Consider the following 72,089-nt stretch of genomic DNA (forward strand, 5'->3'; position numbering starts at 1 on the left):
CTACAGCAACATCAAAACAATCAAAACCAAAAAGGAATAAAAATCCACAATATCATCTGAAGTTTTGTCAAAGACAAAGAAATAAACAAAGGTAAACCACCTATTTTTCCTACATGATTTATGCATTTGATGAAATTGAAAGTACTTTTTAAAATAATTATGATATGTAAATATATAGGGATTATCTAATAAAACATTGTTTGAAATACCATGTGATACCGATCCACCACTCGCATTACCGCTGTCACTGTGTTCTTCTGGAATGGCTGTATTAAAGTGTTCTTTCCATATCTATTAGATAAATTGAACAATTTTAGACAACAGCAATTACTTCCTTTTATGGGCATAATTTCTCAGCACGAATATACATATTTAAAATCGTTTGCTAAAGGGGACACAGACTTTGAAAAGATAGAAAATGGGTTGGGTAAGAAAAGATTTATCAGCAAAAAAATAACAAAAAACAAGGTTTCAGTACATGGTACTGTTTCGAGTGTTATAAACTGTTTCGAGTGTTATTAGTACACGAAGGAATGCTCACCAAAATAAAGAAGAAAAAACACAAATAAGAAAATTATGTTGATTTATATATGACTCATTGTGAACATCCAAAGTCGTTTTGTGAAAATAAGAGTTTGTCCAAACATTTATAAATATCTCTCAAATACTAATTTAAAGAAACGAGTGAAGAAAGTTCACTTTCTTTATTTCCATTTTGCATATAGTAAGCTAAAAACACTAGTTTAGTTTGTTAACAAAGTAGTGGATATGAAAATATATGGTGGTCAAGAAAGGCCATGTTTCAGAACAAAAAGTGTAAATTCTCTTTAATTTATTAAACATTTACGTTACAGAAATTAAATTGTTTGAAATAAGTGCCTAGAAATTATTCCATTATCAATTCTGAACTTGGTATTCACAAAATTCAATGCATTCGAATATTGAAACACATTTAACAAACTTCAGAATATGTATTTTCTAAATCTAACAAAAATCTTAAAAATATGATACGAAATTTGGTTTAGAAGTCAAAATGATGTGAAAACAAGCAAAATGATTTTCAAATCTTATGTCATAATAAAAGCTGTAGAAAGATCCTTTGGAAGCAAAGAATGCAGTCAATAAGAATAGTTGGAATGGAATGTGCAACACCTCTCACGCCCCATAACACCGGCGGAACTCTTTTACACATATGCTGAATGTCTTAAAGGACCATAAAATATACTGCTGGAATGTCATGGATTAAAACTTAACAAAAATACAATTATCCTCACTTTTATGCCATTAAAAATGTGCGTTCGAATTTTTCACTTTACTTTTAATTAATATGTTTCCACGTGTTGAACGAGACTGCTGTCATTCACGTAAAAGAAATCGGGGACAGACAAGTTGTAAAAGCAATAAACATCGAAATGTAATTAACTGATAATGCAGTGTCTCATAATGTAATCTTATCTATTTAAGGTAACCTGGTATATTAGGAAGAAAAACCAAAACCAAGAAGTACTACTGGTATTGCACTAAACATGTTTCTTCTCTATATGAAACCGCGATATCTTGCGTTGGCCGACTTGCACGAAGACCTATGTTTTCTAATAATATTCATAGTACCACATCCTTATCCAAACACTACTGACTACGAGGCGTCCATGACATGAGTATTTTATCAATTTAGGAATAGTTTTTTTTATCTACCCCATCCTCAATTTCTTTAAAATTCACCCCTTCCTCATTTCTGCATGAAGTGTGAAAGCAGCAATCTGCGCGACCTAACAAAGAAAATTGTAAAATTTAGCAGACAATTTCTTTATACATGTATACCACTTACTTGTCCCCTGCCTATATTGTACTGAAATTGCAGAAATTTATAAAAGATACTCCAAAAGGACCAGAAAATACAACAACACTTAATCCAAGACATCTTCTCAGAAGTCATGAGGTTGTCATCTCATAAAGTTATGTTTATTAAAATAATTAAACGTTTATCAAATCAAAATTGTTGTTATATTTTCTGGTCCTTTGCATAGCGTCCACTCAATGTTCATTGGAAATAGAGTTTAAGCCAGCGTTAGGGGACGTGAGGGGTGTTGCACTCTCCAATACCTCTCATGAACAGACTCAGTCTAACCGAGTCTGCTATTATTTTACTTGGTTGCATTCTATGCTTCTAAAGGATCATTTTACAGATTTTATTAAATGAAAGTCATATACAGCGGTTCAGCGGCCAACAGCTAAATCACTAGACCACGACTATCTTAGGGGGTCTTGTGTAACCGTATGGAAAAGCCGTTTTTACAGTGTTAAAACCCTTTTAATGTTTGAAAATATATGCAAGTCAAGTTGTTTATTATAATTTCACATGTAAAGAAGTTGCAGCACCAACTCAAGCCTGCTATAGTAATGTTGCTGTTTCTTTCAAGAAAATGTAAACCAATAGACTGAATCATAAACAATAATATATGAAAGAAATCCACAACAACAACAACAACAATGTAAGTAGTATTTGATGAGTTAAATATTTCTTCTAGAATTAAAAAAAACTGATTGCAGGTGGCTGATTTTAATGAAGTTTCTTAATATAAAAAAAATAATAATAAAAGTTTGTATAAAGTCTCCAGTTATAATTCAGGCGTATATCAAATTACTTGCATGCACCTGTATTTCTTCTCCAAATGATAGCCAAAATATGACGTCTGCACAATATGACGTCTGTACAATTTGACGTCCGCCCAATATTGTTAATTCAAATAAACTACAATCTGATGTGGTGCCCATTAACTTTTGTGAAATGCTAGTTAAATTTGAAATAATTTTTGTATGATTAAGAAAAGTTTGGTTGTCCTAGCATTGATAAAAAATTCATGAACTTAAGAAGTTCATTGAAATTACTGCTTCGAAAAATTCTAAAACAATTAAAAGGAGAGAGGCTTATGTCTTGAAATGTTAAAAAATAATAAATCTTACCTCGAGCGCACAAGATAAGATGTCAAGCGCTCGAGATAAGATGTCGTGTGCTCGAGATAAGATGTCGTGCGTTCGAGATAATATGTCGTGCGCACGAGATAAGATGTAGAGCGCTCAAGAAAAGATATCGTACGCTCGAGATAAGATGTTGTGCGCTCGAGATAAGATGTCATGGGTCATGTCCTATACATACCAACGTACAAGTCCTCTTATTGGCATGAAATTCTATAATCATACCAAATTAAAATAACTAGTCACTGTACCTTTTATTATCCACTATTAGGTGCATTCCGAGTTACATAGAATTCTCTTCATTTGATGAAATGCTCTTGTCTTAATTAATAAAATGTCAATAACATGTAAAAGATTAAGTACTAGACGAGATAACTAAAATAGATAAGTTAATTCTATAAATATTCATGATAAAGATACTGTTCTCCATTTTAATTTCATCTCCCATTTTGTAGAATTATATTAAATCACATTTAAAAGAGTAAAACTTATGGCCTAAAATGTTAATAATTGAACAAAAATAAGTACAAAAAGAAGAAAACTTCATCATCTCTTCTACCCCCACCCACATGGACACGCACACGCACACGCACACGCACACACACATACCTTGTTGTCGTGAAAATTTACTGCTTATTGTACATTTTATTTTCCATCAGACTGGGGTGGTGGATTTCTAGTTAAATAAAATAAAAAGCTCTTGTCTTAAACAAAAAATGTTAATTAATAAAATGTGAAAAATTATTTGCCAGAAGTCACATTAATTTCCTTTCAGTACATCAGTCTCTTTCATATGAAATATTTGTACATTTAACATTGACATGTATAAGCGCATGAAAGCAAGTCAAAGGTGATTCCTAGGTCTAAGGTCAAGGTCACACTTAAGAGATCAAAATTCAAATTCAATAATGACTTTGTCAAGAGCGTTTCTTCTTCGTGCATAGAAGGATTTTGATATAATTTGTCACAATTGTTTACCATCATGAGACGGAGTGTTATTCATAAGAACCAGGTCTCTAGGTCTAAGGTCAAGGTCACACTAAGAAGTCAAATGTCGATACTTTGCCCGGCGCATTTAGTCTTCATACATAGTATAATAGTGTAGCTTGGTACAATTGTTCATTACCATGAGACGTCTGGCGCAAGAACCAGGTCCCTAGTTTTAAGGTCAAGGTCACACTTAGAGGCGAAATGTCAGATACAAGAATAACTTTGTCCGGAACATTTCATGTCACGCACAAAACCCAGGTCCCTAGTTTAGAATTACTTCCCTTTGTTGTTACTATGAATAGCTTATATTGTAACTTTTTTATTACTGACCGTAGGGAAAAATCGAGACCACTTTTCTGTAATAAAAAATGCATGTTACATCCAATTTTAGGTGTATTTTGACCAAGCGCTACCTGGTAATGTTTTTTGTGTTGAATCTTTTTTTAAGATAAACTTCCCTTTGTTGTTACTATAAATAACTTATATTGTAACGCTTTTTTATAATTGACCGTAGGGAAAAACCAAGACCACTTTTTTGTGGTACAATATATGTATATTTCAAATTTTAGGTGTACTTTAAGGTATCTCTAACTGGTAAGGAGTTTTTTGTTGACTTAGAAAAGCAAAATATAGATTTTTTGAGGACTTACTTACCTTTTTTGCTACTATTGTAATCCGGATAGTAAGACTTACTTCCATTGATTTATTTCTCTTCATTTGTAATTTGAGTAAACAAACGAAATCAGTCAACAGACGCTTAATGAGAATAGTGTTGATCGTTGTTGAGATGTATAAGCTGATCTTAGATAAGACGTGAAATACATAAAACCAATTAATAATACCAATAGTTAGTGTTATTTGTACATATTAACAAATAATTAACGGTGATTTTAGCTTCAAATGTAATTAATCTAAATCATTTACGAACCATTTGTCTAAAATCATAGGCCATGAAGCCCAAAGGAAAATTGATATAAGAATAAACAAATAAGGTCTAGCTCGTGTGAGTCCGCCGGTAGATAGACATTTTAGTTAATAAGTGCTGTCATGTGATATATTCCGCTCGGTATACGTTACACTATAAATAGCTTATCCTTGAAACTTTTTAACCTGGTTGTTAGAATTTGATATTTAACTGTTTGATATTACTGTCTACCAAACTTGTACAGAATATGTTTTACTGTAACATCTACATGACGGGCGTATATTGTGATATTTTGGCAGTCTTGTTTTCTATATTTTCTCAGGACACCATTTAAGAAACAAAAGGAACTATTGGTAGTTAGAAACATTTTTTATTGTTACAAAATTTTCTAATTATCCCGTCCCTCCTCCTTAATATGAAAGTATAAAGAGTGTCTCTTTAATTTAAAGAATAACTTCTGGTTTTATATTTGCGTTTGCATTAATATTCAAAGTTTTAAACTGGGTTCATTTTTTCCTATTTGTCCTGATGTCGCTATCAACACAGGCAAAGGGAGGTAATAATACTTTAACAAATTTTCATTTCAGGTTAGTTTTAGCTAAATATATAACTGTGAATGCAAAACTTTGAGAAAAATGTCAATTGTTCTTATATTCATATAATTCCTGAGGAACTGTTTCACATTTTTATACTTATGCTATGTCTATTTTGGCTTAGGCAATTATAAACTTAAAGAGTACATCTACTGAAAATATAATATGTATTAAACCGCAGTGTAATTAATTAGATACTAACGTTTCGAAAACAATCTATTTTACGACCAAAATTTAAAAAACAACCGTTAACTACTCACTGTACCTTTTATCGTCTTCTTGAATACAACTAATGTCCTTATTAGTGAATGGAAGACTCCTTTTTAAAGTCATAATATGTTAATAAAAATGCGAACAATAAGTGCCAATAAATTAACTTCAGTGGTATAAATGACACTTTCTTTGATATCGAAGGTTTTAAATATACGAAAAAGCAGTCAGGGTTATAGGATATGTTATGTCCACTTGCTATATGAGGCCAGATGTTCAATAAAGTTTCAGTGAAATATCTTCATTGGTTCCGGATCTGTATAAGGATTAGAATAATAAAATGCAGTAGTTAGACTTTAAGTTCAAAAGTGGAACTACTTTTGTCAAAATAAAGCATTTAATTTGTAGGACGAAAATTCATAAAATCTGTAAATAGATCCTTTGGAAGCATAGAATGCAACCAAGAAGAATAACAGCGGTTTGATTGAGTCTGTTCATGAGAGGAAATGAAATGTGCAATACCCCTTAAGCTCCCTAGCACCGGCTTAAGCGGAACTCTATTACACATAATATTATCTTGAACAGACTCCATGATCCCAAAGGACCAGAAAATATAACACTGAATCTAAGTACGGGGAGACTTTTAACAGACGCCATACGACACTAAAGATTGCTGTTGTGATACTGAATAAAATTTGTAAAAAGATCTTTTGGATGCATAGAATGCAACAAAAAGAATAATAGCAGACTCGGTTTGATTGAATCTGTTCATGAGAGGTAATAAAATGTGCAACACCTCCCACGCCCACTAGCATCGGCTTAAGCTGAACTCTGTTACATATAATTAAAAAAATATATATGTTTATTTTCTGCTTTTTTTTACGTTTGTCTGTTTTTTGAAAATAACAGTGCAATGGAGAATCTAGTAAGTGTTACCGATTTATTTGGTAATACACGGACCAGTGGCGACTGCGCGAGTGCATGTGTGCACTTGTGCGTGCGTATGTGTGTGTGTGCGTGCGTTCGTGTGTGTTCGGGATTTCGTTGTCTTTCAGACTGAACATTTGGCCTGCTCAGATTTGCAGAACTGTTTAATTCCAGCATTAGTTTTACAATAAATGCAATGACAAACAACGTTGATGTGCACATTTTACTTTGAATTTTTCGTCAGTGCTTCTGGCAACAAATCTTTGTATGACAATGTCAGGCTATACGATCTTTATAATATACCTTACTGTAAGTAGAAATACAATTGTGTAAGACATAATTCTGTCAATGCTCATTGCATGATAACGGAAGTTACGTTTAGGGTCATAGCAAGATACCGGAAGTAGCGTTTAGGCCTATAGTAACAATAAATAGCGGTCCGATGGCAACACTGTCTGATTACGAAACCAAGTGATTTCGAGCACCTGCTCCTCTAACTAAAATACTATCTTTCAAAAGAGAGTGTTGTGTGTGGGTGCTTCACATGTTTGTAATCGACTTTTACATTCATTGGCATTATTTTTTTTTTGAAAATACATAATGTCAACACATTGCAGCACGAAGTCCTCGTACAATATTTCAAATATCACAAAAGAAACCACCATATCAGATTGGTCTTAATAAGTAATGATAAATGTACATGTGTATACCAAACTTATTTCATATATCAGTTTGCAAGAAACAAATATTTGCCAGAATGAATTTTGAATTTTCACTTTTCTAGAGTGTATACCTAAAAGTAATGAGTACGCGTCTTGAATGGATTTTGGATAGGTATACAGAATTATGTTTTCTTGATTTTTCTGATCTTAATATATATTGAATGAATGAATCTTACTAATCATTGAAATCACAAAAAAATAAGACAACTTTATGACAATATGATACATACTAAATTGTCAAAATGTATGACAAGAAGGATGATAAGTTGGATTAGTATTGCAAATTTCCCCTATTTCGAGGTGCATATACTTCATGCAGCACCTTACAGTGTATATATTTCTTTTCATTATTTCGCTTTGCTAGAGGGTAAAGACGTGTTGAGGATTTCAATGAACGTAATAAATGTTTTACAAAGAAGCTTCTTTAGCAAGGCTACCGTAATAATAAATCACGTAATTCCTTTACTTAATTTTACAATTGTAATTCAGATTTGGCTTTAAAATTTGATACTGAGTAGTACTTTTAAGGCACTTTTGCGAAAATTAGTAACTTCGTCTGGGTCATGACTGATTTTACAGAAACAACACCAAACAAAGTCTACTGGATGCAATTCAGCAGTTTCTGCCGTACACTAGAAGACCTTCACCTAATGACATTGCAAATAATATCAAGCCTGTCACTCATTTAGTCCTCAACACCCGCATTAATTTAAGTGAGAGGTTGGGAAACCGTCCACTGTTTCCAAATATAGTCATTCTCATACCTGCAAGCGATCTTGGCCACGAACGTTTAAATAGCACCATTACATGGGCAAAGAACCTTCATAAGAAGTATAATCAGACAATAATTATTGGCACTGGAAATATTGACCTAAGACAGTTGGAGATCATTGCTTTCTCTAGAACATCAAGTCATGAATCTTATTTGCTCATGATATGTAAGAGAAGTAATAAACTCTGTGACAGATATGCCGGTTGTATTGACTTAAATGATTTCAAAGGCGTCCAGCCACCACGGTTCAATTATCCTGCAATACCCACAAACACATGGCAGTGTAAAACACAAGTTTAAACTTTGTTTAGGCTTACAAAAAGGGAATTATTTGCTACCACAAATAATTGTAAATCAGAAGAATTGTTTCAACAGCAATGTAAAATTGAATTAATTTGATGGAACCAAAATAAACAGCGGCGAAAGGCACAACGACGTAAAAGAAAGCAATCCTGCATTTTTGGGTAAAACACGTGTTTTTCTTGCCGTATTACCCTCCAAGAATTTGCCGAATTTCAGGGTTGGAACGGACCTTTGCAAAAACTGCTTAGAGTTTCAGAAAAACACTGCCTTGTGTTTATAGCCCACTATCTTGGCTTGAGCCTTGTAAAAGAATTATTCGAATCGGTCAAAAAATGAAATACTTACGGCGTTTTTAAGTTTTGAATCGACGGATTTGTTTATAAATTTTCTTGCCGTAATATCCGAAAATGACGTCAAAAACCACGTGGTATGTACACACTGATAGAGGGCATGAAGTGAAATCGTTATCATTATATCATTCAGAAGCCACATGTGTGCAGTCCTCGCTACTGATTTCTTAATTTTGAAGCTTCACTTCATAGCCTCTATCCTATACATAAAACTTAAATGATAGGTACAGTGAACAGCTTTGAAAACGCACATGTAGTAAGACCTCTGTATTTCATGTCTATAAGTTATTGGTTTCACTACGTATAGGATAGTGTCTTTGATGTGAAATCACTTACTTCATGGTCTCTATCCGACTTAGTGTTTTTACTACTTTTTCAATACAGCTATTGATTATATCACCCGCTTCATACCTCTATTCATTGATATTGTATACTTTGTACACTGTTTCTGAATAACTATTGCGAAAATTTAAAAATGCCTTGTATATGAATGGTAAACACTAAAATGTATAGCTGAACTTAACATACCGTACGAGTTACCTGTCACACGGTTAAGTTATTGTTTTTTTGCCCTCGGGGTAAATAATTAAGCGAGTCTGAATTATTATCTATCTATCTTCCGTGACTGTCTAACCCTTTAGTAGATACGTTCGTGCGCGTCAAGCGACAAAGATTGTTTGTAGAAAATAAAATAAAAGCGGGCCAAAATAAAAGGGAAAGGAAAATTCTTTAATGATTTAAAAGATAAAAACATTGGTGAAGAGCAAGGTTATGGTGAATTGTATTCAATGTTGCAAACAGCGGTATTGAACTGCTCAAAGGTTGGAAGAAAGGGAATGTCGGGCGGGAGATAATTCCATTGGACTATAGTCCTGGGGAAAAAGGAGTATTTGTAGTAGTCGGTGGTTGCACAGATTAACCTGTAAGACACTTGGTTGCCTAGTAAGGGGTATGAGATAATCTTCCATGGGGATTGCAACCAGCTGTTTTGAGTTTTTATACATAAGTGGGAGTCGAGAGTCAATGCGCAATAGATCTAGTCTGCGCCATATTAGACTGTATAGCATGTCAGTGACACTGGAGGTACAACCAAAGTCAGACGTAGCCCAACGCGTTACCCATCTTTGGGCCGCTTCCGCTTCTATTTGGTCTATTTGGGTTTATGTGTATGGAGACCAGACCAGATATTCCACCTGTGGTGTGTCGAGTGTCTGATTTGACATGGACTTAAGGGATTTGAAGTTAACCTTTATATTCCTGCAGAGGAAACCTAGAGTTTGATTTGCCTTTTTGGTTGACCTATTAATGTTGTGCACTGATTTGACAAGGTCATTTACAAGCATATTTAGTTGTGTCACACGGTTTTTTTTTTCTCGGTCTATCATCGGGACAGCGGCTGATAACCACACAATGATAGGATTCAGAGACTGCATGGGCCGCTTCCGGTCAGCCACCAAAAAAGTACTAGGCGAATCATTATATCATTGGTATGTCACATATATGCTAAAATTGTTTAAGTTTAAGGACAAATTAAATGAGATAATTTTAGCCGCCATAATACACTCTTCCATCGTACGCATTTATTAGTTTGAATCTTACATGATCTCTTTAACTTTTCAAATTTAAAATGTCAATAATTAAGATTGTTTTCTCCTCGAGCTCCAAAGAGGTAGATCTAAAATTCAACAGATTCACAGTTCAATATATCTTAGCTATCCAAACACCTAATGACAAAATATTTCTAGTCCATTTCACAAACATCAAAATCTAATGACCCAATTAACGTGTAGAGAACCTCAGAACCGATATCGAGGTCGTTCCCAATGGCATACATGTACATTGGATCAGACGCCATTTCAAGCAATAATGACGTCATATTGATATTTGCATCGATAGAAATAGTAGCCAAAATAACACCAGTATCTTTTAGACTTTTCGCTTCTGTTAACACTTCATGCTGGTTCTCGTTTTCAAGATTTCCGCTGGTAACCAGTAAAGCCAACTTTCTAGTTTCTGTCCTTGCCCCATTTGAAGACCGGAAACCAAACTGTCGCAAATGTTTCAACGCGTTTGTAACATTTCCGCTTGCTGAAGATTGTCTCATTCCGTTAAGTTTGATAATCATATCCGGCGCCGAAAAGTACAGATTAAACGGAAAAACGTCCTCAACCTTGTGTGAAAAATGAGACAGGCTGACGTGTATGCTGTCTGCTCCAATTGGAATTGCATTCAGAAGAACCCCTAGAGCAGAAATTTGTTCATGGTAGTTGACGGGCGAGATATTGCCAGAACTGTCGACAATTATAGCCACATCACTAGTACTGTGATAACAATCTGAAATAATATATCGAAATGTATCGCATTTTGTACGTATATTTTAGTACCGTCGAAAAACTATTATGGGGTATCAAATTGGATAAATCAGTGTCGTTAAAATTTTAGTTGTAATTCTTATACAAAGTTCATACGAAATTGTTATTTCAATAGCAATTATAAATAAACACGTTGTATTTACATTTAACGTAAGGTACGTGTTATTGTTACAAATAACAATATTTTCATAATAATAAGTTACTATTCTAAATGAAACTGGTTTTAAAATTTACAAGAAACAATTAGATCAAATGAAACATAATATTATTAGAAAAAGTTTTAGTTTACATGAAACAACAATAATCTGATAATGCAGCAAAGATCTCTTAAAAATGCCGAAAAAAGGGAACAAAACGTATTTTCAAAGCAAAACCTCTTTTTTTGTAATGAGTAGCGTAAAAGTACCTGGGCACTCATCCATAACATGCGCTTTTAAGATGGCATTTACAGCGTCTTTGCTGCTGGCTGGAAATACTCTCCTCCAGAGACTAGCTATATCAGCCAACTCTTTGTGGTTGATTTGGTTTCCAATGGCAACGGATATGACATCAACCCCAGTCTTTTTCAGTAAATCCGCCTGTAGTATTGTATCAACAGGGTCTGATGAAAGCCCGTCACTTAACACAAGGACATATTTATATACACCGTTTCTGGCACCTTTAGCGGCAGTAAACACTTGTTCCCGTATAGCCAAAAGTCCCTTTCCAGTAAAACTTGGGCCATTATCAAATACAATAGAATCTATCGCAGACATCATTTTAGTATCATCTGAATAACTATCTAGGTAAAAATACACCTTTGCATTCAGTGAAGCTGTGACTAAAGCAATTTGAAAATCATTTGGTCCTATTGGAAAATCAGATATAAAATCCTTCACATACTGCTTTTGGTTTTCAAAATCAACGCCATCTTGACTTTTTGAGGTATCCAAGAGGAAAACGACATCAGCGCCAGTCGGAAACTGGGGTTTACACATATCTGAAAGTTCCATTAAAAGTGGTTAACTTATACATAAATTTTTACGCGAATTTACCCCGGTAGCATAGATTATCATAAGATCATTTAAACTTATTGCTTTAAAATTGTACGACTCAAATCTTAAAAGGTCTTTCGTTAATGAATTATGGCTATAGCTGATGAAAGATAACTGGAAGGCGTACAAAACTTTTCTTGAATTATTTAAAGAAACATTTTTGCTAACTTTTTGTAACTCTGACGATAAACGTATAAGCATTAGTTATAAGTCTGTGTTATCAATTATCATTTTTACCCGAAGGTAGGCCAGATTAGAATATTACATGAAAATTATACGGAAGAAAGAATATTATTTTTTTTTGTACCAGCAAACTGAGAACTTGCTTAATTTCATTTTACCGTAAGCAAATTTGTCTTTTAATTTTGCGGAGATTATGGCATTTTTGTTCTATAATTTATTAAAAAATGGACATTCCTTCTTGATTTCGTTATTTCAATTATCTGAGTAAAATGAAAGAAATGTTACACATTTAATTCTAATTAAAGTCAATACATTAAGCATTAAGAAGACCTGCATTTCCATTTTTTTTTCTAATTGAAATTGTAAATGGATTTATAACTATACGACATTAAACATTGTAAAGTTTCATACCAATTTCACAGTTTATTCCTGTATAATCTTCTGTGCATGTGCAAGTATAGCTGTTCAGATGGTCATGACAAGTGCCGCCATTTTGACAAGGGTTGCTGTCGCATTCGTTAGTCTCTACATCAAATATAAATGTCATATTATACCAAAAAAGGAGAAAAAGTTCCCTATTGTAGGGATAACACATGTTTTTTTTCCGTGTTATTACAGAACCGAGGGGTTGGTTTGTGCCCTAGCCGGTAGGGAAACGAGTTACACTTCTTATAATTTGGAGTGTATTTTCCAGATGGACCGTTAGTCATAATCAGTCGTGTATTGTAAATTGATTATAAGAGCCGCGCCATGAGAAAACCAACATAGTGGCTTTGCGACCAGCATGGATCCAGACCAGCCTGCGCATCCGTGCAGTCTGGTCAGGATCCATGCTGTTCGCTAACAGTTTTTCTGATTGCAACAGACTTTGAAATAGTTTGAATGTTTGAAACTTCACACACTTGTTCACTTTGATGATCTGACATGCAGTGTACAAATTAATAACCACTTTCTCGTGGTTAAGTTGTTACCACTGGCTGGAATGAATTGAAACACACAGTTCTGCGCTGTATAGTGTGATGTATAGATTCCATATCTACAGTTTGCTATTCTCTAAAAGTTATGTCCCTTATTTCAACATAATATTTTACAAGGCGTTTGAAAAGCCTTGTATAATATTATGTTGAAATAAGGGACATAACTTATCCTCAAAAAGCTGTTGTTATTCAGTAGGAAACTTTTCTGATTAGTTTCCACGTTCATTTATGTTAATTTCAATGTGTGTCGTTTTAAGGAAAAGGCTGGCAGAGGTTACCATTTAAAGCCGCGCGTCTGGCACATACGGTCCTGGCGTATTAAACTGTGTGTGCTTTTCATTTTGAGATATCGCTTAACTACAAGTTCGACCCGGAGGGGCACCTAGGTTCTTTCTCCACAATCAAAAGCTGGTGTTGCTATATGACTGATAAATGTGTCGCTGTGACGTTTAACCTAACAAAAATACAATTTCGATTTACCCTGCAAAAATCGTGCACTGATATTTGTTATAAAATGCATGTGTGCCATTTATGGCAAGTATACGGTGCCCCTAAAGTGACATGTTACACACTTTTTTCCAATTAGGTAATGTGAGACTTTTTTTTATTTCGTTTAAACGAAATGATTTCGTTAAAACGAAATGATTTCGTTTAAACGAAATAAAAAAAGTCTCACATTACCTAACTGGAAAAAATGTGTGTAACATGTCACTTTAGGGGCACCGTACAAGTAGATAGAAGGCGGTAGAACAGATTTTTTTCGTAATTTCACAACAAACTGTCAGAGTGCATGTTGCAAATATAAAAGTTACAAATATCAAAGATTATAAAAAGAATTTGTAAATTTACAGGTTTTGTTCAATATAGTAGATCTATATTTAGTTATATGCGGCACTTGGTTAAAATTTATATTATTTTCTTGTATTTCTATAGATTAGTTAAAACAGTAATTAATTACCTGTTTCACAATTTATTCCCTCGTAGCCTGCTTGGCACGTGCATGTATACGTCCCAATCCCATCTGTGCATGTGCCATATTTGCATGGGTAACTCAAACATGCATCATCTGAATATAACAGTAATGATTTTTTTTTAAATCTGACTAGATTGTTTTTAGCACGTTTCTTTTCATCAATCTAGTATGTGCTGTCGATTAAGGTGGTTCTGAACGTTCAGATCTTTTTTTTTTACATTGTAGAATTTGATTACACCTTGACTTTTCAAAACGTAAGAATATATTTAGAAATTTTTGCATCGTATGCACTGCTTTTGAAATTTGGACCTCGCACACGCTTTTTTACCGAGAGTCTATGGGAAATGTCACAATAGTGAACAGAAGTTTTTCTACACTTTAAGGAAACGTCTAAGAGCCGTAACCATGGCAGAGTGGTTATGGTCTCTGACTTCAAATCACTTGCCCCTCATCGATGTGGGTTCTGGCCTCAATCGGGACATTGAATTTTTCATTTGCGGAAGCTATCCAGCTGGCTTACGGAAGGTCGGTGGATCTACCCAGGTGCCAGCCCGTGATGAAATAATGCACGGAGGGGCACCTGGGGTCTTCCTCCACCACAAAAAAAGGAAAATTGCCTTACTGTGTCGATGCGACGTTAAACCCGTAAAAAGAGTCGTTAAGAAACATTTATTGTATAATATAGAGAAATAGAATGAATAGGTCTGTCTGCTTTAATATATTTTGCCCATGATAAAAAATATCTACTTTAAGCAGATTTTGACACATTATTTGAAATTATCTAACGTGCCAAAGTTTTTGACTTCGTACTTTATATTTAGAAAAATAGCAGCGTTATCGTTTTTTTAAGAAAAACAATACTCACATGTTGCCAATATTCATGAAATGAGTTTCGTTCCCGTATGCCAAGCCAGTTCTGCATTATCCGGATAAATGACGTTACTCCATTACTTCCGGTTCAAACGTAAATGAATTTCAGAACCCAAATCCCTTGTGAAAAATAACTAACCTGTACATGTGGTTGTCCAGTGTACAGGGCAAGGAACTGATAGATAGCAAATCATTCCTGGTCCACAATGAGTTCCTTGCGCATGACAGTAATGTTCACGATCACTTTCTTTCTAAAATAAAAAATAAAGATGCACTTCCAAAGTAGGATGCCTTCTTCTACACAATGTCTGATATTTGAATTTATGTATTAAATGTGTGTTGTTTTTTTTCAATGAATTTTTGAAGCATTAGCGTGAAATATATCTCGTAATTTCGAAGTAAAATATTTTTTCACTGGTACAGTAAAATTTTGTTGAAACCATTAAAAAAGGCGTGGAATTTTTACACGTTAGTATCAAAATATGTTTCACATCGGAACAACAGATTTTACATTTTCACTGGCGGTTAAGCCAATGAAAAACATCAACTCTGGTGAAAGAACTTTCGGTGTTACAATAAAAAAAGACATATCCTTTGTATATTTTATAAACAAAATATTTTGTTTCATTTCTTGAAGTAATGACGCAAAAACAAAGTCATAGAGTAATAATACTTATATGCCGGAATAAGGTATCAGAAACAGCGCACTATTTTTGCCAATTCTTCCGCATACTTGTAATTATGAATCAAAGTGCATATAGGGTGTAAATTAGTTAAATTGTATTATCTATATTTTAAATCATTTACGGGTTTAACACGTTGGGAAAGGTATTATCCATACCATTTTCAATGTGAGTCAGAATATTAGCCATAACATTTTGAAATGATAATTGTATGAAATAAGAGCTAAAATTCTTTATTCAAAACACTGATTGCTAGAAACGAGTAAGCCCTGGCGTTCGATACCGCTCTTGCGTTCGAGTCCTCTCCTGCGTTTGAATCAGACCTGGCGTTCGAGTCAGCATTGGCGTTCGAATCCGCCCTTGCGTTCGAGACCGCCCTGGCTTTCGAGTCCACCCTGGCAATCAAGTCCGCCCTGGCGTTTGAATCAACCCTGTCATTCGAATCAGCCCTGACGTTGGAGTTCGAGTCCGCCCTGGCGTTCGGGTCAACCATGGCGATCGAGACAGCAATGTTCGAGCGTGCGCTGTTTCACAGTAAACATATATACAGCGTCATGCACTGTAACTTTTTCAAAGGAACACCTACACACAGTTAGAATGTACTTACAGAACACGCTTGCATATTACATTCACAGCCTACTTCATCACTGATACAATCTATAGGCCACACTTTGTTCGTGCAATCGACTGCCCGCCGACCTCTGTGAACCTTGATAAACATCCTCGATTGCTTCTCCGTGATGAACGGATAGGCTGTCTGTTGGTAGCAGTTTGGCGGCTCGACGTAACCTTCAGCTGTATTTATCAAATATCTATGTCACAACATGTTTGCAAATTGTGTTGATCACAACAAAAAGTGAAATGAACAACATTGTACTCATTTATAATAAAACTCAATTTGGTACAGTCAGTTGAAGTTTGGCAGATTTCGGCCGAGTGCTCATTCTGTCAAGCACATGACTTTAAGTTTTCACACAGGGTGTGATTGTAATGAATTCAAGAAAATGAAATACATTTACATTGGTGTCAAGTGTAGATAAGCTTTATGTGAAGCAAATGCCCAAGTACCATTTTGAGACTGATACCCGCCAGTGGGTTATTTTTATCATGCGATGTAGCCATTATAATGTCATAAAGATGCACTAATATTTTTTATCAAACAATAATTGTTGTGAAATAAGCACAATGAGTTTTTAAATATCAACATCTCCATCAGCTATGTTAAGATAATGTCATATTCTCAATCTGGAAGTCTTGCGTCCACACAGTCAAACGACTTAAACCCAGCAAGCTTAATAGTACTGAACTATAGAATGGTCAACAACACAAACTATATATAGAAAAAATATTTTTTTGTGTGTATTAACGTTTACAGAAGCCCAATGCACATTTATCATATCGAAGTCAAGTGCGTTTTAGCTCGACTATTCGAAGAATAGTCTAGCTATTCTACTCCACTGGCGTCGGCGTCGGCGTCACACCTTGGATAAAGTTTTGCATGCAAGTACATAAAGCTATCATTTTAAGGCATATAGCTTTGAAACTTATTTTTTCTTTTTCTAGGTCAATTACCAACCTCACTGGGTCAGGTTCCATAACTCTGACGTGTATTTGGAGCAAATTATGCCCCCTTTTGGACTTAGAAAATCCTGGTTAAAGTTTTACATGCAAGTTACTATCTCCAAAACTAATGCAGATATTGAATTGAAACTTCACATGTGTCTTCGAGATTATAAAACTAGTTGATAGCATCAATTCCCATAACTCTGACCTGCATTTTAGCCAAATTATGTCCCCTTTTGGACTTAGAAAATCCTGGTTAAAGTTTTGCGTGCAAGTACATACAGCTATTGCTAAAAGGCATATAGATTTGAAACTTATTTTTTCTAGATCAATTACCAACCTCACTGGATTAAGTCCCATAACTCTGACATGTATTTTGGGCAAATTATGCCCCCTTTTGGACTTAGCAAATTCTGGTTAAATTTTTACATGCAAGTTACCATCTCCATAACTAAATTAAATGCAGATATTGAATTGACACTGCACATGTGCCTTCGAGGTTATAAAATTAGTTGATAGCATCAAGTCCCATAACTCTGATATGCATTTTGGTCAAATTATGTCCCCTTTTGAACTTAAAACTTTTTTGATATTTTAACATTTTGGGTAATATTTTCCTGCTTCTGGGAAAATATTTCGAATAGTCGAGCTTGGCTGTCTTACGGACGCTCTTGTTGTCTAGGTAATGACATTTTATATAGTCTTTCAAACATGAACACCATATCTTACAACCCGCAGGTAGAGCGTCGGTCTACGGGTCACGGGGTCGTGAGTTCGATCCTCTGGCTGGGCGTATGTTCTCCGTGACTATTTGATAAACGACATTGTGTCTGAAAACATTAGGCCTCCACCTCTGATTCATGTGGGGAAGTTGGCAGTTACTTGCGGAGAACAGGTTTGTACTGGTACAGAATCCAGGAACACTGGTTAGGTTAACTGCCCGCCGTTACATGACTGAAATACAGTTGAAAAACGGCGCTGAACCCAAAACAAACAAAACCATATCAAACATATTCACCCGCGGCTCAGCCACTCCTGAAAAGTCTGCATCTGGTGTTCATTCGTGAAAGATATTTGAATCAAACAAATGTCCTCTAAATATCAGTGTTAATATTCAAACTTTGTTATGATTTCATACAGCAGTGTTCAATAATTTACTGATGGGTGGATATGCGCTTTGGTTATATGTACATTTTGAATATAACATACTTTAATATTTCAAATGCCCGCCCGTGATGAAATAATGCATGGAGGGGCACCTAGTGTCTTCCTCCACCATCAAAGCTGGAATGTCGCCATATGACCTATAACTGTGTCAGTGCGACATTAAATCCAACCAACAAATATATATATTTCAACATATTTTTATTTTCTATACTATTATTATGCACCAATAAAACCATGATTACTGAAATATAGATTATAAATGGTGAAACTTATTACATAAATTTACAAATACAGGTTTATCTCGTCCAGAGAGAGTGGTCTACAGGTTCTCACGGCACTTTTATCCAACAGAAAATGTTACACAGCCAAGATTTAAAATAGAAAGACATTTACTTACCTACTGCAAACGTTAACATCATCGGTAAGACATAACGCGACATAAGTAAGTCCCGATTCATTTTAATAAGAATATTAGCTTTCTTTAATCGTTGGTAATTTTTTACAAACGATTATGTTGGAGTAAGATCCTACAAAATTGTTTTATTACATTTATCGATCCGTTTGTAAATACCGGTACGTTGATTTGTTGAAAACATATCATTTCAATAACAATCATGAGACTTAAGTTAATTTATGTTCTGTATCGTGAAATCTTTTTTTTTTTGTTTTTTTCATGTTTAAACAAATTTTATTTGTCTTTTTTACGAACTTCATACAGCTACAATAAAAGTGAACTGAGGCCCGGTAAACACTAACCAACGTACGGGTGAATATAGAATAAAGATTGAACTTAGAGATAATACAGTTTATTGTTAGCATTTATATCCCTATCTATTCTTCAGATCCGTTATTGAGTAATAACTGAACTATTTAGTAATTAAGTGATTATGTACATTTTTATTAAAAGAAAATAAATAGATGTAAACCGAATAAATAAATTATGCTATTCTAAAACTGCAAGCTAAACTAAATAATATTTTCATTGAATTTAAGTTTTTAAATATTTTATTGTTATGACGTTTGCTACAAAAACAAAACAAAACATAAATAAATGAGCCGCGCCATGGGAAAACCAACAGAGTGCGTTTGGTACCAGCATTCTCGCAGTCTGGTCCATGCTGTTCGCTAACAATTTCTCTAATTGAAATAGGCTTTGAAAGCGAATGCGCAGACTTGTCTGGATCCATGCTGGTTGCAAACGCACTGTGTTGGTTTCTCGTGGCGCGACTCAAATAATGTTTTTCTCTGATAATGTCTCTTAACATAATTCTCAAAGTTATTTGATTACATTTAAGAAATCATTTATAGCAAAAGAGTGTTTTAACACTAGGGGTTAATGCACGATGGGCGGTTGTACGTCGGGCGTAATAATTTCACGAGGGGGCAGTCCGAGTGATATTATTTGAACGATGTATTACCTCCCGAGTGTATAAATAGTTTTAAAACACTATTTTGCTATGAATTATTTTGATTCTAATATGCCCTGAATCTAAAACTAGATAAGATATAGTATTGCTCTTTCTTGGTCGGAACAAAAGCATTGACGTCACCGCAAGTTAAACGTGACGTTATTCTAGCATAAGAGTGTTTTAACAGAGAAAAGCCTATTAGAATTTCAAATAAACAATGGCTTAAGATTTTCAATGATGTCATGTTAAAGACATCATGAATTTAATAAAGAATTCACGTAAACCGTAGGCCATTTCACAATTTCTCTGTACTTAAAGTGCAAAACGGATAATATTTCTTACAGAAGACACGAAATGGCAATGGTTCTTGACAAATTTTCCCTCAATTTATGATGAAAATTAAGTGCACAAAGCTCTGACCCATGAAGAGGTGGTCGTAAAAAATTAATTGTATCATTTTTTAACGAAAAATACCCAAAATTTGCAGCTTATAGATTCTACCCCAACATTTAGTAAACAGTGGATTTGAGTTTCATCAATTCGGGCATTCATTTTTATTGCAATAATACAAATATGCTATGTACGGAATTTTCATATCTAAAAACGTTTCAGAGACCAACACTTTAGATCACAGCGCCTTAGGGTTGTTTTTCTCTAAAACGAGACACCATATCGTCATATACTTACAGGCTAAATGGTTACTTTTTTCATTTGGAGCAAAACGGTATAATAAGGGTTGCATAAAAACAATTCCCTGAATGCATTATGGAAACTACTAATTTACTGGAAGTTTGAAAATCATGTTAACTTGTGCATTTTACTGGTCTGCTATTTATAAATCTAGATTCAACAAGTTTCATTAAAGGCGGAGGGAGTGGGGCTAGGGTAATGGGAATCAGGTGGGGAAGTATAGAACTTTGAATCAGTTATCCGAATCTCAATTACAGACTTATTTAAAAGAAAGTTATAAATCACACGTTTCATTCCGACGATTTTCAAGGACTAAATGGCCACCGACGATTTACATGGCCAAGCTCACTAAATCTGTATTTGAGAATTATTAGCTTTTTGTTGAGAAATGTGCACTTGTTCTTTAACTGGCCTCATGCATATTCTTGATACAAATTTAACAGCCGTTAAATATAGCATGTTAAAAGTAAACAATAAATTTTAAAGACTTCTTTGTCAAAGATTAAATCGCTGTATAAAGCTATATACATTCCTATTGAAAATGATATACCTCGTTTTGGTATTTGATACCTTTATTGACGGGTTCTTCATTGATCGCCAAGTCCATTATTACATTTAGGCCGAATGAAATTTGTTCTATGGTGAATGTCACAATTTGTGCAGAAAATCGGCAAACAGAACACATATTATTTATAAAAACATGCCTCATGATTATACACATCATAACAATTGATAAAACAGGTAAACTCAGGCAAACTATTGAGCTTTTATGACATTGTTATGGCAATATATTTACAGTATTCAGGGTGAGCTGTGAATATAGGTAGATTCAGGGTGAGCTATGACTATAGGTAGAATCAGGGTGAGCTATGAATATAGGTAGATTGTGTATTGAATGTTATTCACATTTTTACTTAAATACCTTCTCTTCTGAAACTGCTTGTTAGGGTTACACCAAGCTCCGCCTGTTGTATCCTGGCATGAATCTTTCTGAATTTGTTCAATTTAAGATAGTGGCTGCGGGCATTCAATTTCAATTCAAGAGTGGTTTTCGGCTGTATTTTGTCGAAACGCCCTTACTTGTTTTGTCTCTCTCAGCTATGTTTTATATTAAACAGAAGTTAAACTTTAAGGTAAGGATCAATGTTTTTATTGTAACATGTTTAACTGAAATGGGCAATGGGCGGATGAATTAACAAGATAGATAGATAGGTAGGTAGGTATGTAGGTAGGGAGGCAAGCAGGCAGGCAGGCAGGCAGGCATATTAGATAGATAGATAGGCAGGCAGGCAAGCAGGCAGGCAGGCAGGCAGGCAGGTTGGTAGGTAGGCAGACAGGCAGGCAGGCAGGCAGGCAGGCTGGTAGGTAGGTAGGTAGGCAAGCAGGCCGGCAGGCAGGCAGGCAGGCAGGCAGGTTGGTAGGTAGGTAGGCAGGCAGGCAGGCAGGCAGGTAGGTAGGTAGGTAGGTAGGTAGGCAGGCAGGCAGGCAGGTTGGTAGGTAGGCAGGCAGGCAGGCAGGCTGGTAGGTAGGTAGGTAGGCAGGCAGGCTGGTAGGTAGGTAGGCAGGCAGGCTGGTAGGTAGGCAGGCAGGCAGGCAGGTTGGTAGGTAGGCAGGCAGGCTGGTAGGTAGGTAGGTAGGCAGGCAGGCAGGCAGGCAGGCAGGCAGGCAGGCTGGTAGGTAGGTAGGTAGGTAGGCAGGCAGGCAGGCAGGCATGCAGGCAGGCAGGTAGGCTGGTAAGTAGGTAGGTAGGTAGGTAGGCAGGCAGGTAGGTTGGTTGGTAGGTAGGTAGGTTGGTATGTAGGCAGGCAGGCAGGCAGGTTGGTAAGTAGATAGGTAGGTAGGTAGGTAGGTAGGTAGGCAGGCAGGCAGGTAGGTAGGTTGGTTGGTTGGTAGGCAGGTAGTTACTAGCTAGCCAGATAGATAGAGATCTGCTGATCCAGAGCGTCCTGAAGACGATAAGTTTTCTAAAGAGGAAATACTTGATTATGTTTAGATGTTCAGCTTTTAAATGAAAAAGGAAACCATTGCTACAGATAATGTATAGATAACACAAGGGATCTGAACAAGTCTTTTTCGTATCTTTTTTCCTGGAAGAAAGACAGCTACAGAAACAAGGCAAAAGCAGCAAGAGGTAGAATAGCAAAATCCAGAGGTTATCTAATAAGTCTCAAAATATTTGGTAGCAATATCAATCACAACAATTCACTGGCGGGTGTTACAGTGATTATGAATTAAAAAAGATAAGAAGAATTCAAGTAAATGTTGACGCACTAAAACTCGATGATATAAAAAAGAATAGAATGTTGGAGTATGTAAAAGATTCAGCAGTTTTCAGATGCATGTATAACCTACTAATGCCATTTCGCTTTAAGTCTGTATATTACAAGTACAATTTAATTACTCACGTTTCAAGAACGCAACCTGTTCAAGATGGAACTGTTACGTAACTGAAATACTGTTGGAAAAACGGCGTTAAACCCAAAACAAAAAAAAAACAAAACAAAAAAACAAAAAAAACAGTTTAATTATGAATGCTGTGATAGCAATGTACACAAAATACATGACCTTGCACGACGTAAAACACAGGAAATGAGGACAAAACAACGCCTTGTAAATGTCAGTGGTAAAAATACCGAATTTTGATACACCTTGTCAAATTAATTTTATGCCATGGAAAGGATTACACTCCTTAACTTTATTTTGCCAAAATTATACGACAATGATATACAGTACGGTTCCCTCATGAAGGGATATATATATAAAATGCAGTAAAACATTTGAGTACAGAGGTTTATCTGTAGCTATATTGATGGTGGGTAAGACATATCATTCTTTTTAGTGATCTACAGTCAAACGTGTATAAAGCATCCAGACAACCTGGCTTCTTAAAGGAGTTGGCTGTTTGAGACCAGTTGAACTTAAAAAAAATCACCTTTGGATGTAAGCTGTTTACAGCAACTGGCTACTTAATACAGGTTACCGCTAACTCAGGTTCAGCTGTATATTATTTTTGTAATCACGTGTTTCCGCTTGGTAGGTGGCGGGGAGATATGGGTCAAATCAGTTAAAACGACATGTGTTTGATTCAGTTTGCGATACACATCTGTTAGTAAACCTCATTAATGCCCTTTGCAATAAAAGCCGACATCGTAGCATTATTTAATTCGTATTTTTTTTACCTCCGGGGAAAAAATGATCAATAGAGCACGCCACAACATAATGATACATGTTTAATAATAATCATTTATTAAAAAAAATGTTACATTACCTTGTCAGATTTTTAATACGTAAAAAAGGAACGACTAATTAATTTTCGTTTTAAAGTTTTAGAAGAAAAGTGCTACTAATATTTTAAATACGGTGTGTACTTTTAAAGGAATGGCTATCAAACCAGGTAATCTGTTCTCAACCTTAACTCTTATTTCATACTGTCAATAATAATGAAATAAATATGAGGTTGGACTATCTAGTACCATTGGCTGAGTGGTTAAGGCGTTCGACTACCAACCGTGTGGTCTGGGTTCGAAGCCCGGTTTCGTTTTTTTCAAAGTTTTTACTTATATTGAAAATTGCTAATTTCTTTCTTTTTTTCAATATTATTAGCGTGACGTTGCCAACGTCATTCAAACGTAATTTGACGTAACTGTAATGAGCGTATTCATCTCTAGTTGGTTTGAGTATGAGTCTGGTCTGGAATCAGTTGGGGGAGTAAACACCTAAATCTAAATTATTTAATATCATAATGATCAGAGACCCTATAAGTAAAGACGCAAACGTCTAATCATGGGGTTCCAATATTGACCAATATTTAAAACATACGTTGCAGCAAAAATATTACAAAATGATCATTATATATTTATATAGACCTGTGCCCTAGAAGGAACTTTTGCTATGCTTTAACTTGTAAAACATTTAAGAGCAGAAATAAGACCAAATTGTAGATACCCCCAATAAAAAGAACGATAGCCCCAAATGTGACCTTGTTTCCATTTCGGATAAAATGACACCTGATAACCTGCTGATGCAATTTTTCGGCGAACGCCGTCTATGAACGAATTTGTGACCTGGACTAACCCATGCCACGTGACTTAAGTTTGCTCATGGTTGGACGAGAGTGCCATTCTGTTTTTTCACTTTGCTGATTGTGCAACGCTGTGTCAATCTGACTAAAGTACTTGATCTTCTAAACGAAGATCTGAGAACGACCCATTCACATTCGTCTTCTGTATATTTTGGATTTCCATTATTGCTATTTTTATGTTATCCAATCAGGCGACTTGTTCGATTGTCAAAGAGTAAGAAAAATATGCAGTTATTCCAGGACTCGAACCCGGGACCCCTCGCTTACAAAGCAAGTGGCCTACCGACTGAGCTAACCGGCTATCTGATACATTACGACATAAGAATTGTAAATATCAAAAGTCAATGCTAGAGGTAGATTTGCAAGATGTTGTAAGCTAGGCTCTGATTGGCTAGTGAAAGGGCCGTCAGAACGAGGCAATGAATAGGTCGTTTTCAGATCCTATGCGTAGCGTAATAGGAGATGTACTTTAGTCAGATTGACGCTGTGTGAAATGTCAGACAAAGCGTTTATCCTTAATGACGCTGTGTACAGTTTTAAAGCTACGTTTCGCTCAATAAATTTAGCAACAATATTTATATATCTAAAAATGATAAGTAAGATAATAAATATGATAAAACCCTGTTCAAATATCAACAGATATCAATTTACAGAGAGAGCTGAATACGGTCTGAGTATCACATAAATAAGGGTATGATTAGCCGATCGATTAAAGTCTTCTAGGAAGAGAAGTGTCTTCCAGACAGACAACTGCTGTAATTATTCGTCGTAGAAAAAAAAAAAGAAACAAAACTGCACCCCTAAGAAAAATTAAAAGAAAACCATTAAAATTGTGAAAGTGTCGTGTTTGGTTTTGCTATTTGCAAAATGTTAGATAAATGAAAGAATAACACAAATGATAATGAAAACCTCATAAACTCCTTGTCTTATTACAATTCGCCGACCATCTTTTTAAAAGATATTTTGTGGTGTTTAAATTCTTTTTTGCTTTCAAATAGATAACAGCCGCCGTCCTGGTACAACAGAGATCAGACTATGCTCAATATATGCGCTTTTAAATGATATGGAGTCACTTTTAACCAAAAAAAAAAAAACCAACAAGTATTGTAATGGCGTATTAACTCGTTTGCTTTAACGGTTGTTCAATATATATGTTCATATATGCATTTCAAGTGGTTCTGAAGCATTTTACAAAATTTCAAAAAATTGTAACAGCGAACTTTTAAGTACACTTTATTAAACGCACAAGTAGCGGGACTGTTAAGTGCTTAGTGCTTTTTATTGCTATCTATCAATAATTGAGATATGTATGTCATAGATAATTAAACTCAATACCAGCCTATCATTCTATTTTGTTATAACATACCGGTATCAAAAATAACTATCAAACAAGAAACAATTGAGACGCAACATTGACAATAAGCTATCCTCAGAATATGCAATCTAGTTATGAACTGGGGAACGCCCAATGAACACGGGGTACTGTTTCTCACGTGTACATTATTAATCATATCATGCTTATGTATTTCAAAATTTCAACTTTCTTATTTCTGTCCTCTATCAGAAAATGAGCCGTGCCATGAGAAAATCAACATAGTGGCTTTGTGACCAGCATGGATCCAGACCAGCCTGCGCATCCGCGCAGTCTGGTCAGGATCCATGCTGTTCACTAAAGGTTTCTCTAATTGCAGTAGGCTCTAAAAGCGAACAGCATGGATCCTGACCAGACTGCGCGGATGCGCAGGCTGGTCTGGATCCTTGCTGGTCGCATACCCACTATATTGGTTTTCTCATGGCACGGCTCAAATGGAGAATAATGCGTGCAATGTTCATAAGAGTAATGGAAAAATACATCAGAAATCGGTAATAACTACAGAGGTATTAGTGCAAATCCTAAAAGCGTATCTCAATACATTAACAAAGACAATATGGAATTGGCTAAAATATTTATAATGTATATCTGTATATTTGCCCACAAACGAAACATGTAGTACATCATTTTGTCCCAAACATTATGTATGGAACCAAAAATCTACATACATGCAGTAAAATAATAATCATAAAAAAAATAATAAAATTTTGTCTTACATTAAGTTTAACCCTATCAAACTGAGTTAAGCGCTGCTGATTGATCCGCAAGTAATGTTTGGTCAGATATAGTTTAAATAACAGTTTACGTTTATACATTTTAAATCTATCCACGTTATTCGACCTCATTGTGAATATATCTGAATATATTTTCATCGTACAATTCATGCATTGGCGTTCCATCTGGTGGTATGTATGTTACTGCTATATACCAGTCACTATCAGTTTTAAAGAAGTCTTTAAATTTGTTAATTTTATCCATACGACAACACCAACATGATTACTTTCACGAGTTTAAGGTTAAGAAGTAGGCCTTGAGAAACAAAAATCAAACAACACCAAATCATAGAAAGAAAGAGTTGTTTGACATGAAAATTGAAAATGATTTGGTGTTGTTTGATTTTTGTTTCTCAAGGCCTACTTCTTAACCTAAACGCTTTTGCGAAGTGTGTTTATATAGATTATTATACCGCCGCTTGATCGTTTTGCGCGACGATGCTGAACCTTTCTATGTAAGTGTATCGGTTGCTATATCCATTTAGATCAATTTTAGATTTTATTTTCGTCCAAGTTTCATATAAACAAACAATATGATAATCTGAGATAAAATCAGTAAATTCACTACATGATCGCTTCGCTTTTGTCATTCCTTCTATGTTCCATGATAAGATATTAATACCACTCTCTTGTAACCCCTAGACCTGTGCCTGTGGATGTGGCGGAGGTATATATTCGTTTCGATCGGTGTAAAGCTTATCGTACCTGAAGTATGTTTTCTTTCCCGCCGTCCTTGCATCCTTAAATGCCTAACTTAGCGACTTCCTTTTATCGGCAATATCATTTGGATAGTGGGGGCTGACACCTAACATGTACCTTTGAGATTCGGACATGCCCTGCAGACTGATTCTCGATCTTCAAAATAACAAAATTTAAACAATACTGGCCATGTTGTTTTCTTGTCTGGTAGAAGTTATCTTCGATTTTCAAATGAACACTATGTGATTTCGTCGATTCACCTATCTGAAGATAAATTTCTTGTGAAATTTTGTCACACTATTACACATCAAAAGACAATAGAGGACAGTTGCGAACTACGTTATGGAGCATGATATGAGCTGCGCCATGAGAAAACCAACATAGTGCGTTAGCGGCCAGCATGGATCCAGACCAGCCTGCACATTTGCGCAGTCTGGCCAGAATCCATGCTGTTCGCTAACGGTTTCTCTAATTGCAATAGGCTTTGAAAGCGAACAGCATGGATTCATACCAGACTGCGCGGATGCGCAGGCTGGTCTGGATCCATGCTGGTCGCAAACGCACTATGTTGGTTTTCTCATGGCGCGGCTCATATTTTTTCACTGTAACAGTGTTTTACTTTATTGTAGGTGACGCTACTTTTATAAGTAAACTAGATGAAGAAGGACAGAGGAAAGCTAAAGAAGAGCTAAATGAATTGAATGATGTGGACAGGCAGATTGCCGTTCAAACGCTCAGGCAGTGGGTGATAGACCAGGACTGGTTAAAGACTCCAACAGGTATTGATACTTATATATAACATAAAAAAGACCTATGAATTGTACGGTTTCTCTTTTTTTTCTTTAAATTTTGAAGTATAGGACGTCAAAAATAAATATAATAGTTAAGGCAACTGGAATTCATCATGTTTTACCAGAGACGCCATGTCAAAAATGAACCTTACATGTAGTGATTCACCTCCCTTACAGAAAAGGCCTATTTAACAATATAATATAGATATCGAGCATTTTGGATTTCTTTGAATTACGCATAAAAGTTTGATTGTCTAATTTGAAAGCGCTACTATAAACTGACGTTATAATAGCATAGATATATTAAAAGAGGTGTTTTACATTCACGTTATGTCAGTATAGAAAACAAACATTTCTTCTCTGATCTATGCATTTAATTTTGCTAACTTCTGTCACTAAGAGTTTGAACTGAAATCCAGCAATATAGTTTGTTGCTGTTAAGAAGTTTTGTATATTTATGTGTTTTATTTTAAGAATAGCATATCATAGCAATATTTTGAACATTGACAGCAGCATATACACGTGTATCAGTGATACGCAAATTGACAGCAGCATATGTATACACGTGTATCAGTTATATGCAAATTCAGATATTATGCGCAGAATAATTATGATACGCAGTTAACTTGCTTCTAGTTTGAAATCAAGGTTTACTGGGTGATCAACGTGGTAGACAGCTTTTCTACATATCTAAAGACCATTATGAGAGTTCTAAGTAAACGCTGCATACACCTGACGTTTTTTCCCCTAAAACAGTTCTAGCTACGTAGGAGTGAAAGTACTGTGTAAATTTCGATAAAATGTTGCTGCCTTTTCTGAAATCCGTTTAATAGAAACATGTTAACAAGAACAGGTTAAGGTTAAGATAAAATGAGAGATTACCAGACTTTAATAGAAACATGTTTAGAGAAAAAGTAAAGGTAACATGACAGATTACCACACTCGTTTAATAGAAACATGTGAGAAAAGGTAACATGTTAGCAAGAACAGGTAAAGATAACATGACAGATACCTACACTCGTTTAACTGAAACATGTTAGCAAGAACAGGTAAAGATAACATGACAGATACCCACACTCGTTTAATAGAAACATGTGAGAAAAGGTAACATGTTAGCAAGAACAGGTAAAGATAACATGACAGATACCCACACTCGTTTAACTGAAACATGTTAGCAAGAACAGGTAAAAGTAACATGACAGATTACCAAATTCGTCTAATTGAAACCTGTTAAAAAGAACAGGTAAAAGTAACATGACAGATTACCAAATTCATTTAATTGAAACATGTTAACAAAAACAGGTAAAAGTAACATGACTGATTACCAAATTCATTTAATTGAAACATGTTAACAAAAACAGGTAAAAGTAACATGACAGATTACCGCACTCGTTTAATAAAAAAAACATGTTTAAGAGAAAAGGTAAAGGTAACATGACAGATTACCATAGAAGTTTAATAGAAACATGTTTCAGAGAAAATGTAAAGGTAACGTGACAGATAACCACTCTCGTTTAATACTAACGAGAGAAAGTAGTGGTAACAGGAGTAACGTGACAGATTTTCACTTTATATCGTTTACAGATTTTGCCTTTCTTCTTCGTTTTCTAAGAGTAAGGAAATTCAGCCAGCTTGGTGCTCGAGAGACACTAGAAAACTACTGGAAAGGAAGGACAAATATTCCCGAATGGTTTCGCAATGTTGACCCAGCAGATGAAATTTTGCAAGAGATTTTTAAAACGGGGTAAGCCATTGTGTTGTAAATAAGTATTTAAACATACTGTGAAACAGCAAGATTCAAGAGAGACAAATTATCGTGTATTTCACAAAATTTTATCCCAACGTACAAGTAGAGCACTAACTCATTTTATAATCACAAAATTAAATGTCTGAGTTTATATCCCAACGAAATTACTGTTTTGACCCCACCACGAAATTCCGTGACTATATTTGGAAAGAACATAAATAGTGATTCTTTTAACAGGTGGATTTAACGTCTGATTGTACGCTACACCATAATAATGTGATATCGTACAATCAATAGCTCACAGTAGAAAAAAATAACGTTTCCGGTAGAGAAAACCCTTTTACATCACCATTCATTCGAGTACTTTTTTTTGTCACAAAGAAATCTTTTCAAATTTCACACAAAAAAGAACCATTAATTGCTTACCAGTATCTTTTTGAGGCTTGGCATAATACACACAATGGATATTTGTCAAATTATTATGTACATGTATAGGAGCGGATCCAGAATTTGGGTTGAGCGAGCTTATGGATCTTTTAAATGCTAAACGAAAACATGCAATTGAACTGAGCTGAAAATTTCATCTTTCAGCTTCCATTTTCATCGGACTATCCATCCCAATGAATAAATTATAATGTTACTCGAGCAGAAGGCCTTTGTTTGTTGTCTAAATTATTTTTACGTAATGTTTTTAAGCTTTGAATTTCATAGGAAACCATTGCCACTGTATTTTGATGTCATGCACTGGAAGAGAGAAAAGTATTTATTTTATGCTTATTGGTGAAATACTGGAAAATGGCAATGAGATATAAATTGTTATTATACCTCACTTTTGTCTACAATGTTAAAAATCCCATTACCCGAAAAGGAGATATTTTGACTATCAGAAACATTTTCAGTCTTTTTGACACGTGACCAAGCGAAAGTGACTGTCAGGTCATGTGACCGCGCTGATATTTTGAATGTCATATAAGGGCAAATAACTGCTTCAGGTTTTTAGCCATATGATTGCGTCCCTTGTACACAATGTCATATTGTAATGACGTCGCTATTCAGTGTGTACACAAATGATTACCGCGCTAAAGATGAAACTGTTGAATTAAATGAACCAGAAACATTTTTAAAACTTTTTTATGTGTTTAGTTTTGTTCGGTATAATAAAATAAATACCATTATGGCAGCGTGTGTGACATTGATATTGTCAACCCTCGGAACAGAATGTCACCACTCGGCTATCGCCTCGGGTGACATTCTGCCCTCGGGTTGACAATATCAATGTCACACACGCTGCCATATGGTATTTATATAATATCACTCACAGTGCCGAACTTCTATTTTCCCAGTTAAATTATCTCCCTAGAAATATATTCTTTAATTACCTCCCTTTGCTGCCTTTAAAATTACTGGATTATACTATAATACTCAAGCCATACACGAGTCATGAACTGCTAGACAATCCTATATAGAACAGGCTAGCTATAATTAAATATGTTACCTTTGTCAGCTTGGTTGCTAGGCCTTGCCATTCATGTAGCTACAGATATGTGTCATTGTGTGTTTCCTCTACTTTTTATCCATTGGTTCACTATCGTGTGGTAGATTTTACTGGCGACAGCACATTTAGTTGTTTGTTGTCTTAGTTAATTATCACAAGACATCAACTCAACCTTACGTAATATGCCAGCATTTTCGTCGAAGTACTTTCCCACTACAACTACAAGGCAATAAGCCCAGCCAGTTGTGTTCCAACTTCCATCCATTTTGTTATGCTATGCAGCTCCTAGATCAATATTTCCTAGCTATTTCTATTGAATCCATGATGATATTTAATTCTGCAGCTTGATTTTCCAAGGACTTACGCATATTCCACAGTTGTTTCGAATTTTCGTGTTTTTTTTTTTAATCTGACCTTCAGCGTGTGTTTTGGTAAACAAAGCAAGCTTCCGGTTATTCAACGAACTGACGGATTGACCCGAAAAGTTTTAAATATGCTTCTGATATTTTCACGAAGGCTCCGCCTTCGTGAAAATATTCAGTTGTCTCCCTTATCGGTGATGATATATTTCGATATCTCACTGCAAAAAAACAAATATCCTCTATGTATTATGTTATTACTTTCTGCCTTAATGCCCATAAAAATGTTATTGAGACGAGGAGAACATTTTCCAATCTGCATAGGAATATCAGAACCGTGATGTTAATGATAATATACGCATTAGTGATTGGCCGTCAGAAATTTGTTCTTGCCTTTAGCTTTTACATGTATAGAAATGAAAATTTTTACCTTAACCCCCCCCCCCCCCCCCCCCCCCCCCTCCCCTCTCTCACAAGAATCCGCTAATAATGTACACAGCAGTATCAATGGCAGTGGAAGTTTGTTTTAAAAATGTTTTAAAAATGGTATTGACATTGTTCTCATAATAGAATATATATAAGGGTATGTGTGGCAAATGACACGCTTGAAATTTGTTCATTTTGATATAGTCTTCAATCTATACCTGAACCTCTCGCTAATTTTTACCTGTCTTTCATCAGTAAGAGACGACGAAAGGCCTTGAACAAAAGAAAATCTACTTATCAAGCTGTTACAGATTAATCGTTAATGGCGATTTTGGCTTAGAGCTACATATTTCTTTCATCTGTCGAATATCTGATTAACTAGTTGATGAAAAAGACACGTTTATATTATTGTAAAAGTTTAAGACACCGAATGCTCTCTTATATTGATTTTCGTCACATGGTACCACGATGTTTACTTAAGAAAATAGGAATGTCAAGGTTGCGTTCAAAGTAACTAAAAAACCCGCAGCGCGATGATAACGTTCAGTGCCTGTCACTGAAAATCCATGATTTGGATGTTGCTCTGAATCTGACATTTGTCTTCAATTTTGCTTATTTTACATTTTCTTAATATGATGTTAACGCTGTTTTAGTTGACATATTAATAATGTAATTTCTGAATTCAGTTAGGACTATACACGGGGGTTTCCATAAAAGCTCTGTACATTTTACAAAAGGAATTAAAAGCCAAAGAACAAGAAACAGCGATGCTCTATAATTGTTCTGGACGACCTTGACCTACACGTAATTAAAAAAACTTGAAGGGAGATATTTGAAATTTGAAGACAAAAGAATCCAGTTATAATTTGAACCCTTAGATATATCTATGTGTACCACCACCACCACCACGTGCAAAAACCTGGCGGAACATTTCCGATGAAGATAAAGTTACTTACATTATATTCCGAGTTTGTCTCATAACATTTATTCATTTATTTTGTTGGGTTTAATGTCGCACCGACACAATTATGGGTCATATGGCGACTTTCCAGCTTTGATGGTGGAGGAAGACCCCAGGTGCCCCTCCGTACATTATTTCATCACGAGCGGGCACCTGGGTAGAACACCGACCGTCCGTAAGCCAGCTGGATGGCTTCCTCACATGAAGAATTCAACGCCCCGAGTGAGGCTCGAACGCACATCTTACAGGAGCAAGTGATTTGAAGTCAGCGACCTTAACCACTCGGCCACGGAGGCCCCTCTCATAACATATTACACCTGAATACCTTACACATTACACCTGATTTACCTTTGAAATTAAGTCATGTCTGACGTTGTGCAAATGCACAGTGTATGCCTTTACTATTTTGTTACGTGCATATTCCGTAATACTTGAAATTTACAAATATAATCTACATAATTATACATTTGTACATATAAATACATGTAACAAAGGTATCACACTAAAACGTCAAACCTGTCCAAGGGGAATATTGTTTTATTTCAGTGAGGGAAATATTGTTTGTAGGCAGGTTTCAATCGATTTGAACTCTGGTTGTGTTTAAGCGTAAAAGTTAGTCAATGATTAAATACTAAAATCAATTGTTTTTTCTATATAAAATGCGCATTTTTACATCCAATATAAATGATAATCTTATCTAGTCTACGGATGGCTGCAACCATTTTATTGTATTGGATTTTCACTTTATCCGATACCAGTAATAATCCGCATAAACTCGACATCGCCATCCGATCTCAAGTGACAGATTGTAAACTTTTTTTTTTTCAGTTGGTTCAAATGCCCGATGAAGTACGATAAAAAGGGACGTAGACTGGTACTATGCAAATACTGTAAGTATTTCGTTCGTAATGGTTTTCAATTCCACATCTTATAAAAGTATAAGCACATACGTTTTGAAGCTGTTACATTTAACAAATTGAAAGAATATTAATCAATTGTATATTTATCATCTTTTCACAATAAATACCGTTAACGATAGTATTTGTTCTGTGCCGCTTGAAGCGTGTCTACCATCCATGAAACGCGTATAATTTTTTATTTGAATATACAAACATTCGAATTTCGGTTATGAATAACCGTAAAAGACGCGACATCGTTAAATGATAAATAAATCGATAAAAAAAAAAAGACCAGACTATTCAATCATAAGATTTTAATCGATTTTTGCATTGTAGTATAGCGGTTTCATGTTAGATTTTAATGACGTTTCTGTTATTGCAGTCAGTCTAGTACCATACCGAACTTACTGAATGGTTCATGATAAGTCTTTTTATGTAATAAGACTTCAAAGAAAGATTTTCGAGAAACGTCTGTTTATAACAAGAATAAAAGTCGATAAAGATTTTAACAAATATGCAAGTCCGGCAATTTAGAAGAGATTTTTGTATGTGAATTTGTAATCAGGTTCAAAATTTAACAACATTTTATTTTTGAATATGTATGTTTTGCATTTTATATGTAATGAATTAAAACACGAGATCCACGTGACAATGGTCACACTTTATGTAACACAAACGAAACCACCATGTTAGCTCAGATTTGATGGATAAAAGTATATAAACATGTTCTAAGAGTGAAATAACTGCCAAATAATGACGATCAATACGTTTTTAATTTTCATGACTGTTTTACATTTTTCGTTTTATCCGTTTTGTTATTGGTGAGAAACGGAGATAACAAAATTCATGTTTTTTTTTCATTTTCTTCCTTATCTACATCATGAACGATAGACATTCCTAATAGATGATGCAGCTTCTATGAATCTAAAGAATATTCGAACTGCCATATAGGAACGTCTTTCTTTACGCTTAATTAAATGATAAGACCCCCATTTTAACCAAAATCACAACATGTCTATTTCTTCTGTAGCCGCGTTAATGTTTGATTTGATAAAACGATGTGGAGTCAACAAATTGTACAAAGCTTTATTCCTTGTTTATGACTGGTTATTACTTGACGAGAGGGCCCAAGTATACGGACTGGTCCTTGTAATAGACTACAGTGATATAACATTCCAACTAATGATGGCCACAGCAAATGCTGAAATAGCACAAAAATGTGTAATTTTCTATCAGGTAAGTGACGATAATCACATACCATATAAGAAACAGAATGTAAATATACGGCCCTCTTCTTCTTCTTTTGACATCTTTTGTAAGTACAAAGCTTTTAAAGATAATAATTTGATATAAACTATTACGGTAATTAAGTCGTAGCCAAAGAGATTTTGTTGCACAGATTACCAAATCAGAAAAGTGTTTCATGAATGAAATGTAAATATTTCTCGCAACCTCCTCGCATGACCGAACTTTCCGTACTTTTCAGAAAGTGTTTCTGATTACAACATAAATAAATATACATTTATTTGGAATGAAGTTTTTTGGGAAGTGTCTACAGGTTCTGTGTATAGAATAAATACTAGTAATAGTAACAAGATACAATACAAATTCAGAAACATGTATACTAAACAAATGTATTTGAGCCAAACCAAGTTATGAAATGTATCATAAGCTGATACGAATGGCATGTTTTAGAAATAAGTTACCGGTAAGTTTGTTGTTTATCACAGAAAGCACTACCGATGAGACTGAAGGGGATGCATATGTACAATGAACCTACATTCATAGATGTATTTCTTGCATTGTTCAACCCGTTTCTACGACAGAAAATAAAAGACAGGGTAAGTTGCCTAGGAACTGTTCCATATTACTAGTATCAGTATATATTTGTGAAACTCTGAGACGTATTGTCTTGTATCACAAAAATGAATGCCCAACGAGTGACATTATTTTAATTTCGTGTGCACAATATCCATTCTCTGCGACACAAGTTGTTAAAATAACAGTTAAGTATTACATAAAATTTGCATTTGGACGTCGAATATTCTTTTCGGATGTGTGGCATCATTTGTGGCGTCATTTTGTGTGTCGTCGCGTTAAAAAAAATTGACGGTAAAAATTGTCATTTTCCCTCTTTCAAGAGAAAATTTTCATTATCTAAATAACATTAATAAGAGATAAAGCGTATGCAATATAAAGATCCCGGTCGTGAAATACTGCACTCGTTATTTTGGGGAATAATACTGCGTATTTTCATTTAGAAGATCTCTGACATTGGCAATATGTTCTAATGCCGACTGCTATTTACATCTGTTTAAAATTAAAACTTTTGATTATTTCCCAAAGGAGAATGCATGATTTGTTGCAGGTCAGTAATTTTAATAGATGCACATAGACAGCATCAGCTTTTCGGACATCTTTCCAAAAGGGATTTTGTATTCTTCTGGCTATAACTTTACCACAATTTGTACCCAAATTTAAATATTCTTTTAAGAAAAGTTTATTAAATATGTCATAATATCATTATAATTATTCATTGAAAGTCTTCTTAACCACCGCAATATCAAACTGTATAAATGAGTTGATATCTATCATCTTTAAACCACTGGAATCAACATCTTTCGTTATAGTTGACTTCTTTAGTCCGTATGGTCAGTTTTTCCGTAGAAATTTAAATACCAATCTATTAGCTGATTTACAAGTATAGACGGAGGATTTGGTTGTGATATGTATAAATTTTGAAATTACAAGGCATTCAATAATTGTCACTTCGTTAAATTTCTCTTGGATCAGAAGCATAGCATAATTTTACATTTTTCTCTAAAACAAAAGGACCATCTAAATCCCAGGTATCTTTAACTTGTGCAGAAAATGTTACACGTAGTCATTTTAGAGGTGTGTGCGATCACTGGCTTGCTCCTTTCCAATGCTATTGTTTATTGAATGCGTATTGTCTCCTGAAACTTTACAAACTGCTTCAAGTGTGTTCAAGTTGTGTCGCAGGGTCGTTCAGTTCCATATAGGAAAAATGCATGTCGTCTACATATTGACTTATTTTATACTCTCTGTTTTAATACTTATACTTAAAATATAAACTAATTTCGTTTTCCCGCTGAAATAACTTCATTCATGTTTTAAAGGTCACTCCATGATTTCATTTTTTTGAAGGATAATTGATTTCGTTTTTCAGATTAATTTGCACGGGAAGAGTTTGGTGAAAATCTACGAGGTAATCGGAATGGATGTACTTCCAGACGAATATCTGCCAGATGAATACAAAGGACATTCAGCTGGTTCGGCAAAGAAAATAATAGGTATTACACTACAACTATACTTTTAGGAAAGAAGAATAGATGAAACGTAAAAGGTCGCCCCGACTTCATCACAGTGTTGTTACATTTCCTGGTTCTTCGGGATCATTGATTTGAACTCGTTTAGATTTGAAGATTGAATTTTCCATTACTGCTCATGAACAGACTCAATCAAACCGAGTCTGCAATTTTCAGTGTTTGCCTTGTTCTCAGTGCTTCCGAGGGATCTACTTTCCAGATTGTTTTTTAATTTATGAAGTTTTTAAACGCACGACTTTGTTACGAAATGCAGTTGCATTTCTTGAAACATCTGCAAGAAATAGTTGATTCAACTAGAATACATTTTAATTTTTAAAAAGCGGTCAACTAGATTACATTTTAATGTTCAAAATGGCGGTCTATATTATTCTTGAATAATTGAAATAAGTCAATGTGCAGTTATTTTATTTATAATTGTTACTACATGAATTAACATTTTTCTCGAACATATATTCAGCATGTTATTAATGACATAGCAGTTAGTATTCAAAATTTTCCTAGATATCATTGTTTTCAGACGATATGCTAGAGGATATGATGAAACCAGAAGTTCGGGAATACATCAAAGATTTATCAAGCAATAGATATGGAGTGGACATAAAGAAAAGAAAAACGGACGACGCACCTGCTGCTTAGTATAGAAAACTGAACGTTTCATGAACGTTTTTATGTGTTTTTTTTTTCAATGTTGATGTACTAGGTGTACGTAATGATAATATAGTATACAAGTCCTTAAAATATATAAAAGGAAATAAAAAGTCATCGTATTGTGTAATCGCTTGTCTTTGTCATTGTATTCTTAAGTAAATGCCAGTCCTTTATTTATCAATGTATACATAGCCAAAGGGTTTTATTATTGGGAAGATTGCGGTTTTGGAGTGGGACTTATCCCACTGGTCTTTATTTTTGATGAAATTCTTATTCTTCCATATCGAATTAATATGTATAACTTATGCCATGATAGACCTTATCATTTTCCCAACATTAAAGCTTTTTGAAACTACCCTATATCCTACATTTTTGAACATTTAAAAATTACAAACTTACAGGTGTGTCTTATTGACATCGTCAGCTAAACATAGGACCTGGTCATATTGCGAGAAGAATTGTTTTTAAAATTAACCGACGCATTTTGATTTTGTAAAATACAGAAACAGATAAAAACATAAGTAGACCTGACATACGTCGGTAACAACACACTATTTAGATAAGAAGTTGCACATGTCGTACTAATATTAAGTGCCATTAAGGAAGAAGACATGAAACAAATTTAATTTTCTATTTTAGACGAAAAATATTTCTTTATAAAGCATTTCACCTTTGACTTCACCTTTACTTTGCAAATTGTCTATATGTATTGTTTATTTACGTTCCAAAACTAGAGTAGTGGAACACTGTTCATGAAAATGATTTTATAATTACTTTCGCTTATAACCATCTACAATATACTCGATGGTGTACATTATTAGTAGACCTTTCCATGTTTTATGTTTTTGTGAATATAAAGTGCGGCACATTTATAACATTTCGAAGTACTTATATGAATTGTAATGACTAAGAAAGTTATAGCAGTCATGTCTCCGCAAAATCGAGGTATATATTTGCTGTACAGATTAGCCTCAAAATGTACGAGGGGCCTGATTGGCCGATCAGTTAAGGTCTCTGATTTTGAATCACTTGCCACACCCCGATGTGGTTCGAAATCTCTCTATCTTCTCCATGCGAGGAAACCATTCAGCTGGCTTACAAAGGTGTCCGTTCATACCTGAAACAATGCCTGTAAGGCCACTCAGGGTTGTCCTCAACCATCCGAAGCCGGATATAGTCACCATATGGCCTACATTGTGTCGACGTGATTCTGAAAACTTAATCTAACCTTTTGTTTGACATAAGACCTTTGTCCATTTATAGATGGCACTTTAAGTTAATATGTTAATAGGGAATCGATTCTACCGATTTTCGTCGCGAACCGATAAAAATCGGGATCGATCCCTCTACGGTAACATGCGATATACAGAATGAGATATATACTATCGAATTAAAAATTCGTGGATAGAGCGTCTGACTTCGGATTTTTTGGAAGAGTACGCTTTTTCGTTGTGCATAATAAGCGTCCGCGTAACTTGTCCGAACTGCAACGTCTTCCACATCAGTACAAATATGGATATATGGTATACATACACGTAGTGTGCACTTGTAAATAAAAGCACCTAGTGAGTACAGTTCATATAAATAAATATGCCTCTCCGGAGGCTGCGCCTATCCAAGAGGCGGAAACTACCTGTAATACAATACAATATGGGCAGTGTTGTTTTTATTCCAAAATCTACCTTTAAATTGATAGGGAATCGATCCTACGGCGTAGATATGAAAATCGGGGTCGATCTGTCTACGGTAACATGCGATATACCGAATGAGATATTTACAATCGAATTAAAAAGTATGTCCTTCCGTGCTGTCATTAGACAGTTCTTTTCAAATGTTATAGGATGAGTTGAAGTCGGATCGATTCCCGATTGAGGCAGTACCTTATTTCATATTATTCAACCTGTGATTTAAGGTCTTCAATAAATAGAATACACTGGAATCACGTATTGCACATTTCATTTACTGAAATAAAGTAAATAAATTATGAATCTATTAAAACATACCGCGTATCTCTTTAATAACTAATGTAAAAAAACTTGAATATAATTTTTCAGTTCTGCTTAAATTATTGCAGAACTATCTATAATCGTAACGAACCTAAAATCGATCATTTGTTGCAATGAAATATACAGAACATTAAACATAACGTATGTTTGTAAAGTGCTTAAATATAACTTAAAAGGCTCTCGTAGCATGTATCAACGGTTATTCTGGTAGAATGAATGGGATAAATATTTAAAAACAAATACATCAGCTTCTTTCAGAAATGTATACCCATTGAACCTGACCTTGGGTTAGCGTTCCAGTGCCGTGAGCACACGACCATAAAAAAGTTACTGTTAATTACATATGTGATTTAAATAAGTATTATTCATAAAATAATACATGTCTTTAGATGCTGGTCATCATACAATGTTAAACAGGTTTGGATGTTGGCGAAACGTTGTGCTTTCGTAAAATGGTACTAAACGAGAATCCCCGTGTAAATACAATAGTTTACATCACAAAAAACGCTGATAATGGCTGTCCTTTCTCTGTACGAGCTAAGTAATATCGCACTTCTTTGATTGCTGGATCGAAAGTAGCAAACAAACAGATTTTAAATAATCATTGAGAGTGCGAGATAATATGAGAAACATAAAGATGTGTTACCTACTAGCATATTGCTTATCTTTTCAACAGATATAGATCACATCGTTGACCCTTGTTTATAGAACTAGTACCAATGTTATAAGATAATAATAATGAAACGATGTTGAAATTTATACATTTCGGTAAGAATTCAGAATTTCTGATTTAATTGTATTTCCGCTGCTTTAATCCCGAAGAAAAGTATTTTCTAATGTCTTAACAATGTAGAATTAAACAATCTTAACAGTTTTATGTCTCCGTTAAATGTTTCAGTGTTATTTCTGTAGTTGTTTTCCTTCGCCTGACGTTGTCTGTTGTCGACGGCACTGGAAATGCATGTGAGGATATAGACCACCAGGCTTGTGTTGCTATGGCAATGCAGAACGCAAAACTTTGTGATGAACCAATGTTTGCGCAAACTGCCTGTCCAAAATACTGTAACAACTGTCGTAAGTATACATATTACAAATTATTGATAAACTAGATCGTGATTAATTATTAGATCGAACCAGATTAGAACTCAATGGTCGTCTTATTTCAGCCGACTCTGTGCGACTCGAATTGGCTGGGGATAGCGACGTTGAATAAGCGAAACTAATGATATGTGATGATGGAAGGCCGGGGTGCTCAGTGCTAATTGCCGAATGATAAACGGCAAATATTAATCAATAAATATCAGACGCCACATGCTAAATGTTAAATAGCAAATGCTCATTACCTGATGACAAATGCAAATCATCTTTTTGTAACTAAATTACCTAAAACAAATAACTTTAACTTTTGATTATTTAACAATATGCTATGTTCTTCCAGTCTGATTTGAAGTTACAAAATGTTCCGTCGGTAATGGGGTCATTCTACCGATACTGTTTATTCTAAATTGTTAAAAAAAAAAAAAGGTTTTTATCAGAGACAAAATTATGTAACGAGGGCCGGATGCATTCACCAACTTACGTTCAAATCTTTATTTGAACAACCACTTAGCAATAAGCATTCTGGCATTAATTATTTCGCATTTCACAGTTACCATATCATTTGACAGCTAACGTTTTTCTGTATTACGCATTTGTCAGTTTGCATAGCGCACAGGCTTACCAATGAAAATGGATTGGATTTGCCTTCTGCCTATTCAATATAGTTCTTTCAGAACATCCGTTTTTCAAGTTTAAACACTATGGTGACCAAGGTTGGGAAACTTTTCACATTTAGACCCGAACCAGTCAAACCGGAAATCAAAGTAAGCCTATGCATCCGCTTCTACTATGCATCACTAATTTTGTACTAGATTCTAAATTCGGTTGACCTAATTTACCCTCTAAAAAGCTGCTGACAGTCTTCACAGTAACTGCTATAACGGCAGAAAATCCTTTAGAAACATAGAACACAACCAAGGAACGTAACAGCTGACACGGTTTGACCGAGTCTGTTGACAAGAGGTAAGGAATGTGCAACACCCCTTACGCCAAGTCTCCCCCAACCCATTAAGCGGAAATATATCATAGTGAAAGTGAATGTTTTCCATGATCTAAAAGGTCCAAAAATATAACAATACCGAGCTGAACTCGGGGAGACATTTTAAAAGCTGTCACATAGCGCTGAAATGACTGCATTTGTAACAGAGGATAAAATCTGTGGAAAGATCCTCTGAAGGCATATAACGCAACTAAGTAAAATAATAGCAGAGTTAATGAATGTTCAACACCCCTCACCTCCCTACCCCGCCTCCCATTAAGCGGAAATATATCATAATGAAATTAAATGTTTTCCATAATCTAAACAGACCAGAAATTATAACAATACTGAATCGAGTTCCGGGCTACCACATGGCACTTAAAAGACAGTTTTTGTAATACCTAATAAAATCTGTGAAAAGATCCTTTTAAAAATAGAACGCAACAAAGTAACGTAGTAGCAGATGCGGATTTATTGAGTATGTTTATGGGACCTAATGAAATAGCAACACCCCACACACCCCTAGCAACAGCATATAATAAGCGGATTTCTGTCGTAGTAAAATTTAATGTTCTACCTGGTCCAAAAGCTTGAATTATTACGTAAATCTAAACTGTTGGTCCATATTGTGTGCAATAAGCTGGTCTGTAGCAGGTTTCTAGAGCTAAAGTCATCACTTCAGAAAAAAAAGAACTTTGATATTCATTTCTGAATACCTTGATATGAAATTCTAATAGAAAGGATTTCCAGTCGGATCTCTGGAAAAAATAAAAGTTTAACAATTTACAGACAAGCCGTTCAACATGTGTATACTGATGTGATAATGGTTTTCGTCATTTTCCAGCCACATCTTGCTACAGCTGCAATATATCTAGTCACGATGTCAGTTCCTGTAATACCGTCACTTGTGGTAGAGATCAGGTAAAAATCCGAATATGTTTTCTTTCTAGGATTTTCGAATAAGTCATTACGATTATTAAAGATTTAAATGCCATCAAAATCATAATTAAAAAAGTGATTTTGTTTATAAAAAATCATGCCCAAACTAAAACAAATATACGACGTGCAGGGCGTTTGTGATTGGTAACGTATAAACATTGGTAAATAAATAGCTAAAAAAGGACTAACTATGGAGAGCTGGTGACGACTACGCATAATTAAACTCCAAATAATGACGAATATATAAGATCTGTTTTATATGTCGCGCAGATTAAAATATTGCAGAAATATGAAAACTACAAAATAAACAGGAACGCATTATTACTTCGCACATCATTTATCAGGTCTGTCGTATATAGTTCTGACACGTTAACGGCACCGACTTTAGTATTTTGATGTTACATTCTAGGGGTTTTGCCCTACCGAATATTTTGTTTTACTTTCAGGTTTGTATGGACGAGACTATCCCGACAAGAAATGGACATAGACATATTCTTGGATGTGAATCTCGAGCGGTACAGAATAATCAACATCCTCATTGTAGTGCCACAGATCATATTCTTTTTAATATTTGAAACATATATTTCAGTTTCATTCATAATTACGTGTACAAAAATGTATCTCTATTGTAAATTATTAGATATTTTTGAGAGGAGCCTAAAATTTCCTTCAAATACATTGGCATGCTGTATTGCTATTTTGGCTTTTCGAGTTTAAGACCACAACGCGTCGTAGGGAAGCCTAGGATTGGAATATTCTGGTCACATTATATTCTACATGTGTTTGCTTTCATCAAGGGAACGGCTTATTGCATTTGATTGTAGGTTTATAGGTACCGCTAATTTGTTACATGTAATAGAAATTTCAAGGAAATCATTTTGTTTCTTTTAAACACTACGCTCACAAAAGCTTTAGTGACTTTTAAAGTCTACTTATTTGCTTTGTCTTCCAAGATGTGTACCCAAAATCAGCCCGGAACATTGAGGTGCTGTACTGACGATCTCTGCAACATGCCGGTAACGCCGTCAACAGTTAAACCAGCTACCACATTACCCACAACTACAGTACGTCCGACAACTACACTACCCACAATCACAGTACGTCCGACAACAGCCTACACACCTCGACTTACAACTCCATTTCTTCCGGGTAAATAAGAACCAAAAAAAAAAAAAAAAAAAAAAAAAAAAATTATATATATTTTTTGGCAGTAGTTTCTGTTACCAAGAACAGGGTTGGTTTTCAGGAAAGTTTAAATATTAACATGTTTAAGTATGTGAAAGTTGTACAGTCTTCGAGTTGTAAATGTTTCTCTGCAAATTAGAGTAATACAGAAAAAGACTGTATCACCCAGCCATAGATCGCTGTATTAATGTTAGCTGCCTCTTTGTTAAATTCCTCCCTGGCAATTAACTATCTACACAAACGGGTTTTCTTGCAATTATTTACATGTAAAATAATTGTGTTTTATTACAAATTTTACAGTTTGTCCTAGGGATATTATATTGATGATCGACCAATCAGACAACGTCTTGTCTAACAAAAATAACTTAAGGAGTAATCTAGAAGATACGATTGGCCTGATAAAATCGGTGACGATTCTGATGAGTCTAAAGTCGCACTTCTCACATTTGATTCCACCGTCCACGAATACTGGAACTTCGACAAGTGGGTCCAAATTAGTATAATAGACTGTCTTTATAAACTCGACGTTTTATTTGGAGTCGGATAAATTCTGCTGTAGTCCCTTTATAAAGTCAAGGGCTGTGACTAAATACAGAGTTGGTGCGCCTATGATATATTACAGACTCCGGTATATAACGCATTAACTAAATTTGAACGAAAATATCTTAAATGTATATATTTTGTAACCATGGTGATACTAACCCTAACCTTTAGTCAATATATTATGCACATTATACACTAAATGCGTGTGGACATGCCAAAAATGAGTAATTTTGGCGTGCGCTCCAATCAATAATAATTCCGCACATGCGCAGTACGGCTGCACCAACTCTGCAATGAGAAACATTCAAAGTCAAACTATCAAATAGAGGTCTTTTGTAACGGTGAGCTGCTTTCGAATATCAACTTAATTAATGTTTTACAAGATTCAAGTCAGGAGCTTCACACTTTTGAAAAATATCCCAAAAATAAAACATTTTACTGATACTTTTTCATAATATTAGAATTAGTTTCTTAGGAAGTTGTTATTTACATGTACACAAAACGACAGTTTAAAAAGTTTACGGGAAATGTAGATCTCATATTGATTTTTTTTGAAGTGGTTACAATGACAAAGCCTCACTTTTACAAGCCATTCGTTCATTAACTGCGACACCTAGCAACGGGAAAGCGACAGATAATTCTGCAACTGGGGTTTATCTGACGACACACACTGACTACTTCAAAACCGGAAATAGAATAGATATTCCAGACGTTGTGATGATTATTACCGGAGCTGAAGACCCACCCAGCTTACCTCAGCAACAGGCAATGTTACAGAAGCTCCATTCCCTATATTCGAACGTGATATTTGTTGGCATAGGTCAGATATCGATGAAGCACCGAATTGTGTTGGCGACATTCGGTCATGCTTACTTTTTGCACCAGGGTGAAGTTCTGCAATTTGATTTCGTAAAAAGCGAATTAATGAATTTCATTTGCTCTTAAACTAATAAAAGGTAATATAAAACGAAGAAAGATAAATTGTTTGATCATTCTGATTTTTTTTTGTGGTCTACGCTGTCCTGGTGGTTGGAAAAATAACTGTCAGACACAAGCAGATATGTAAGATAATTTTTCTTGCTTATCATTGCAAAATTGTCAAAGAAATTGTAAGTTGTAAAATCGTGCATGTAATTTATGATGTCATTATTATGATGTCACAATACACACATCTAAATTGTCTTTTTCCCTGGGGAAAAACGAAGTGATGTTGTACCGGGAAATCCTTGTCTTTCCCTGCTAGTTAGGCAAGGAACATTGTACACCCCTCGCGGGGATCGAACTCACGACCCGCAAATTGCAGATCTGTGCTCTACATAATTTTCTATACGGGCGGACGGAGAGAGAGAATGAGTTGTAGTTTCATGCCCCATGACTAAGTTGTTGCTCAGTTCTAAGGATCGTAGATTTGCTATGAATCTAATTGTAAATACATATTACATTTTCTTGCTTACTTACCAGAAAAACTTAAGTTTATCCGGGTGAGAGATCATCTTTTCCCTAGGGAAAGGAAAAATAAAACTATACATGAACTTAAAGTTCAAATATCTTTTCTATCCAATGACAAGCGGGGGATTTTCCAAGAAGTAATTAAATTATTTCCATATTATTTCATAATTGAACAAATTGGTCCACTTAATCCTGAAGTGGTACAAAATTAATGAGTATTCATTGTTCCGCCTACTAGGGATTTCCCACATTCAGGGAGGCGGAGCAACTGTCAAAACAGAGACTGCATACTAGAAATAATGTGTCTATATAAATATAAATATCAAATTGTGTTTGAGCATTGACCGGGAAGTGCACTAATTGTTGCTATAATTCATATATATATTCAAATTTTCCTATTGTTCGTTCAAATGTAAACCAGAGGTCAATTAACCTCTACTGGTCTAAAAATGAACCAGAGTGCATAAAGTTAAATCTGCATTGAATAAGAATATAATATTGTGTTCTACAAACTATTTGATAAGTGAGTCTACTATGTATTTATTACATCTGCATGATCTTGTGTACAGACAATGTTGGCCCAGGGAAATTCAAATTCAAATCTTTTTTTTTCTCAAAGTGACCTTTGCAAAATAAAACAGAAACAGATATTTAAATAAGATATTGTAAAAAGCCAAAATTAAAAAGAATATCTTTCTACTGATTTAAGGTAATTTACATTTAAATAAGTCCTTCAAATAATCCTTCAAAATAGTAAATATCCAAACTGGTAATATTTTTTACAGGAAAGTTTCATTTATATCTATAATCTAAGTTCTATAATCTAAGTTCTACACTGGTTCAGACTACATCCTATTTAATATGTTATGGAAGGTTCCAGATTCTTTTCATGTAACACTAAGAATAAAAGAACATTCTGGAAAAAAAGGACAATCCTTTCTAAAAATAACTGTTATACACTGTGTATCAGTATCAACGTTGGATATTCTGGAAACTCATTTAAATGATGTCTTAAAACTAGGTCAGTATACAATTATTTGCCTCAGGGGAAAATGACATATAAATAACAATATTCATGTTTATTTTAAGGTCTTGTAATGAATATCATCTCAAAATGCTTGATGTTCCATATTGACTATGAGCTGTTTTTGTCCTATTTTGTTTTTGTCTAATTTCTCTCCCCCTTTTTTAACACTAGGTGTCCTACCATAAATGACTGTTTAGTAGTTGTGCAAGACGAATAACTGGAATAGAAAAGAAAAGTGAAAATCAGTAAGAGTTGTTCCCCTTTGTTGATAGCTATTGCTCTTTGTTCATGGATGAACACCACTAAATCCGGCTGGTCTTTATTTCATATAAAATCCACTTACTTTGTAATGGTTTTCGACATTTTCTAGCATTTCAGATTTTCAAAGACTTATATTCCCATAGAGAGCTATATCACTACTATAGAAAAACAAAAAGAGGTGTTAAGTTTTATATAAGGAAACTACAGTTCGTGAAATACAATCCGCTGAGTTTACTTCCTTTCGCATCTTTCATTGTCTCTTTTCGAGACATGAAATTCTTACGCTGCCATTTTACCTAACTTGCGATTTCGACAAAATGTTGCACATACATACTGAACAGTGGTAGAGGGAAAACACGATGCTATTATGAAAAGACACCAGTAAAGGTAAAATGATTAGTACTATTTATATTTGGACTACTTGTGATTAACTTGCGGAGGCTTACATTTGATTCGTAAGTGATCAACCTCAATATTTCATTTTTTGCCGTGTCTCGCAAGATAAAACCTCCTTAAAATATATGTCACTAATATTGCCCACAATTTTGTGACTTTGGACAAATCAAATAAGTAAAGTAAGTGTAGTTATAGCCAAACTGCAACCCTCTTCTTTAAAAACAATTGTGGACATTATAAAAATAGATATCCCATAGGATAAACGGGTTAAAGTTTGAAAAATGGATTTGCACTTTTCGAGGCCTAAATATATGGCGTCCACAGATTAGTAATTCAACGCCCCAAGTGAGGCTCGAACCCACATAGGTAAGGGAAAGTGATTCGAAGTCAGTGACCTTAACCATTCGGGCACGGGAGCCCCTGTTCATGATTAATGGGGTCATGATTGGTAGTGTCATATGAGGTGATCTAATGTTAAACAATGTGGGTGAGGAAACATTGGTATATGTTATATCTGTGCATTTTGCATTTCTCCAACATTTTAAGCTTCACACTGAGAGAACCTCAATTCATGTTTTGGCATGTGTTACTATTATAATTGATATTCATGCTGTCTTTCTTATTCTCAGCTACTTCCCCAGACTCTTCTATTTGTCTTTTTTTCTAAGTTTGTTTTTTTTTCCTCAGGAGAAGTTACTTTTCTGTTTGTTAATGTGAAACTACTCCTTTGTCTATGACAGGGGGTTACTTATTTTTTCTATATCTGAAATGATATAGAAAAATGATATGTTTCTTTAATACGTTTTCTTCTATTAAAATATTTCTTGATTGGATCATATGATCATTGAATTTGCAGTTGTTTCGGTATTTCTAAATAAACCATTTCGTTTAAAAAATGAAAGTGTTCACACTGGCCAAGGCTTCCGCAGTAGCGGTGGTTCTAACACCATGGCGGCGGAGGATCCGTCACAGAAACGATAGATAAAATGGCTTTGTGGATGTCTTTCCGATGACATCGGTATGTTTCCTAATCAACAAAACAAACAAAACAAATGAGACAAGAGCCAACATGTGTACTCTTCCAGCAACAAACACTTGTTTAGTGGATTGTTTTGCCATTAATGTAAACATTTTTATGATGCATACTACTGCATTAAATGATTTTGGACCAGCATAGTTTTAAGCAACATAGCATTCAAAACAAGCATTTGTATGAATAAAAACTGTGTAGTTGTCAGGAATAAATGTTGAAGCATCTAAAAGTATTATTTTGTTAGTATTCATCAGCAGGGCAACGTAAAAAGGTATTTTATTAGTATTATTTTTGTAACTTTAGTACCCTCAGAGAGACAAGCAATCCAATATAAATCTATATTCCATTTCGGGAAATTTTGAAATTAAGTATTTTCAGTGTTAAAGAGTGTTTAGTATGATATCTTATTAAAAAAATGAAATAATTTAGATATACATTGTATCCTCAAACACGAAAGTGTATTTCATCTAATGGTACCATGCATATTCTTGTGCACCGTGCCTTTTGAATGAAACAACTAAAAAAAGAATGGTTTTACGTCCTGAATGGAAAGCAAATTACCATATTTAGTATCAAGTTTTCGTTTAGAATGTAGGGAAATCTAGCGGTTGACATTCCGAACGGAAGTTGCCCCTACTGAACGATAGACTGCCTTTGCAACACTTGACCGTCTCCAGCAAAGAAGCAGAGCAATTATTTAAAAAACCCTCGCTTCAGACTTCTTTACCAGATCCTAATTTTAAGAAGTTCAATTCATCTACCGATGGTTCCAAAAAATATTTATCAGATAGAACAGCGTTTATCCTTCACTAAAATTATCAATCTTATTTTTTTTGCTTTTTTTCCTTACTTCCTTTGCATTTTGTTTCTAAAATCACATGACAGATATATGCTTCACATGTGGGTAGCATTTTTATAATGAAATAAAAAGATGACAGAAGTTTTCATGGAAACTTAGATCATACATCAGCACCTCATTTTGGGGTCTCATTTTTTATTTAATTATGCAGTTTTTGTGTTTGACTGAAAATATTTTTCTTGCATCAAACATGACCCCTACTTATCTTTTGATCTTTATTCAGCACTGACAATTTTCTTCACGAAAATGTAAGTTACAGACATTTAAAATGGGTCCTGATGTGTGCTGCGGCCATTGGAAATATGTCAGTTTCATATAGAATAAAGAAGAACAGCTATTTAGTGTGTTGTAACCTCTAGCTGAAAGCTTGTACAATTTTTGTAGAGATGTTTTAATAAAATGTGTTTAATTTTTTTATCATTTTGCAGCTAAAATATCATATTGAAAAACGTAAACTAGAATGTTTTGATTCATGTGTAGAACAGAGAGCTATCGATTAAGATTTTTTTTTTGATTTATCAGGACTATAATTTATACAGTTGTATCTTTCCAAGGGAAAATGAGTATAACGTCTTTAAGTTTTATTTTAATTTGAAAGGCAAGCTAACTATCTTCATTTTAATATTCATAAACATAACCGGTGTAATAGTAGAAAAGTCCATTTGATGCAGATGCGTCGGTGTACAGCAATGTTTATGTAATACAAAATTAATATTAAAACAATTAATATCAGTATTAACAGTATTCACAAATATATTACACCAGATAAGTACTAGTTAGTTGTGGATTTTTCAAATATAACGACCGGTTGAAGAGTGGTTGGCCGGGGCCTAGTGGCGCTGGTTGCTTGCAGACCACGTCTAGGGTTTGCTGGGGTCAAATCGGCCGCCATGCACTGTTCCAATCTTTGGTTTGGGTGTTAATTCGGCCATCTCTAAGTGCCTGTCAAAGGCATAGCTAGAAGTCTTAGGATGCGTGCGCAAGTATGCTAGGGGATACGGGGGCATACCTCCCCACACCATGTTTATTAATTTTATTTTCTGTATCGCCACTGGTGCAGCTCGGAGATGTAAAAGTACCTTAATTCTTATTTACGCATAATATTGAAGATGTAGTCGCTGTTTACAGTTAGAGTAAGTTTTACCAACAATTGCATTATTGAACCCGTACCACCCGTCAATGTGTATTTGTTTTATTGCATATTTAGGATGTTTCCATTTTTATCTGTGAAGGACAATGTGTACGCAGATGCGTATTTTGCGTACAGGTAGCTACGCGCGCCTGACCGCTGTCTGTTGCCTTGTTGTTTGTGTAATAGCAGAGTTAAATCAGAATTTTCAGTGTTTCTGACTGGTGAAGGTTTCGTGTTTTCGTACTTATTTGCATAGGTTTGACAGATTAGTATTGCATTTTCATTATATTTTTAGCTCACCTGAGCAATTTTGTGATCGCTCGATGTCCGGCGTCCGTCGTCTGTCGTCTGTCTGTCAACATTTAGCCTGTGTATGCAATAGAGGCTGTATTTGTCAACTGGTCTTCATGAAATTTTGTCAGAATGATTACCCTGATGAAATCTAGGGCAGATTGAAAATGGGTTATCTGGGATCAAAAACTAGGTCACTAGGTCAAATCAAGGAAAAACCTTGTGTATGCTATAGAGACTGTATTTTTCAATTGATCTTCATGAAATTTAGTTAGAATAATTATCTTGATGAAATTTAGGTTCAGCTTGAATATAAATTATCTGGGGTAAAAGACTAGGTCACTAGGTTAAATCAAAGGAAAACCTTGTGAATGCGATAGAGGCTTTGTTTTTCAATCGATCTTCATGAAATTTGGTCAGAATGATTGCCTTGATGTAATCTAGGTCGAGTCTGAACATAAATTATCTGGGTCAGAAACTAGGTCACTAAGTCAAATCAAAGAAAAACCTTTTGTATGCGATAGAGGTTGTATTTTTCAATTGATCTTCATGAAATTTAATCAAAATAAATGCCTTAATAAAATCTAGGTCAAGTTTGAATATGGGTTATCTGGGGTAAAAAACTAGGTCACTAGGTCAAATCAAAGAAAAACTTTGTGTAAGCGATAGAGGCTGTATTTTTCAATTGCACTTCATAATATTTGTCAGAACGATTGCCTTAATGAATTCTAGGTTGCGTTTGAATATGGGTTATCTGACATCAAAAACTAAGTCACTAGGTCAAATCAAAGAAACAGCTTGTGTATGCGATAGAGACTGTATTTTTCAACTGGTCTTCATTAAGTTTCGTCAAAATGATTGCCTTGATGAATTCTAGGTCGTGTTTTAATATGTATTATCTTGGGTAATAAAGTAGGTCACTAGGTCAAATAAAAAAACACCTTATGTACGCGATAGAGGCTGTATTTTTCAATTGATCTTCATGAAGTTTTGTCAGAATGATTGCATTGATTAAAACTAGGTCAAGTTTGAATTTGGGTCATCTTAGATCAAAACTAGGTCACTAGGTTAAATCAAAGAAAAGCCTTGTGTATGCGATATTTTGTATGTATTTTTAACTTGATCTTCATGAAATTTGGTCAGAATAATTGCCTTGATGAAGTCCAGGTCGGGGTTGAATATGGATCATCTGGGATCAAAAACTAGGTCACTAGGCCAAATCAAAGAAAAACCTTGTGTATGCGATAAAGGCTGTATTTTTCAATTTATCTTCATGAAATTTGGTCAGAATGATTGCCTTGATAAAGTTTAGGTCAGGTTCTAATTTGGGTCATCTGGGGTCAAAAACTATGTCACTAGGTCATATCAAAGACAATATTTGTTTAAACTCAAGAGACCACATTTCTGGTCCGATCTTAAAGAAAACTGGCCAGAATATTTGTTTCCATGAAATCACTAGGTCAAACATGTTAACACTGTTATGGTGTGTATGGCCCTCTTGTTTGATATAACCTTTGTGAATAGCGTCTAATTAAGCGACAGCAAACTTTGTTATACCCACTAAAGTTTACATTTGTGTTGATTTACAGTACCTTATTCGTCATTTATTTCCATACACTGTAGCCTTATCTATTAGGATATGTCTCAAATGATAAATTCATATCGGGCCATGTTGGACTGGCTCAATAAATTTCAAATTAAATGTCAAATTATTGTTAGCATAACATCTAATGTCATTAATTTAGGGATGGAGGATGGTGAGTGAAGTTTATATGGCACTTTAAAAAGTGACGTTTGCGGAATGAACGCAGTGTTACATATACTCAATCGACATGCGTCTTTCTACAAGAAAGTGGAAAGCGGCCGCTCACTTTGAGCCGGATGTAGCGGCGGTGCCACCCCAACCGGCGCCAGGACCAGTCATACCTCAACCGGCACCAGTACCCAAACAGGTACCACTTCCCAACAGGCTCCAATGATGCCCCAACCAGTACCAGTACCCATCCAGCACCGGTGTTTCCCCAACCAGTGCCAGTACGTCATCCAGCTCCATTGGTCCTCCTACCAGTAGCATTGGTAACAGCACCAGTTGTTCCAGTATTGAACACTCGCAAGAGGTGCCTGATCAAGGTAGAGGTATAAGGTTACTAAATTTTGATGCAATGTCTAATGGCCAAGCGCAAATGCTGCATGTGTCTACAGCAATCAAAAGTTAGAATATAGAGAGTCAATATGTCGACCTCAGCTAGTTCCAGAGGCAGAGAAACACCCAGAAATGGTCCCCGCAATTCCTATCATTGGTCTCCGAAATAAAGCTTACATATTGTAAAGGGGAGTGGTGTCGGTTAACACAACTAATGCATATAGAGCAGGGTTGTCACGATTCAATAACGTCCGGGCTATTTATCTTATGTCAGCTATATGGCAACATTCACTGGACAAAGTACGTACTGCTGTTTTTGCCTTTCTTGTCCATTCCTAAACTAAGTTTTAATACTGTCCGATTGCTTATCGATTGGTCAGAGATCCTTCCAAGGGACTCGGAAAGAGATATGTATAGTCTTGAGATGCTTTGTGAGAAAGTTAACATTTTAGCAGGGAAGCAGGCTTTTGTTAAAGGTGGTTTTATTTACGTCACATGAATTTGAAACCATTTTCTTACGACTTGTATAAAACCGATGGGGTTCATTTGTCAAATGTAGGAAATGTGCGCTTTTTAGAGAACATAAAAAGGGTACTGGAAGATTTTCTTCACGATGTACAGCCATTATTTTGATTAACAAAAATAGGCTATTGGTGTGAAACTTTTTTGAATAACATTAGGCTATTGGTGTGAACCCAGTCATTAAACATATTGGAATGTCTTTATAAGTTGCGTGCAAAACAGTCGAAGTGCAGACGACACTGTCAATCCAACTCGAGGCTTAGGTTTTGCAGCATGCGCCTTACTCACCCGATCTTGCACCATGAGATTTCGCTCCTTTTCCGAGGCTAAAGATGGACGAAAAGGGCGTAAGATTTAATGGGCTTAAAGACCTTCGAGAGCATGCATCTATATTCTAAGGAGTGGTATCAGCGCATTTTTCAACAGTGGGTAGAGCGACACCGCCGTTGTTTTGCTTCAAGCGGCGTCTACTTTGAAAATGAATGTCGTTTTCGTTTTAATGAAAATGACTTTACGCGTTTGAATTGCGGGCATCGGTGTGTATAGAACCATTTTTTTATGTAATAATTTTGTTATTATATAAACTATCTCGCTGATATTTTTTATACATATGCAGATATGGTTGAACATATATTGTGGTTATTTTCACATCAATATTGCGTTCGGTTCTGATTTTATGAAGTTTGTCCACGAACTCTTGTGTAGCCCCTCTGGGACCTTGTCAGAATGTTTGTCTTTATCTAAAGTTTGAAATTGCTTTATTTGAAGTTTGATATTGCTTTGTTTGAAGTTAAACCTGGTCACCAAGTCAAGTAATAGAAAACCTTGTTAACACTGTAGATGCCAAATTTTGTGCTTCATCTTTCTAAAACTTTGTCAGAATGTTTAAAATAAAATGTAGGTAAGTTGCCAGATAAATCTGAGTTGCCGGATGTCTTGAAATAGGTCATTTGGTAAAATACTGTTAACTTTATAGACCACATATTACAAATCTTTGTCAAATGAAATCCATGTCAAGTTCAAAATGGATTTCCAGGGGTGGAAAAGCTTTTCATTTGATTAAGTCATAGAAAACTTTGTTAACACTCCCTGAGGCCACATCTTCGATAGTTCTTCATGAGACTTGGTCAGAATGTTTGCCTGGATAAAATCTAGGAAAAAATTGTAACTGAGTCACTTGGGAAGAAAAGTTGGTCACTAAGTGAAGTCATGGAAAAGTTTGATTAATGTTCTACCAGATTTATGTTAAGCATGGTCAGGATGTTTGTCTGTATGAAGTATAGTACATTATGTACGTATAATTTCACAGAAATGTTCCTTCTGTTGTACCCTGTGTATAACCTGTACCAAGCATGTTCAGATGATTCCAGTTTGAAAAAAGTGACCTCAGAGGGGTATAACTTTTTTCATGTAATATAGTTTTTCCTCTGTGCATATAGTGGAAACTTTTAAAGTTTTCTTGGCGTAGTTTCTAAATTATTTGATGGCAATTTTCCATGTGTGAAATCCTACCAAAATTGCCCAGGCTGCTTTGTGAAACTTTAGATGAGTGTCATGATTCTCTTACAAGTACTTCCATCGTTTCAGTATATTGATCAAAGCATAGTGCGATGGAGGAGGCTATGAAGAAGTCAAACAAAAGGTGTTATCTGTAAGGTAAGTTTTAAATTTGAAAGGACACTATTTAAGGTTGATTGTTGTTTAATATACATTTGCTTTATAAAGCTTTCATGCGGCCCCGTTTATGAATAGTTAAGCACCAATTACATCTCGCCCCCAGCTATGTGTACAGCTCACGTGGACTAAAGAAACAAAGGAAGCTTACTGTTAAAGCACATATTCACATATTTTCGCTGGGTCAAATTTCGCGAATTTGAAATTTTGAGTACGTTTGCGAGGTTTAATATTCGCGAAATTTTAAAAATAGTATCATACTTGATTTTGAATTATACAAATGGTGTATATTTATGCGAGGATTAATTTTCGCGAGATGTAGGCCCTCGCGAATATAGTTGTGATGACTTATCTTTTTTTGCGATTTTCTGTGACCAACATTTGCATTTTTGTTAAGAGTTATGTCCATGTTTCGGAGAAAACTGTTCGAATATCACCAAATCATAGAAAGAAAGCATTGTTTGACATGAAAATTAAACAGCATTAAACAGGGGTGTTCAAAGATAATCCATCATAGATCTATTGCAAAGCAATTATTGGATTTACCTGTGTTGGACAATAAACAGTGTCGATTGTATTCAGGTCAGCTGCCACGTTATCAAAGTTTATTAGTACATTTATTTCTTTACAAGTGGCACTCTTTTTTAAAGGGGGGCAACTCCTTTAGAATATTCTAAGTATCCAATTCTATGGGGCAGAACAGTAAAACATGTATTTTGCAGATAAGTTGTTTATCAAGATGTTGTTTGTTTACTTAAACTTTCTGTTGTTTTGTGATATACTGCTAAACCTTAAGGGCTAGGGGGAGACTTGAGAATGACTTGACTTGAAATTATCTCTGTGGTGCTACAGATTTAGCTCAGATCTAACGTCAATGCAAAATTAAAGCCGCCTGATTTTTTATCCAGCTCCGCTAATTAGAGATTATCAGCCTGTTAACAATGCAAGCATGGCAACATGACTTGAATACATGCTACTTTTATATGCATATGTCATAATTTAAGCTCTACTTTCTTCAGGTACATGTGATATTTTCAAGAGAAGTGTAAAGGCATATAAAATTATCTATATCATCAAGGACAATTTATTTAGTATATTAGCAACTTGGTTATGTCTTTGACAGTTTGTGTTTATTTGTTCAAGGTGATGCAAGTTTTGTGAAAAAATTGTTTATTAGATAATTTTCGGTTGGCAGTTCTACACAAATATTTTATTAGCTCACCTGAACTTTGTTCAGGGTGACCTATTAGTATAGGTGGATATACTCCGGCGTCCATCGTCCTTGGGCAATATTTTTCACCTGAAACTACTAGTTAGAATAACACCAAACTTGGTCAGTAGCATTCTGGCATAGACCTCTATCAAGTTTGTTCGAATGGTTTACCTTGACTCCTTTAAGGGGCCACCAGAGCATAAAATATAAAAACTTAAAAACACTTCTTCTCATGAACCGCTTGATAGATTTTTATCGAACTCGGTCTGTAGCATCATTATAAGGTCATTTCCTAAATTTATTGAACTGGGGGCACATGGCCCCTTTTAGAGGCAGCTAGAGCCAAAATTAGAAATACCTTGAGGCGACTTCTTCTCATGAACCGCTATAAGGATTTTCATCAAACTTGGTCTCTACCGTCAATATTAGTTCTTTTCCAAATTTGTTCAGATGGGGACACTTGGACCCTTTTAGGGGTCGCTAGAGCTAAAATTAGAAATACCTTTAAACGAATGTTACTCATGAACCACTTGATGGGTCTTCATCAAACTTGTAGGTAGCATCTATATAAGGTCTTTTCCCAAGTTTGTTCAAATGGGGACACTTTGCTTCTTTTAGAGGCCACTGGAGCCAAAAGTAGAAATACCTTTAAACGACTTCTTTTCATGAATCGCTTGAAGGATTTTCATCAACTTGGTTTGTAGCATCATTATAAGGTCTTTTCCAGAATTTGTTCAAATGTGGGCACTTAACCCTTTTATCTTTTAACAAAAAACAATTTACCATCGGAAACCTTTAAAATTCGTACTTACATCAAAGGTGTTAGAATGTCACAAATTGATTGTAAAAAAGCATTTAGACACAATTGGGATCAATTATGTCTAGGTCACCACTACTTTCACCGGGTCAGGACATCCAGCCCCCACCCCGACCCCTGCCAACTGTTAGCCAGTACTCTTTAGGATTATAAACCGTACTGAGCGTAGGTATTAATTTAAAAAAATAATGATCAGCATCTGTGAAACTGACACTGAGGGGTAGGGATGGGGGCAGGGTCCTGACCCCAAGTGTCTGTGAGACAGATTTTTATGCTCCCCCGAAGGGCGAGCATATAGTTACAGCCTTGTCCGTCCTTCGTGCGTGACACTTTTGTTCAGAGTATAACTTGAATGAACTTCAATGAAATTTCATATAATTACAGAGACCATTGAGACAAAGTCCAAAGAATCATAAGTCTACCAAACCTAGGAATTATCTCTCTTTATTATACAAAGTAAGGCTTGTTCGGAGCATTACTTGAAAAGTATTAATGGCATTTTATTTAAACTTCAAAAAATGATAGAGGCAATGGACGAAAAGTGCAGTGTAAAAGAACTATAACTCCACTGTACCTAAGTTTTGAAATATCTCCCTTTGCTCATTATCCCTCTTTTTATTATCTCTAATTTTTGTGTGTTTCTAATACGTTATTCCCCATATTGGGATAAGCACATGCATCGGGGAGCATCATTAGGTTTTACCGATTCGTTGTTTTTTTTTAAGTACTGGCTCACAGACATCAAACGACACAAATTTACGTAGAAAAATAAACCGGTAATTGTTTCACATGGGTTTTTACTCTTCATCATTGTCAATGCGCTGCTCAACTACTCAAAGAGTCGTCACATTACAAGAATTTAATCAGGGGATCAACTGCTTGTAAAGGTAATGCATTAAATTAGCAGAAGTTGGCCAAAATAGTTTTCATTAAATTAGCATTAGCACTTCTCATTCATTTGTTTGAAGCCATTGCATATAATTAGCAATAAGTGTTTTATTACATGTCATCAGGAATAAATAATATATTTCCATTCAATTTCTAACTGGAGCCGTTGAACTTTAGACCAGTCAATAGTACATGCTATGGACAGGTGATTTATACAAGGAGTTACGTAATAACTTTGACAACTGATTAGCAAAATAATACAAACAGAAGCGAACATCTAAGTGCAAATCAATAATTTTATTTTGTCGTATAACATTACACACATATTTAACAGGGCACATGTAAAATACATGAACTTGTTAAAGTAATGAAATACAGTAAAACATATCCAAAATATGTTTCCCGCTTTTATAAAAGAAATGTTTTATTCAGATGCAAACACATTTTGTCAAATGTTAATCTAATTGTCAGTCATATATGATTTTCATGATTTCAAAAATCATATTAATAAGAAATTTATATATCATATATAAAACTATGTGTTTACAAGTGTCATTCCCAGTAGCTTACTTTGATGAGCAATGTAAGCCATAACATGTGTTGAATCATGTAAACAATGCCGACCTGTAATGCTTTCAAATGTTCTCAATCGATAAACACTTTGCTGCAAAAATATTATAATAATCTAGGCAACAAATGCAAAAAGCATTACCAATAGAGGTAAAACATCGGACGTTTTACCATTGCTGGCATGTACACGTTCATAATACAAGCAAATTATAACTATTTATAAATTTTGATATGAAGTATACATATTTGATCTATGATTCAAATGTAAATCAGCAATTTTTTATTTAAAAAAAACCAATTTACATTTGATTAAGCAAACATAGAACATTTATAAAGATATACCTAAATTAATGATGTAACAGAATTGCCATCAGTTCCTACTTTTTGTCTTCATTAAACTAAAGATAAATCTTGTAAAACAGATAATTAGCATTCTACCTCCCTTGAGAAGAAGCATAACTATATGAAACATTTCTGTTTGGTGATATAAAATCGCGAAATTTCAAAGAAATAACATGATAAAAGTTTTTGAAATTGTTATACCGTGTTCACACTAGCAGATCGGTTTTTTTTATCAGGCACTAATTGGCTATAATTTGTATTTGACATTTAAAATCCATCAAAATATAATCTAGTCTGCGTCCACACTGGACAAAGAAATGTGGTTTAAATATATACATGCAATGTTGGAAGTTAACAAATATTTTGCAATAAACAAAAAAGGATACAAAGAAGGAGGCTAACAGAAACAAGAAGGAGTCATCAATGTTTAAACTTCTGTGTTCATCTAAGAATTTCTGTTCATTCCATCTATAGTCCATTTTGAGCATCAGCATGACTCCATATCGCAATTTAATGTTTTTGTTTCATCAACACTCTAATTACTTTTGCCTGCCATAGCATCAATTGTTTGATACAAAAGAGAAACACATGGTATTCTTCCGCCAAAAGGTAAGATCTGTGGACATGGGATTGTAAAACCAGTTATAACTCACATTTGCGTTCACACTTGTAAAATAATGTAATATTACTTTTTAATATAGTATTAAAATCACCTCCCGGGGTAGTTTTAATGCTATATTACAGAACCCACTTGACCTTTACATAATTCACGATTTACACCACATATAGTGTGGACGCAAACGAGTTTAAAAATAAACCCAAGTTAATATAGGATTAAAAACGTAGTCTGAACACGGTATAAATAAGAAGTGCCACAATTTCATTCAAGATGTAAAGTAAACAATGCTGGTCTCATGTTACTTCATACACGCATTTATTCATTGTCAAAGTTCAACGAACACGTGTTTCTTTCTACCCTTACAATATTTTAAAGAGATTTGCTTTACTTTCTCCAAAATGTATATAAATTTTTATATGCATGTATTTTTGTAATTTCTATGAACACGTTTTGGGAAGTGGGCATTAGCATACAATGTAATTTACGAAATAAAAAAGAAACCTAACTAGATAAGAATGACAACAGAATAGAAATACGCTGATATTGTACATGCATAGCAAGCAATAGTCTAATAAACATGCAATTCATAAATAAGATATTTTTCGTACAACGTTCACAAAATTGTCTTTGCAGTTACGAATTCTTCAAACACAAAATATGTAGACAGAATCATTAAAAAATATCAAACAGTTAATTATGTGTGAAAAACTATTTGCTCACAAATCAAGCACAATATGTTTTAAGCGGAAATCATAACAAATTTGAATGTTAAAATGTTTAATACCACACAATTAAACATGTCTGTATGTTGTTAACATAGAGATCTTCGGGACAACTAATTAAGGGAACGTTTAATTGAATCCAAAGCGGGTCAAAGTCTTCATAGAATGAAAGGAAAACAATCGAAACAAGAAATATCTTTAAAAATGATGGTCGGCGAATTGTAATAAGGAAAGAAGTTTATAAATTTTTCATCTAACATTCATCTTTCATCTAACATTTTTCAAATTGCAAAACTAAACACCGCACTTTAACAATTTAAATGGTTCTCTTTTAATTTTTCGCAAAGGTTTCGTAGGGTTGCAATTTTGTTTCGTTTATCCTTAGACGAATAATTACAGCAGTAGTTCGATGAAGATTCATAAAGCGGTTCATGAGAAGAGGTCATTAAGGGGACGCATACTTTGAAATTAGAAAAAAGTGGGTGGGGTATTATAAAATTTACCTGCAAAAAAGTACAAGGTTTTGGTAAATGAAATGAATACTGTTTCAACTGTTATAAGTACACAAAGGATTGCTCACTAAAATAAAAATGAGAAAAACTGAAACAAGAAAGTTATTGTTGAATTACATAAGACTTCTTGTGTACATTCAAAGTCAACAATTAAGACTTTTTGGTGCGAAAATAATAGTGCTTCACTTTGTCCAAACATTTATCAATGTCCTACAGATTCTAATTTAAAGAAAGAATGTGAAATAAGTTCACTGTCTTGCTTTTCATTTGGCATATGTGAGCTAAAACACATTATTTAGTTTGTTTACAAAGTAGTGCATAAGAAAAGATATGGTGGTCAAGGTATGCCACATTACAAAACTAAAAGAGTATATTCCCCTTAATACATTAAACATTTATCATTACAGAAGTCTAGTGGCTTACAATAAAGGCCTAGAAATGTTGCCATTATTAATTTTTAACTTGGTATTCATGAACTACAATGCACTTAAATATCAAAACACATTCAACAAACTTTTGAAAATGTACTGTCTTAAAAATCCCTAAAGTAAGGTATGAAATTTGGTTGAGAGGTCCAATCAATGTGTATATGTGCAAAAGCAACATTCTAATCTTGTTCACAAAAGTTACTAATACACAGCAGGAATGTCAATGATCAAAACTGGATGAATATACAGTTATCCTCACTTTAATGTCATTTATAATTTGTCCTTGAATTCTCCACCATACTTTTCATAACTCTGTTTGCACGAGTTGCACGAGAATGCTGTCATTCACGTAAAAAAATGGGGTCAAATAAGTTGTAAATGCAATATCATCTAAACGTAATTAATGGATTATGCAGTTCAAGATAAAATTTATCTCATAACGTAACGAACATGTATAATGTTGTAACAACAACTTTACTTACACTGATTTAAGTAGCAGTCGGTTTATAAGTGACTTTATTGATTCATTTTGTGTTTTGTTATTGTTGTCAAAAGTATAACGGAAGTGCCTCACAACTGAAGCGGAAACCAGTTTGATGCGCAAAGTAGTCCATTTTAAGTAATATTTTTGACAAATGTCCACAGAAATTAATAATTTTCTAATATTAAAGACGAATATCTGAATAGGATTCATTATTTGATAAGAAATTATAATCATCGACATGTTTTTTTAAAAATCGTACACGTGCTGACACCTAAGTTGTCTCCCGTTGTTTATTAGAGTTACCTTTCGTCCGGCGCAGTAATACATTTGCAGTGAATCGCCGAGAAGTCGTGGGAAAATTAAAACCCATGTAAACAAACTAAAATTAACCACCTTTTCAAGATGAATTTCAAGTAATCGACATTATGCATTTAACCCGCCTGACCTGTGTAGCATCTTAGATATCTGTTCTAAGGTATTCATTGTGTAGAATGTCATGTTATGCCCTTGCAATGCTAATCCCACTCTGATTTTTTTGTTTACATTTTTTATCAATGAGAAATATGGCGTCCATCCCGAGATGAACTGACGTGGCGTTAAATTTTTACATGTTTAAGCAAACCTGGTGTGTTAGAAAGAAAATCTCATCCCTTCAACATTATTTGGAACACTGTTATTGTAAAAAACCTGTTTTTTCCTTATACAAAAGCTTAATATTTTGTGTTGAATGTACTTTCACAAACACCTCTGTTTTCCTATTACATTCATAGTACCACATCCTTATCCACAAAATACTGAATATTACAGGTGTCCATCAGTATATTATATCAGTTTAGGAATATGTTTTTTATTTTCCCACCATCGATTTCTTGAATATGCACCCCTTCCGCATTGCTGTATGAACTGTGAATGTAGCAATATGCGTCCCCTTAAACGTTTTTATATATTTAGCTAAATTGGTCCCTATCCCCATTTGTAACAAAATAGCAGGAGACCTTACGATATTGTTACACATCGAGTTTAAAAATCCATTACATTTTAGTGGTTAATGCGAAGAAAGGCATATCTACTTTTAGCTATAGTGGTCCCTAATAGGGCCCAAGTTCCTTTATAAATAAATTTGGAAGAGGACCTTATAATGATGCTCCAGACCAAGTATGACAAAGATCCACCAAGCTGTTCATGAGGCGCTGTATAAAGGCATTTCTAGTTTTAGCTCTAGCAGCCCCTAAAAGGGGTCAAATGTCCCAGCTGAACAAAGTTGGCTGCGGGCCTAATAAAGATGCTACAAATCAAGTTTGATTAGAATACATGAGAAAAAATCAATCAAAGGATTTTTTTATTTATTATTTTTATTTATTTCTAAAATAGGCTAACTGATCCCGCTTTAACAAATGCATATCCGCTATTCGTGAATCTTTGGACAATGACGTCACACCTATAAAAAGTGAAGTTCAAGCAAAACATACAATTGTTATTATTTCAATATTTCTGTTTCATAAGCAAATTTTGACCGCATAAGCAAAGTTTGACCGTAGTTATATCACATAGATAAACTGTATGCAACGTACCTTCATTTCAGTGTAAAATGAGATTCAGTCATTATATAGCATATATATAATGAAACAGATTTCAACTGAGTTTAATACTTGCATACAATACTAAAATATTCATATATAACAAATCAGTTAAATAATTAGTAACAAATATATCAAAGCAAACAAGTACTCATTTTAATATGCAAACTGAATAAGTCACAAAAGCAAGAAACCTTTTCATATACTGACGACAATTGTAACAAGGAAAATCTTTTAAAAAGCACTTCTCTACATAAAAGACTCTTATCACACCCTTAACCATGTGATACGCAGACCGTATTCAGCTCTTTCTTTAATTTGGTATATGTTGGTATTTGAACAGGTTTTTATCATCTTTATTAAACTTACTTATTATTTTGAGATATATCAATATTCTTGCTAAATATACTGAGCCAAAGTTGGCTTTAAAACTGTGAGCAGCATCGTTTAGGATAAACGCTTTGTCTACATTTCATTCAGCGTAGCACAGTCAACAGAGTGAAAGAAATTGACACTCTCGTCCAATCAGGCAGAGTGTTGCATAAATCTTCCGTTTTGATAAATTATCTATAATGCGTTATCAAGTAGTTTGATTGGCAAACTGAAGTCACGTGGCATATGAAAACGAAAACGAATTTAGACGGCGTCGCCGAAAAAATACAGATACATACATACATGTATATACAATGAATATTCACCGTGTATGTGTTCATCTTAACTACAAATAAAACAAAAATTTTCGATGGAGTCTTTTGGACAAGAAAGGAGACATAGACATGAATTAAACGTGAGCCAAATATTCTGGGTATTAGAAACGATGAAAAAACTACGCAACTATGAAAAAGAAAACGATAAATCGCCATAAAACAAAATTCTCAAGGGCGACAAAAGTAGTCAGCATATTTGTAGTTATGAAAATTTTAGAGAAAGCACTCGGAATCCGTCAGACGTCTAGGGCACAAAGCAACGATGACAAATATATACAATATATACACCCAGACGTATAAACTTGTCATGGATTCATAAAACACATTTAAGTAATATTCCACAACTCATCAAATACAAATGTAAAATGAACTGTGTTAATCAAATGCGAAACGCTACTCCCCCTCCCATTCCAACTACTAAACACACAAGATTAAACTGTTTAGATATAAATACTAAAATATCCAATAAAAATCATCATCTTTAAGTATCTATCAACATGATACTAGTATTTGTTTTGAAAATAAACCAGATTTGATCTAAGTGTAAAGGTGAGTTAAATCTTCCCCTAAATAAAAAAAATCAATAGTATAAAAGTATAATTAAAAATTAACAAAACACAAATACTTTAACATCATACAAAAATAAACACAATCAAATATGAATTGCTGCAGTTGTGTATATTTCAGAACGTGATGAGCTCAGTAAGGCGGCCTTTGGTGACTTGAGTAATGTAGAGCTCGCCAAGTATGAAAATGCAAAATGAAACATCTAATGACAATAAGAAGTCTCATTTTTCCTAAATTCTACAAACATGAACTATAAAAGATCCTTTAAAACATATACAGCGACAAATGCAGGAGTCATTGGTTTGATTTAAATGAAAATGTGAATCAAATTTCCCCGAAATTAAAAACGTTGACAAGAATTATAACAATATTTTAACCTCAAAGAATAAACTCGTCATGATTTGTCAAAAATTATTTCTAAAATGGTAAATGTAGTCAGCATTATTACAGCAGTGCTATGGAAGATCCGTGATTCGTGAACATGATGTTCTACCTTTTATAAAATCGATAGATGACAAAGAATATACACACATAAGAATCTTCTATGATTTTTACAAACCATATATATGAAAATAATATTTCAAAACTAGTCAAATACAAAAGTATAAAATTAAATATTTAGTGACAATTATGGTTATCAAACGTGCAACATTACTGCACCCAACCTCACTTCCCCACACATATACTATAATTTTTCACAGTAATGATACAATAATACAAAATTTACAAAACACAGATGTATCTAAAATTGTCATTACTATCGTCTTTAAGTTTAACATAATTCCTGAATTTCCCAAACAGGGTAATTGTTTTAAAACTCATAATTTCAGGCAACAACATATGGTTACGAACATTTAGATCGCAATGTCTAGTGGCTTGCTTCGATAACAGTTCTGGATGTTGCGGACATGGTTCAAAGGCAAGTCAAATGTTTCCCGAAATAAAACGAAGGGAATGTCATGAGAACTATAAACAAAGTTTCAATATTTATCGTGCATTCCTCAAACACAATACATTGTACAACTAATACTTCACTATTTACAAAAACATGTACTTGAAAGCCATATGTATATGAAAAGCATAATCAACATACATCACTGCAGTTGTGCATACTTCAGAATGCTTTGAGCGCGGTATAGAGACCCGCACCCCTGCACTAATGAAAGAAATTTAAACTTGTCAAGCATAAATCAACACAAAGAAATATTCGATTATGGAACAATGATATCTTTTCGAAGCATCGATCAACAAACCTAAGAGTCTTAGGCAGGTAGATAGATATGATAGATAGATAAATTCTCTGATAGAAGAATGGGATGAAATTTTAGGGAAAAAACTATGCGAGTTTAGTACGGAGACCTTCAGACAAAAATCTACACAAACACGATATTTTCCATTTTGTAATCATGATGACAAAAATATATACAAATATATACAACCAATATATCAATTTATCAATGATTTTTCAAACAAAGAACATATAAGTAAAAACTGTAAACTCTTCAAATGCAAAACATACACTGACAAATATGGAAATCAAAACTCACGCCATTCTCCTCCCACTAATTGTAAAAATATTTTAAGTACCCATACACACGAATTTATACAATTATGTCATTATGCTCTCTTACATGGAGAGTGTTTCAAAAATCCCTTTAAGTCAAAGAGGTACATCAAAGAAACGAAAAATATAGAATAACGAAAAATGTTCACATTATTAAAACTGTAAAGGTTATAGCAATATTTCCGGTGTACTTTCTTAGAGTTAGTACAGAGTTTCGGACATCAGTTCTGGGTACCGCAAGTACAATTCAAATGCGGATCAAATTTTTCCCAAGATAAAATGATGAAGTTTCAATCATCAGACACAGGAAATTACAAAAAGCAACATTATTTCAAAAAATCTATATGAACAAATATTTGAAAATAATAAGCATGCGAAAAAAAAAAAATACATGTAGTGTGTTTCTATAGTAACATATCATTTCGATACTCTACGTCTAAATTATTCCTGAATTTCCTAAATATGATTAAATCGATCAAAACTCATTTTGATCTATTAAACCCAAGCATGCAAAATAATAATAGACAAGGTTTCATCTAATGAGAAAGTAAAACGCGTAACATCACACACGTTCCGCCCTAAATGATAACAGACGCAATTAAAGTGAAAAGTATAATTTAAGGAAAAAGTACATTATTATAAAGTAAAAATGAATATAATACAAAGAGCTTTGAATAACACTTCTGGGTGTCGAGAGTACGATTGAAAGACGAATTCACTGAAATGACAAAGCGGTGAGAACTGAAGCAAAAAAAAAACAAACAGATTTCAAATTTAACACAGTAAGTTATTTAAGAAATTTTTCACAAGTTACCAAGCACATCTTCCTGATAATTATAAGCAACCAAAGTATTTTTGAAGTCATAAGCATGCGAAAATCACATTCATTATGCATGACCTACATGAAAACTACTGTACAATAAGAATTATATACGATATGTGCAACTTATAACGAATTCATCAAAACAATACATTGTCAGAGTAATCATTCAAAAATGAACGAACATAAAAAAATCGAAAAGTAAAACGCTATGAAGAAAATAAAACAACACAGAACATCATGCATAATTGCAGATATACATATTTAAAAAATGCCGGATGAACGTTTGGACATGTATAGAAGCGGTGAGTATATTATTAAACACTATACATGTATATTATTTATATCTCAAAGTATAATTAACCATTCCAGTAAGCATTCAAAATTTTCAAAATTAAAAAAAAACAAAAAAAAAACAACAAAAAAAAAAACAACAACAACAACAACAACAACATGAAATACATCTATATACATTTAAGTAGGAGACGTGTAAAGGAATGTTAAATGTAGAAATGTGGAATTATCGCATGCTTTGTAATTACGATTTGAACGTCAATACACATTTTTATTTCACGCTTTTCAGTGACTACTTGAAATTTTAGAAAGAAATGTATGTGGGAATTTTACATATATTTTCACTAATACGGGACTACCAAAAGTGTAAATTTAATTAAATCCTCTTAAAAAAGACATGGAGCGAAAAGGTCAGATTAGAAGATCTGTCACGAACAGCATATCTTACATTTTCGCTATTGTCAACGACGCTTGAGAATTTGTGACTGTTATTCATTTTGTGACAGAAATTTTTTCTTACACCAGACAGTTATCTCCTGTTAATCTATTTTACATTGGTCAAACATTTTCATATCTGTAAATAATTCAGATCATCTAGACAACAATATAATGCATTTTAATACGTTGACAAAGCTTATATTATACCGGTGCACATCGGACATTTAGCATGAAACTATCTTTAAGTGAGTTGCAGCCGAAATGATTTAACATCTCGGAATATTATATGCACTAAAATCATCAATCAGTTCAGAACACTTAAGATGACAAAGTAATGCAGATTTCATTTTGAGACAATTATAATGATATTTATAAAATAAACAAATATAATCTTGATCACTTATATCATCAAACAGGAATACTTTTCTATCCACTTACGTCATCAAACAGGAATACTTTTCATAGAAATAGAACATTTATATTACATTTCTTTGCTGACCTATACATTTAACAAAATGCGAATACGGTATAAACAGTTCATCAGATAAATGTATTTTAACACTGATTTTAAATACATGTATTAGATAGCTAGATATTTTATACAAAACTAAATCATAAAATTCTACACATAAATATACACAGAACAATATAAAAACTTTGTAAATAAAATCTTGTATCAATGTTATGCATAAATAAAACAGTATTTAGCACTATGATTCTGACAAATTTATTTCCGTACTCCCTGTATTGATAATTTCTTCCATAAACTAGAAGGGTTTACACATTTGAATTCTCATTTACACCGGAATAAGTTCGCTTTTGCACCCTTTGCATCTTTCAATGCGTGTTTTAACTATGGTAGACAAGACACGGGATGGGGCAACTTCTATGAAATGCCGAACACCCATTCCATAGGCTGTTTCCATACTTTTCTTCCACCTTACTGCAGATTCTATTTGTTTCAACAGAAGAACTTTGATTTGTTCCGGATTGTCACAAACAGAACCCGTAGCATTCATAACGATAGGTATGGATGGCTTATTAAAGACGCAGCTGTTAATAGTTTGACTAACATTTGCAGCAACCATCTTCATATAACTGGAGTGAAATGCACCGGCAACTCGCATTCTCCGAACATCAATTACTGATAACCTGTCTCTTGTGTCCGTATCGGAATCAAGGAAGTTTATCAATGCTTCAATATCCTCTACCGTCCCAGCCACCGTGTGCTGTTTGTCTGCAAGGAATGTTGATATCTGAACATGTGGAAACGCATTATTAAGGAACGTCTGCAGCTGCAAAGTGTCTGGACCTAGAATGCTGGCCATGGCTGTTGATTGCTTGGACAACTCAGCATCCATGCACTTTCCTCGATACTGTACTATTTTTAAAGCATCATTAAATGACAGTACTTCAGCATAAACGAGGGCAGCAAGTTCCCCAACGCTTAGACCTGCCACACAGGAGACTGTTTGCAGAGTTACACCATTCTCTTGTAGATCTTCTACTTTTGCTATGCAACTCACAAATAATGCGGTCTGAACAAATTCTGTTGAGTTTAATTTTTCTTTCAAAATATCTTCTGAACCCAGGCAAATGTCTAGAATATTATATCCTAGATACTTTTCAGCCTTTTCAAAAACTTGTCTAGATGTTTTACAGTCTGTTATCGTCTTACACATTCCTACTTTCTGGGCACCCTGACCAGGAAACATCAACATACTTCCTGATTTTATACAAGTTTCAGTATTCATTTGTAAAGGAAGACCGCCGCTCGGGTTAGTGATTTTCTGAACGTCAGACGTATCGCACTCGTTGTTCATCGAACTGTCAGCTTCAAACTGTTCGGCTATGTAGTTACCAAGTAATCCTAGTGAAGTATAAGAAAATGTGTCTGCAATCTCTAGCTGAAATCCTATCCTTTTTCGAACCATTGTCATCATTTGGATCGCAAGTAATGATTCCCCACCTAAAGCGTTAAAATCATCATCTTCATTAATGTCATCTAAATCAAGTAACTCGCACCATATATTTTTAAGTTCTTGTTTAATTGAATTGCGCGTAGCATGCTCTTCTATGCCTGAAGAGGTTCTGTCATCATCAGTTTGTTTTTCCTGGAAGTCCTTATATCGTGTGACAGTTGAATCAATATTTTGCCACCATTCACAAAGTGGCTCATGGAATTTCTCAGATGTTGTTGCGTTTGCACTACACACAAATAAAAACTTTTCGACATGTTTCCTTTCTTCTTCGTCTGTAGGACAGGAATGAATAGCTCCAAAGTTCATGCGCTGTAAAACTGCTTCCCATTTTTCCGGTTCTAGCATAGGTTCGTATGGACGCAAATCGTAATCTTTAAAATACCACCATCCATCCAAAACTCCCCAAGCAAGAGTTGCCCACGTTTCGTTTTTGGCACTTTCTATAATGAACAATGTTCCATCACGACCGAGGCATGATTTCAAACTCAGCAGGGATTCCATTACACTTTGCGTTGTGTGGATGACGTTGTATGATATGACAATATCAAACGAACCTAGTACACCTTGCTCAGATGCACGTTTTGTAATATCAAAAGTTGAGAATTTCATCATCGACTTGTACTTTGAAAACACTGTTTTGGCATTTTCGACAAATGCTTTTCCAAGATCGGTAAACCAGTATTCAGTATCTGGAATATTGGAAAGCCTTGGAAGAAGCTGTCTGGTAACATATCCCATTCCGGCACCAACCTCTAAAATTCTCACTTTCTGTCCTTGTTTTGACAAAGTTGATGTATACTCAACAATGAGCTGCATGTACATATTGTAGTACACATCTCCTAACAGATCTCCAAGTTTATCAAATTTGTACATGAAGTTCAAGTCTCCTTGCGGATAGATAACTGACAATGGGCTCATATTTCCCAAGAGTACATCTTTTAGAAATTCTGAACAATATAGAGGAAACCTGAAGCAGTCAGCCCACGACGGATACTTGGCCACAGCTACAGCTGCGATAGTTTCGGGTGTTTCCCTACGCTTATTACACCCCTTGAATGAAAATCGATCAAGGTAAAAACGAGACGAATCAGTTCCATGCTGAACGATATATTCATTTTGCATCAATTCTCGGAGCATAACAAAAAAGAACTTTTCATATTTTGTAAGTATTTCTGTTATTTTAAAAGCGCATTCAAAGGAAACATCGTGCTCGCTCTCGATGTATTCCAGAAGAGGAGTACTCTCTAAAAGTTTCAGCACTATCATGGAGCAGAACTTTCCTTCTAATTCTTGAAGTGCAATCGGGGGAGCCAACGGTAGTGTTCGGACCATTTCTCGTGCCTCACTCATTCTTCTATTAAGAAGGTCAACTACACCAGACTCTTCATCATAGGCCGAAACTGAATTTTGCCAGAAACGTTTTGTATTACAAATAGCAATTGACAGACCAGGAGCAAAAACCTCTTCCAGCTTGTTTAAATTTGGAAACAGCATATCAACGTCAATCAATCCATGTCTGAGAAAACGTTCAATACCTTTGTTGCCATTCACCGATATTGTTGAGTCATCAGCATTTATGTATATGTCGGCATTTTGTAAGTTTATCCGATCTGTTGAGAATTGTTTTTCTTCAGCCTCTATGATTAGCCGTAAAGCAGAAAGAAGTTGGACAGTATCAGTCGCCATAACTACCATTCGGATATTATTATAAACCATAT

General features: G+C 34.6%; 3 protein-coding genes across 3 annotated transcripts; 2 read left to right on the top strand and 1 right to left on the bottom strand.

The window, feature by feature from the left end:
* Positions 1–10,328: 10,328 nt before the first annotated feature.
* LOC123538699 (collagen alpha-4(VI) chain-like) lies at positions 10,329–19,290 on the bottom strand. The gene is made up of 7 exons (XM_053530546.1): positions 18,988–19,290; positions 16,468–16,655; positions 15,317–15,428; positions 14,293–14,400; positions 12,769–12,882; positions 11,547–12,119; positions 10,329–11,102 (listed from the first exon to the last, which is right to left on the bottom strand). The coding sequence occupies exons 1-7, from the start codon at positions 19,046–19,048 to the stop codon at positions 10,510–10,512; spliced, it is 1,749 nt and encodes a 582-aa protein (XP_053386521.1). The 5' UTR covers positions 19,049–19,290; the 3' UTR covers positions 10,329–10,509.
* Positions 19,291–23,957: 4,667 nt separating this feature from the next.
* Positions 23,958–38,360, top strand: LOC128550479 (alpha-tocopherol transfer protein-like). Its single transcript, XM_053529649.1, has 8 exons — positions 23,958–24,083; positions 28,244–28,393; positions 29,990–30,149; positions 34,222–34,283; positions 35,323–35,528; positions 36,023–36,133; positions 37,483–37,606; positions 38,160–38,360. The coding sequence occupies exons 1-8, from the start codon at positions 24,068–24,070 to the stop codon at positions 38,276–38,278; spliced, it is 948 nt and encodes a 315-aa protein (XP_053385624.1). The 5' UTR covers positions 23,958–24,067; the 3' UTR covers positions 38,279–38,360.
* An 832-nt stretch (positions 38,361–39,192) lies between these two features.
* LOC128550549 (uncharacterized) lies at positions 39,193–44,803 on the top strand. The gene is made up of 5 exons (XM_053529789.1): positions 39,193–39,235; positions 41,209–41,370; positions 43,218–43,294; positions 43,759–43,827; positions 44,266–44,803. The coding sequence occupies exons 1-5, from the start codon at positions 39,193–39,195 to the stop codon at positions 44,467–44,469; spliced, it is 555 nt and encodes a 184-aa protein (XP_053385764.1). The 3' UTR covers positions 44,470–44,803.
* The last annotated feature ends 27,286 nt before the right edge of the window (positions 44,804–72,089 follow it).

Source organism: Mercenaria mercenaria, chromosome 18 (genome assembly GCF_021730395.1).
Source record: "Mercenaria mercenaria strain notata chromosome 18, MADL_Memer_1, whole genome shotgun sequence".
In the NCBI taxonomy this organism is placed as follows: Eukaryota; Metazoa; Mollusca; class Bivalvia; order Venerida; family Veneridae; genus Mercenaria; species Mercenaria mercenaria.

Bases quoted from the DNA above. Each gene is read 5' to 3' on its own strand.
- LOC123538699 (XM_053530546.1), bottom strand. From the start codon at position 19,048: ATGAATCGGGACTTACTTATGTCGCGTTATGTCTTACCGATGATGTTA. The intron at 14,401-15,316 runs GTTAGTTATTTT...TGTTATATTCAG, and splicing joins CTGGACAACCACATGTACAG to ATGATGCATGTTTGAGTTAC. The intron at 12,120-12,768 runs GTATGAAACTTT...TGGAACTTTCAG, and splicing joins AGGAATAAACTGTGAAATTG to ATATGTGTAAACCCCAGTTT.
- LOC128550479 (XM_053529649.1), top strand. The intron at 30,150-34,221 runs GTAAGCCATTGT...TTTTTTTTTCAG, and splicing joins CAAGAGATTTTTAAAACGGG to TTGGTTCAAATGCCCGATGA. The intron at 37,607-38,159 runs GTATTACACTAC...CATTGTTTTCAG, and splicing joins TTCGGCAAAGAAAATAATAG to ACGATATGCTAGAGGATATG.
- LOC128550549 (XM_053529789.1), top strand. From the start codon at position 39,193: ATGACTAAGAAAGTTATAGCAGTCATGTCTCCGCAAAATCGAG. The intron at 41,371-43,217 runs GTAAGTATACAT...GTCATTTTCCAG, and splicing joins AAAATACTGTAACAACTGTC to CCACATCTTGCTACAGCTGC. The intron at 43,828-44,265 runs GTACAGAATAAT...TTGTCTTCCAAG, and splicing joins TTGGATGTGAATCTCGAGCG to ATGTGTACCCAAAATCAGCC.